Source organism: Phragmites australis, chromosome 21, assembly GCF_958298935.1.
Source record: "Phragmites australis chromosome 21, lpPhrAust1.1, whole genome shotgun sequence".
NCBI classification, from domain to species: Eukaryota; Viridiplantae; Streptophyta; class Magnoliopsida; order Poales; family Poaceae; genus Phragmites; species Phragmites australis.
The window spans coordinates 7754014-7824224 of NC_084941.1; the positions used below are offsets into that span (position 1 = coordinate 7754014).

The 70211-nt window shown below is 42.1% G+C and overlaps 6 protein-coding genes, 1 long non-coding RNA gene, 1 other non-coding gene and 2 pseudogenes across 11 annotated transcripts; 5 read left to right on the forward strand and 5 right to left on the reverse strand.

Annotated features, from left to right (window-relative positions):
* Window positions 1-2756: 2756 nt before the first annotated feature.
* On the reverse strand, window positions 2757-3983 carry LOC133903126 (cold-responsive protein kinase 1-like; annotated as a pseudogene).
* A 55-nt stretch (window positions 3984-4038) lies between these two features.
* Window positions 4039-9025, forward strand: LOC133903474 (bifunctional riboflavin kinase/FMN phosphatase-like). Of its 3 annotated transcripts, none has more exons than XM_062344868.1 (11): window positions 4039-4235; window positions 5186-5317; window positions 5427-5613; window positions 5821-5951; window positions 6052-6121; window positions 6223-6288; window positions 7021-7175; window positions 7265-7360; window positions 8194-8345; window positions 8415-8498; window positions 8623-9025. In XM_062344868.1, the coding sequence occupies exons 2-11, from the start codon at window positions 5242-5244 to the stop codon at window positions 8824-8826; spliced, it is 1221 nt and encodes a 406-aa protein (XP_062200852.1). In that variant the 5' UTR covers window positions 4039-4235; window positions 5186-5241; the 3' UTR covers window positions 8827-9025. The 3 variants fall into 3 exon arrangements, with proteins under 3 accessions (XP_062200852.1, XP_062200854.1, XP_062200853.1); XM_062344869.1 differs by having other exon boundaries at window positions 4225-4355; XM_062344870.1 differs by lacking the exon at window positions 6223-6288.
* Window positions 9026-19463: 10438 nt separating this feature from the next.
* TRNAE-CUC (transfer RNA glutamic acid (anticodon CUC)) lies at window positions 19464-19536 on the reverse strand. Its single transcript has one exon. It is a non-coding gene; the product is annotated as a tRNA-Glu (tRNA).
* Window positions 19537-20331: 795 nt separating this feature from the next.
* LOC133903127 (probable GDP-L-fucose synthase 1) lies at window positions 20332-21951 on the reverse strand (annotated as a pseudogene).
* Window positions 21952-24224: 2273 nt separating this feature from the next.
* Window positions 24225-25880, reverse strand: LOC133903554 (uncharacterized). Its single transcript, XR_009907286.1, has 3 exons — window positions 25122-25880; window positions 24723-24784; window positions 24225-24415 (listed from the first exon to the last, which is right to left on the reverse strand). It is a non-coding gene; the product is annotated as an uncharacterized LOC133903554 (long non-coding RNA).
* A 1061-nt stretch (window positions 25881-26941) lies between these two features.
* LOC133903646 (membrane protein PM19L-like) lies at window positions 26942-27988 on the forward strand. 2 transcript variants are annotated; one of them, XM_062345077.1, is made up of 2 exons: window positions 26942-27312; window positions 27410-27988. In XM_062345077.1, the coding sequence occupies exons 1-2, from the start codon at window positions 26997-26999 to the stop codon at window positions 27787-27789; spliced, it is 696 nt and encodes a 231-aa protein (XP_062201061.1). In that variant the 5' UTR covers window positions 26942-26996; the 3' UTR covers window positions 27790-27988. The 2 variants fall into 2 exon arrangements, with proteins under 2 accessions (XP_062201061.1, XP_062201063.1); XM_062345079.1 differs by having other exon boundaries at window positions 27060-27323.
* A 9702-nt stretch (window positions 27989-37690) lies between these two features.
* On the forward strand, window positions 37691-41219 carry LOC133903542 (uncharacterized). The gene is made up of 8 exons (XM_062344957.1): window positions 37691-38299; window positions 38819-39031; window positions 39109-39309; window positions 39498-39605; window positions 39693-39830; window positions 40103-40354; window positions 40439-40759; window positions 40903-41219. The coding sequence occupies exons 1-8, from the start codon at window positions 37817-37819 to the stop codon at window positions 41068-41070; spliced, it is 1884 nt and encodes a 627-aa protein (XP_062200941.1). The 5' UTR covers window positions 37691-37816; the 3' UTR covers window positions 41071-41219.
* Window positions 41220-46095: 4876 nt separating this feature from the next.
* On the forward strand, window positions 46096-49240 carry LOC133902945 (hypersensitive-induced response protein 1-like). The gene is made up of 5 exons (XM_062344273.1): window positions 46096-46192; window positions 47242-47459; window positions 47655-47775; window positions 48090-48278; window positions 48571-49240. Exons 2-5 carry the CDS (start codon window positions 47250-47252, stop codon window positions 48933-48935), a joined length of 885 nt encoding a protein of 294 aa, XP_062200257.1. The 5' UTR covers window positions 46096-46192; window positions 47242-47249; the 3' UTR covers window positions 48936-49240.
* Window positions 48544-50757, reverse strand: LOC133902946 (uncharacterized). The gene is made up of 2 exons (XM_062344274.1): window positions 50287-50757; window positions 48544-48867 (listed from the first exon to the last, which is right to left on the reverse strand). Exon 1 carries the CDS (start codon window positions 50698-50700, stop codon window positions 50305-50307), a length of 396 nt encoding a protein of 131 aa, XP_062200258.1. The 5' UTR covers window positions 50701-50757; the 3' UTR covers window positions 48544-48867; window positions 50287-50304.
* A 4495-nt stretch (window positions 50758-55252) lies between these two features.
* LOC133903964 (2-oxoadipate dioxygenase/decarboxylase, chloroplastic/amyloplastic-like) lies at window positions 55253-59288 on the forward strand. Its single transcript, XM_062345462.1, has 7 exons — window positions 55253-55544; window positions 56329-56478; window positions 56604-56816; window positions 57413-57534; window positions 57751-57914; window positions 58489-58643; window positions 59059-59288. Exons 1-7 carry the CDS (start codon window positions 55359-55361, stop codon window positions 59155-59157), a joined length of 1089 nt encoding a protein of 362 aa, XP_062201446.1. The 5' UTR covers window positions 55253-55358; the 3' UTR covers window positions 59158-59288.
* The last annotated feature ends 10923 nt before the right edge of the window (window positions 59289-70211 follow it).

Consider the following 70211-nt stretch of genomic DNA (forward strand, 5'->3'; position numbering starts at 1 on the left):
AATATGCAGCACTTCTGGTACAGCATGTGTGCACCAAACAATAAACTGAAAAAGTCCTGGTACGCTTCATGTACGCTTAGCAATGAAGCCAAAACCAATCTCCTGGTACAACTTCTGGTGTGCGAGAAGCAAAGAACCAATTGGAAGCAGAGAATCTCTTTTCTTTATTCTCCTTGGGACTTGATTCGTATTTTTGCTTTGATCTGATCTGAGATGCGGGCGCTTGGATGGGTGCTAAAGCGTGCAGCGACGGCGGGTCCCTGCAAGAGCGCGATGAATCGGGCGGGTGAAGAACGACAGATGAAATCGACGATTCGATCCTGACGATGACGAATCCCGCGGCGGTGCAAAGAAACCAATCTGATTTTTTTTTTCTCGTAATCTCGTGTAGATCCAATCCAGCTCTGTTATCATTTGTTAGGAATAAAATATGATAGGATCGAACACGAGACACGATTTTTACATGAAAAATTTTTGCGAAAAAAATCACGAGCGCCAATCAACGATCTTCACTATATCAGGGATATGTACAATACAGAAAATTACAATGAGCCTCTCGACTCTCCTTACAGCTTACAAGATTTATTTATAAGGATAGATACATACAACTCGAGTCTAATATGGACTGTTATGAAACATAGACCGAAGACATCCCTTGTATTGCCCAACAAAAATTCGAATCACAATTCAACAATTTATGTGACCAAAAGTGCATGTTTTCGGCACCTTTTATGCAGTGTATGTTCCAGCAGCGTACAGGCGACCAAAAATGCAAGATTCAGCATCAGAAATGAGTCAAAAAATGCAGGATTCAGCAAGATATATGTGGTGTATGTTGCATACGATGAGCAAAGGATGCAAAATATTACATCTCCGGATACATAAGTTTAGGAAGTAAAGTTGCATTAGTCGCTTGACAACCTGAAATCTCCGGATACATAAGTTTAGGAAGTAAAGTTGCATTAGTCGCTTGACAACCTGAAATCTCCGAATACATAAGTTTAGGAAGTAAAGTTGCATAGTTGCTTGACAACCTGACAAATGCAGATACAAGTTTTGCGCTCACAAAACATCATTCAAGCCACAGTGACTACATTCAGATAACACCATTCAAGAAGTTGTATGCTAAAGCTAAACCGTAGACTTATTTCAGGAAACAAGGACAGATTAATCTATCAATTCCAGGCTGCTTTGCCAAGCATGAAATGAACATTTAGTCAAAAACAAAAAACAAAAACAGAAATGTAAACCGAACACATAGATCTCAGGCCACCATCCCTAAGAATTCAACAAGAATGGAAACAACTAATGGATCATGACGTCTCACTCTTTTCTTTCTTAATTGCTGAACTGGAGACAACACTTTTTAAATTGACCATGATCGATAACTCTTTTCTTGCTTAAACTGCCTAATTGAAAACAAAGAAGCACTTAAAGCATGAGGTCGGTCATAAGCCACCAGCAGAAGGTTCATCATGTTAATGAATGGATCCCGGGCCTTTGGAAAGAATCTCCTTCAACGGGCCTGTAGAAATCATCAATGCTAGCAACTTTGATGACATGCTTCACACAAAAAGAAGTGACTTCTTTCAAAAAAGTTTCCCATCCATCATCTACATTGCAAAAATACACACATCAATTAGATAATCAGACATTCACCAATTTAGCAGATATCAATGGAAATTGGGGATTAGATAATGAGGATCAAATCATCTCACCTCTGGCCTAATCGGTTGCTTGCCTGCTACGTGCTGCATGTTGTTACTGTAAGCCCTAGCAGTGCGGCTCGCCCACAGCCCGCATTGCCCCACCTGGTCTTGTCATCGGTGTCGCATGTCCCTACGACCCCGCCTGGTCCTGCCGCATGCAAGGCTCTATGCACCGCGATGTAGCCACTCACCGACCGCCTCTAAACCCTAGTTGTTGTGTTGGTTGTCCTCTAAGCTATGGAGGTGGTCCAAGTGGAGCATTGGACTGGAGGAGACGAGCAATGGAGGCAGGAGGTCTGGATGAGATTAGACCGATGCGGTCACGAAGGTGAGTTCAGCCTCATGGACTGTGGGCTGGATGAGATTGGGCTGCTAAGGTAGGCTCAAGACTTAATCTGCCACATCTAAGTTTATACACATGTATATATCTTACATACACTTTATTTTCTTGAAAATGGGTATTCAACTAAATACCTATGAATTATAGTAAGTCCACCGCTGCGTTGTTCTCATGGCTCTGGTGATCAGCCCGCACACGATATGAAAAGATACAATTGATAAACTTATGATCATACCATAGCTCAAGATAAACCTACGAGTCATGATACTTCAAACATTCATATGACTGGGTTCATTTGGGACGTGTGATTTAGATTGGAAAAAAAAAAGATCAACAAGTTCCTAGTTGTATATAGCCAACTTATAGAATTAACATTCTCTGGTAAGACTCTAAAGTATATGTTGATGGAGATGAAATACTGATGATTTTTCTATAAATAAAAGATCAAATGTGAGCCTACATAGGCAAACTTAGGCCAAATATATAGAAAGATGAGATCCATTCTCATATGTATTGTTTGTAGAGAAATTTTACGGTGCTTGGAAGTCATGATAGTCGTCTATTTAGACAAATTGAAGGGCTAAGAATGTGGAGGTACCTATTGAAAAGTACTTTAAGTTGTGGGCCGGTACCAAAAAGCGTAGGTTAGATACCAAGTTGAAGAATAAGTCACATGGTAGATTAGTAATTTTGTTACCAAGATCTAATTAGACATAGGGATAGTTTAGTAATAGCACATCTATGGGTATCCACCTATTTCGGTTTTTGTCCGTGTTGTTTCTCATGTCGTACGGCCTGTCGACCATGGGCGACGGCGTGTTGAGCCAGTACGACGCCGACCTCACCTCCGCTGCCGTGTCCGACATCACGTTCTTGTCCTTGAGGCTCTTCCTGTCCAGGAACACCAGCTTCATCGGCACCAGGATGGACTGATCGCTTTTCATTGTCAGCGTCAGCACCAACTCTGACATCGTCGGACGTAGGTTCGGGTCGGCTGCACGCACAACAGCATGATCTGGCACACCTGTTGGACCTCCTTCTCATCGAAGTTGTCAGCCTGCACCGCCGGATCGACAAGCTCGAGGATCTTGGAATGCTTGTAGAGCCTCCATGCCTGAAAAGTTCAGAGGGAAGAAGGATTCATCAGGCCAAAAATTCACATCGGTCTTGTAGCTTAGAATTGGATTCAGAATATGATGTACATGTTCAGGAAGGTACTGCATTTCATTTGGGAGAGAGACATCTGTGTTCTTTCTGCTGCTGATGATCTCGAGCACGAGCACGCCGAAGCTATACCTATCGGCTTTCACCCTGAGCTCCCCTCTGATGGCGTACTCAGGTGTAGTGTATCCCCTGAAATGAATCAAAATTTGTTTTGCTGCATTGCCATGTACAGTTGTGAAATGTAAACGTGAAATAAGTTGTGGTGACTTACAGTGTGCCAGCAAACGCAGTACTGAGGTATGTCTGGTCCTCGGGGAAGAATCTGGCCAGGCCAAAGTCACTGATCTTGGGCTGGAACTTGTCGTCCAGGAGGATGTTGCTGGCCTTGATGTCGCGATGAACGATCCTCAGGTTCGACTCCTCGTGGAGGTACTGCTGACCTCGCGCAATACCGATAATAACCTGGTGCCTGATTTTCCAGTTTAGAAATGGTGAGCCATCACCTCCTGCAGAGTTTCACAGGCAAAGCAATCACACGAAACAAGCTATTGTTCAATGGGAGGGGAGACTGAAATATGTTTCGTTCGGTGCTAACAGGAGAAGACATGTGAGATGAATTAACCAGAGAACCAATTACTAAACTACCTCTATTTATGATAAATCACATTCCTAAACTGCCCTATAATCGAGAGGAGAGATACCACATGTTTCCCTCAAACAGAAGAGAAGATACCACAGGTTTCGCTCAAACACCGTAACATCTCTTCCATCTGCGAGTTCAATCTAATCTTAAATGAGTTTCTGTCGAGCCCGAGCTCGAGCTCGAGCTCGATTCCTTTGACAGCCCTACTACCCTCTCCGAAATTCGTGTTGCCACGCGGTATGATCTAGATCAGGGATTGGGGCCCTCTCGTTATCCCCCACTCGCCCACTCTAGGAGGAGGCCCAGCAGCACCCAACTCCCGAACCAGCAGGCAAGAAACCGCCACCGGGCAGAATCGGAGCCAGCGACTGCTACTCAGGTCAGCCTCCGCGCCCCCTTGCGGTGGCTTCGCTCTGTCCTGTCCTGTCCTGTACTCTCCTCAGTGCGCTCGGGGTCGGGGACATCGCTGCAGGGCAAGCAACCATTCGTGCGAATTGAGGTTCCTGGATGCGATTGAGTCTCTCTAGGAACGAAGAATTGCCAATTCAGTTTCCTGTATTTATTTGATTCGTTGCAATTGCGGCTAGTTGGGGGGGGGGGGGGGGGTAGAGCAACGTACTGTCAGCTAGGATACTGGATTGAGTCTTCGGAAGGCTAATCACCTGGAGGACATGGGCTGATCTGATTACACGAGCTAGCTCTCCAGAGTGGCGCTTGGATTGTGATGCTAAACATTAGAGCATTTTTTTTCATTCTGAACCGAGTTACTAGCTATTGAACACCCGTTTAGAGCCCTTTAACTCTAAAAAAATAGAGGAACGTGGATGAACGCAATTTTTGTGCCTGTGGAATTATGTATGCAAGAAGAGAGAAATGATTGTGGCGAACTTCACTCTTTGGCGGTAGCTGCTCGGTGGGACGCCTGGAGCTGGGGTTGAATTGGAGGCCCCAGACAGCCGAACAGGCACATATTTGGGCCCCTGCTACCATGTTTCCTTTTCTTGTTCTGATGGTTGCTAGAATATCTACCCAAACTGTTCTCTCCCAAATTGAGCTTTCTTGCGGCATCCTGTGCTGCCGGTTCCTGTCTTGAGCTCACCTTGGTCACACAGAGTGAACTGTTGTCACACCACCGGGTGTGCGATGCCATTAGTTATTATGCCGGATAGGTATTGACATGAACTATGTGACCGGGTGAAAAGCTTCCTTACTGAACACTGAAGTGACGATGTCTGCGTAATTACCTGCAAATTATGCCTACCATTTTCAAACACTTTTTCTGTTTAAACTTTAAAGTGGCATTACTACATATGTTTGGTTATTTGTCAGGTTGTGCCTCCCAAGTAACTTGTCCCTTGCTGCATTTTAACTCTTTTGCGCTTGGAATGGCAGCGCCCAATCCCATTACTCGGCTCATTTCCCATGTCATTCTTGATTTGGATGGTACCCTCTTAAACACAGGTGACTGAAAACTTGGACTACATAAGTTTAGAAATTTTGGGGTTTATAGAGTGTGCTAAGTTCACTTTCCTGAATCAACTTTGCTTCTCTTGGTTTTACTATTTGGCAGATTCCATTGTAAGTCGGGTGGTGAAACCATTTCTTGTCAAAAATGGGAAAACATGGGATAGCAAGAAAGCACACAAGCTAGTTGGAAAGACACCTTATGAAGCTGCAGCGGTTGTTTTAGAGGACTACGGACTCCCTTACTCTACAGAAGAGATCGTCTCAATGATTACTCCAATGTTCAGTGAACAGTAAAGCCATTGGAACTTCTTTATGCTTGTATAATTTCATTTTGCAAAGTTGTACCGGCGTGCTATTTTACGGGGAATTGGGATGTTTTTGACTTTATGGATGCATTTGCTTAATAAGATACATTGACTTTATGTTATATTGCCAGCTCTCACCATGCATTTTTTGAGTTACTGAATATCCATGACAGACTACATTTCATATTGCAGGTGGTGCAACATAAAACCCCTTCCAGGAGCTAATCGTCTGATAAAACATTTAAGGAGTAATGGGGTGCCAACTGCTTTGGCTTCAAACTCACCAAGATCTAACATTGAAGCCAAAATTTCCTGCCATGAAGGTATCTCTTTATCCTACTTCTGGAAAAATCTGAATATGCATGTTCGTTCTGTTTATGTGTCGGAGTTATTTATTAGTTAATTTATTCTTATGATCTATAGGATGGAAAGAGTCTTTCTCTGCAATTGTTGGTAGCGATGAAGTAGAGAAGGGGAAGCCACCCTCAGATACGTAAGACACCGTACTACATGATGTCGTCATTAATGATACCCTAGATTTGTTGAATTTATCTCATTTTCTTCTGATCTGCTGGTGTGATGATGATATTCAAGATTTTTGGAAGCTGCTAAAAGAATGAATACATGTCCTTCAAATTGCCTAGTAATTGAGGATTCCTTGTAAGTTATGCATTCGATAACTTTATGCTATATATGGTATGCTCTTGTTAGTATGGCTTGGCTATCTATTTACTATACCATCATCTACACAACAGATCTATTTCCAGTAGAACAACACACACATTTTGATGGAACAGAATTTCATGTTTTGAAAGCTAGCTGTTCGAAATGAAAACATAGTTCCAATCACACATCTCACAGGTTATCATATTTACTCCTATAAAAAAAACTGAGTTAGTGCTGGTGGTACAGTCTCCTCACCCCTCCCTCTTTACAGAAAAATTATGTGCCCCTCCTCCTCCCACCTCCTAAAAAACAGGAAGGCTGGCAAAAACTGCATTGTGGATGCGCCTGTAGAAACCTATGAGATTTCAACTAGTAACAAATGTGTTCCTTGCTTTATTATATGAATCAAAAAATATTATTTGTTTTACAAATATGCTCCATATCCGACAGATAACTTTAGATATGAATTTTCTTCCACATCATAAACAGGGTACAGTGGTACAATCCTGTAGTATACGCAGTCATGCATAACACCTAGAATTTGTAGTGAAGTAGATGTTTCTTTTTTGTTCCATATACTTGTATAGTTATTCTGGGCTGACATCACATATACCATCTGTATTTTTCTGATCACTGTTCAGTTTACTGTTCAAAGAATTTTTGATGTAGCATGCAGTACTTTAGGGAAGACATTACCTTGAACATTGTAAATAATGGTTGTGCTAGGCCAGGTGTTACAGCTGGAAAAGCTGCAGGAATGCATGCCATAGCTGTACCTTCAGTACCCAAAAAGACTGCTGAGTTCAGTTCTGCTGATGAGGTGATCAATTCCCTTCTTGACGTAAGGCCCGAAAAATGGGGTTTGCCACCATTTAATGATTGTATGTTCAAACTCTCGAGATTGCCTGTCTTTTGTTCATTCAGAACATTATGGAATTTCAGATTATCTGTTGATAACTTTTCTGCTCAGGGATTGAGGGTACCTTACCGATAGAACCATGGTTTGTCGGTGGTCCTGTGGTCAAAGGATTTGGCCGTGGTTCTAAAGTACTAGGAATACCAACAGGTATGGTGGATGTGAAACATACAAGTAGAGATAAATTTTACCAGACCTGTTTAAAACCTCCTAAACGTAGACAACAATTAAGTAACTTCACATGGCTATCACTTATATGAATAATTCTTTTCGCGATGCTATCTTATTCATTTTGTTCACTGAATGAGCCATTCCAGATGGTTTCCTAACTAGATCTACATTTTAGATATCAGTTCAGCATTTTGCCTCACTAGGAAATTTGCTACACAACAAGACAACTGTAGGATTCTTGCTGGTACCGTAGGATACATCAACGGTTTCATGCTGGTTTGCAAGCGCCGATCTGAAATGGACATTATTTTGTCATGCCTCTTGATTATATTAAAACCTATCCCTATATGTTATATATTCATGTATCCACCTAGTTAGTAATCAAGCTTTACAAAGATGACCAGTGTTGTATTGTTCAAAGTGACTCCAGAAATACTGACAAATTCATTGCACCTTGGCTAGAATCTGTACTCCTATTTTCAGTTCTATTAAGATTTGCACTGCTCTTTCATCCTTTTTTTCCTTCTTATGATTCAGTCGGCCCATGATCATATTCACTAAAGAGGATTTATATTTATAGCTCTCATGTACTAGGTTGGGCAATGCACCATCATTTTATTTTCTATTTAGTTTGCTTTCGATTTTTTACTTAGATAATTTTACTCATATATGTTTGCCGGTTTGATATTTCTGTCTGGTTCATCTTGCTGAGTATACTATTATTCTATACCAGGTCATTTTTGTTTCTTTGATACTACTACACTATTTTTTTTTTCATCTGGAGCACTGATGGATTTGTGTTTGCACTGTAGCCAACTTACCTGCAGAAAACTTTTCCGGCATAGTGTCAGAGCATACATCAGGGGTGTACTTTGGCTGGGCTGGACTTTCAACACGAGGTATATATAAGATGGTTATGAGCATTGGCTGGAACCCATATTTCGACAACACTGAGAAGACAGTAGTGAGTGTTCTTTACACGGTCATGTCCATGTTCAGTTCTATTACTTTGTTCTAAAAGCTATGATGGCAGGAACCGTGGTTGCTTCATGATTTTGGTGAGGACTTCTATGGAGAGGAGCTGCGCCTTGTCATTGTTGGCTACATAAGACCAGAGGTAATTGAGGGACAAACAACATTTTTCTTTATGGGAATACGGACAAACAATATTTATACCAGCAAAAACTGTCATTATTTGGAGTGCATGTTCCTGACTCATGACATCACTTTGAAAACCTTAGGCCAGCTTTCCTTCACTTGAGAGCCTGATAGAGAGGATTCACGAGGATGGGAGAATAGCAGAGAAGGCCCTAGACTTACCAATGTATGCCAAATACAAAGACTCACCATATTTGGGAAACCCCTTGCAGCAGGGAAAGTCTGCTGATGGGAGCCAGGCTGAGCTAATTCCAAGTGAGAAGCTCCTGTGGGAGGGTTCTAAATAAGTTGTGACATATTGTTCTGTTTGTGATAGAGAGAGGTACATTGTTGTTGATGCAGAAACGATTGGATTCTTCTTGAACTTATACTCAATTCTTTCCATTTTTTTGGAAGCAGGGGTAGTTGCACTACATGGCTGCTCCTCAAAGAGGGGTGTTGATGTCCTTCAAGAGAAAAAGAAAAAGGAGGGGTGTTTGTTGGTTACTGAGAAGTGAGAACTGATTAAAAATGCCCTTAATTACTGAATTGCAATATTCTACTGTGAGAAGACACATCACTTAATTGTTTTATATGATGATAAATGTGAAAGAAGTAGGTCGCACACAAGTCTCGTTCATTTGTCATTTTGGTTTCACACGCAAAACAATGAACTTAACACTTTACTTTCTGATGTATTTCCCGTATTGTTGCATGTCTATATTCCTCTAAAAAAACATTTTGCGTTACCAGGAAGCATTCGGTAAGGGCATTTGGTGCAAAGTGTTACCTCGAGAACTAATTAAAAATGATGCATTTAGTTACATACCTATATCAACCTCCATGAACAAAGATCTATTTGATATCTGTTTTAGGCTCCCTATGGAATGGAGGATTCACAATGGATTTTTGGAGGACTTAGATTCCTAAGGATCGTTTCCTATAGACCCCTTTGTTCACATGAAAGGAAAGGAAAAATTCCATAGGATTGTATTCCTATAGCTTAATTTCACAGGAAAGTAAGCAAGAGGACAGACCTTTGGAAAGTTTCCTGGCGCCAAATAAATCGCTCTCGCATCGCATTTAGGAAAGAATTGGCACCTCATTCTAACAAAGAGCATTGAGGCCTTCGCCAGAATAGGAACGAGAGCAGTGAGGGCCTCCCTTCTCCGACCACAGGTGGCTTCCCTCCCCATCGCCGGCCACACGAGGCCTTCCCCGGCAACTACACACGCGACCTCTATGACTTGCAGGCTTCATCTATTTTGCTTTTGTTTGAGAAGATTTGCCTTCGGTTGGTATTTTGCTTTCCGCCCTGAGAATCGATAACTTCTTTTGCTTTCATTTGGGAAGATCTGCCTTCTATTGGAAGATCTAACTTCCCCTTATATCCCCACTTTTTGCTCTGATTTGGGAATATCTTCCTTCTATTGGGCACATACATCCTCGCAACATGGCGTCCCCAGCAGATCCAAACACCACCACCAGATGCTACCTGCTTGTGCCTGCCCAGCTAGCTAGCAACGAAGACAATCACACACGCATGACTGATCATGGTTGGCCGCACCTGAGCCTGCATCTTGCATGCAACATGATCCACCAGGCTACCGTCCATGGTGCTGATCAAGTTACAGCCTCCTTTTGCCTTAGTGCATTCATTTTTTGTTTCTTCAATCCAAAGTGTTTCCTTTAGCCTGTTTGGTTTCCTATTCTGATGCCGCCCCAAAAGATTGAAGCCATTCAGTTACATATACAATCATGCAGTCAAAAAATCATGTTGAACTGCAGGGTAGGCGAGAGAAGATACTGCTCATGTCTTCATGTTTTTCTTTTTCTCTTGATTCCATCTGTTGCAATTTTTTTTTTTGTTCTACTTTGTTGTGGCTTTATTGGCCCCTTCGGTATAAAATCGATCTCTATCTCGAAGGAGAAGAGAGATGCAACGAGCAATGATTCAGGCAGCCCCTTTGTCCAATCTCAATGACAATGGAGGTGTTGCTCGGAGAACAAATATTTTGCTCTTCAGATAGGCTGAGTAGGGAGTTTGCCTTCAACATAACTAGCACATGTGGTTGTGGATGTGGGGGGAGCTTGCCTTTTTTATTGAAAGCTTTCTTTTGTTAATTTCAACTGTTGGGAATGCATTTGCGTAAGATGGTGTTGGAGGGAGCAGTGGCTATAGAATGAATTTATCAGTTTTTCACACTAGATTTCTACTGATAGTTAGATATACTCAGTTCCTCCCTGATGCATATTGATGCAGATTGTATGGTTTTTCTAAGGGAAGTTATATTGCACATAGGTTCTGCTCAGATGAATGTCACTGATCAACGCAGTTTGTCCAATCGACAGGGTTATCACTCTCAATCACAAGGGCTTGTCGATGTTGATGATGAGCATGGGACTACAGAGCCTAGTCAACAAATGGGTAATGCTTCTACTTTCAGTTACACCCATACATTATATCAAAAAATATAGTTGCATATTCAGCGAAACTGAAACTATAAAATATTTATTAAATGCAGCAAATTTAAGGATCACAAAGAGAGCTAGATGGAGTCATCAGATGAAGCTGTTCCTTATTGAGCTTCTAAAAGATCATGATGTGCCGGGTTTCATACACATAATGCTTAGAGTAAGGAGACATAGAATATTGTTTGTCGGCTGAATACAAAGTTTGGTAAATCATTTTCTCTTAATCAAGTCAAATAGAAGGAACAAGATTTGAAGAAAGATTATCGCAGTGATGGCTGGAAGTGGTTTTGGATGGGATCTAATATGGTTGTTTTGAAGCTTCAAGGTGTTTGTCGTACCCAATTGTGTGTCCCTTTGCTAGGATAAGAGTCAACTTGAGGATAATAATGTAAGAAATATGGCTAAATGATCAATTTTGTTTTAACCACTTAATCTAACTAAGTCTTATTTCATATGTGAGCGTTTGTAAAGCTTATTGTCATAAATGTTTGTTTGTCTAGTTTGATATTGAAGTTGGCTAGTTCTTAATGTTTGTATTGCCTCGACGAGTGGATGTTTATGTGGTGATCATCTTTCACATGATTCGGTTATGTAAAATTAAATGCGCTAACTAACTCTTTAGGTTTAGCTTGTCAAGCTTTATATTCTTGTGTCCCTGTCTCTTTTTGATCTTCTGTGCAATTATAAGCTACATTCTCTCTTTTTTGGAGCTTTTTTTTATATTTCTAGTACATGCAAATGCTTTGTGGTATACTTGTAAAAGCTCACTAGGATTGCATATTCATGCATTGCCAAAGGAGGAGAGCATATGCATAAAAAAAAGAATATGCTACAAAGAAGAAATGAAAAATTTTGCAACAAATCTCAAAGAAAAATAAAAATATGCATTCATTAAGGGGGAGTATTTGGTTTTTTTTTTTTTAGTTTTTGAGCGTTTCTTACTCTTGTGAGATTTTGGCTTATCTTTGACTATTTTTGTTGTTTTTTAATCTGTCTTATGCCAAGTGATTAGTGTTTACTCTTTTTCGAGTCTTTGTCACTTAGATATATTTCACTTCTTCTATCATAAATCTTTATTTTTTAAGGGTTGTTAATGCACTCATCAAAGAGGAGTTTGAGAAATCAAGTGGAGAAGTGCCTTAGTTAACATATGATGAGACATTGATAATAGTTGATATGTCTTGAACTTGGTTAGCATGTGTTTGTGGATGCTTGTTCTTGTTCATGTATAACTCGAGTTGACAATGTTTGGAATTGACGAACATTTCTTTGTACGCAGAAAAATTACACACACCTGAAGTTTCGGTGTGAACATCGGATGTTCTGGTGTTCACCGAAAGTTCTGTTGTGGGTAGTGTATACTCGTTGGATTATTTTTTGCAGAGCAATTTTTTGGGTGAAATTGGAGATCAATGCACCGAAAGGTCCAGTGAGTATGGTGACTCACCGGAGGGTAGCACAAGAGTATTTTCAGTGCTGAAGCAGAAATGAAAGCAAACACCAGATGGTCCGATGATGTACTTTGAGAGCGTTGGAGTATTTTCTGCAGAGGAGACTTTTGGCTTCAAGTTTGATTATGTATGCCGGATAGTTCGGTGCTGAGATTGTGAACACTGGAGAATGCTCCGGACCTTTTGTTACAGAGAGATTGCAAAAGGGTGGTTCGGTGGATTGGCATACACCGGATTATCCGATGATGGACATGAGATCACCGGAAGTTTTTATTGGATCTTTTCTTATAGAGAGCAAAAATTTCCTGGAACAGATAGTGTTATACTCACTGGATGGTCTGGTGTTTAGGAGCAGAACACACCAGAAAATTCGGTGTTTCACGTTTTTAGTAGGATGTGCTCTAAGTTGAAGTTTTTGATTTTATGCTAAACTAGAGATCTTTTAGAGTGTGGAGAAATGTATTTGCTTATTTTAAGGTGTGCAGGTGACGGATGTAACTTGCCGATCGATGGCGGGTGATTGGGGCTAAGCGGATGCTTGGTGCCAGAAGATCAAGGAGGGCCGGATAGAGTCAAATGTGATTCTATCTGTACACATGAAGGTCAAGCAAAGTATGAAATGGATGATAAAGACGGCATGTTAACAAAGTCAAGCGAAGGGGATGGCGGTGCAAGTGACATGGCGACCCGAGGGATCGAGAGCGGGAGAGACTTGTCGATGGTCAAGATTGCAAGACGAAGGACACGCGTCATCATCGGAGCGCTTGCTTCAGGTGGAAGCAAATGGTGGCTAGTCACGCTTTGAGAAGCATGCTAGGGTTCCGCGGTTTGGCCTCAAAAACCGTAGTGCACTGGAGGAGTATGTAGCATCATCACAAAGCTTATGTCGAGACGAAGCTAAGTCATAAATGCTACATGATCGTCCTATGAATGGAGAAGAAAATGGACCAAAATGTTCTTAATGGTATGTACAAGTGTACTATAAGAGGGGTATTTTAGGGAAAAACTAAGAAATTTGGTGATCAAGTTTTCTAGGTCTATAAATAGATGGATAGGACTATGGGAGATGATGAACGACATTTGAGCCCCTTGTGCCACCCATATGAGAGCATTGTGTTAGGGTTTTAGAGGAAAGTTTATGTAATAGGTGAAAGTTTTGAGAGAAAAATCTTTATAATCCATCTAAAATAGGGCTGACTCCTTTGAGTAATGAAGTTTATTTTGTTTCATATGTTTGTATTTTCCTCGTTATAGTTCCCTCTCTTAGTTCCCTTGCCTTATGTGCAAGTTTTTTCTTCCATATTGATTTTTGTTTTTCTTTTTAGCTGAAATTTTAACACCTTGAGAGGTTGTACTTCTTGATGCTAAAGGTATAAAATTCACAAATACATGCATATGTGACAGGGTCTTGAATTTCCTTGCTTTTAAACTATCATTTCGGAGATCGTCTTCACCTGGTGTTAATCTCTTGTTCCTTGAGTGATTTTTTTCTCAAGATTTTACCTTTATATGAATGAGTCATAGATTGGTTTGCTATGGAATCTAGTGTTTGATTCTAACCATGAGAACCATTTTTGTTGAATTTTCTAGTTTGGTTTTTGATCTTTCTCCGGAGTTTTTGAAATTTCTGGGTAGGTGTAGTTTTTTCGCTGCGTATTTGTGTTGCGTTCGGTTGTGATTCTCTTGTAGAGGAGCGTTAAGTGTTTGAATAGGAGAAGTCTATCGATTTTGCAAGAAATTTGTTGAGATGTCTATTCACCCCTTCTAGTCATCATTCTTGATCCTACATAGATAATTTCCACTTCATGATTATTACTATTGTGTTTGCTAGGAGCATCAGTATAGACAAATCCATATGAAGAGTGGGGATGCTGAGCAACATGTTCAAATACATCAATATTACCTTCATATAGTAGCTTCTCTTGTTTCTCTCCCCTCATGACCTTGGACACCTCCTTCTCAGCATCCTCAATCATATCACTAATAGTGTTCCCCTCAATTGCCTACTCTAGACTCGTATCCACAGCTACCTTAGCACCCTTGACTAATTCTAATAGAGAGGATTGGATTGAATGTAACTGATCCTGCATGTGAGATAGATGAAGCTCGATGTTTCACACCCTTGACTTCAGATCCAGAACGTCGTCTTGAATGGTCTATGCAAATCCTAGGTTAGAACTGTTCAAACCCACCAAATCTTCATGAGTTGGCGCAGCTGTCGTTGAGGACACCATAGCAATGGCGGTGGACTTCATCGGTGCCGCGGCCGTGTATTCCTCGTCATCCTTCCTCCAAATTAGTGCAAATCGGTTCAGATGTGACTCCTCCCCAATCGGTCCGCACCGAGAGATCTATCGCCACCTGAGGTGGAATTCGGCTCCAAGATTTTATGCAAGGACTAGCTAAGCAACCCTCACATGAATCCACCTCGTCGTCGATGCCACCGATCAAAATCGACTCCAACCATGGGGATTTTACACACAAATGTGTTGCGCAACCTGGTGCTAGATTCAATTCCTTCACTAGAGATCCAAGGAACACAAAGCTCTGATACCAATTATCATAAATCGAAGTGAATGCGGACTAAATCAGGAGAACAACAAGAATTCAGAGGAAACGGATGGTGCAGAGGGAGATATTTCACTGTTCATCCAAAAACTTTAGGTTCTAGTACAAGACAGCCAAAATAGAATGGTCCTTTCTCCCTCAGCTCACCAGAATATATCCATCACTAATTACATCATTGGTTCTAATTAAATAGAAAGTAAATGAGTTGAAAACACAAGTTTTTAACTATTGTTCGTCCACTAAGCATGTGGTGACTGAATTAACGACATGGTTAACAGGTAAACATCGGGAGTTGGTAGCAGCTGTCAATCCTCAAGCGAATCAGTATCTTCATATCCTGGACATCCATCTTCTCTTGGTCATGACACCAGGGTGCCCCCACCGCCCTTGTTGTCTGCGTCCATGTGCAGCTTGAGGCCATCGGATGCAAGATTGGCACTGAGGTTGGGGCCACCAAGGGTGAGCTCGTGCACTTGTGAGAGGAAAAAAGACTAAAGTGTTGTCCTAGCTAATGGCGGATCAGGGACACTAAGTAGGGGCTCTCTCTTTTTCCTGCACTTCTTCTTCTCTTATTCTTTTTTTTCCGTGCACCAAAAATAAGGGGAGATCCGATATATGTCATTATAAATATTTTGGTTTTGAGATATGCTATTATAAATTGCGAATTTGGAAACATGACATTGCAAAGTTCACATTCTTAGATATATGCCATTATGAACAATTTGGGACCAAATTGCCATCGGCTCCTTCCTCCTCCCTTCCCTCACTATCTTTCCTCCGTCGGCTAGCCTCTCTCTCCCGTGAATGCTTGATCCAGACTGTCGAGCTCCTCTAGGCCACTGCCAAGCTATTCTAGCACCGGATACAGGCCACCACCATCGCTGTCATTGAGCTCCACCAAGCATCATTGAGCTCCTTCAACATCGGATCTAGACGCCACCAAGCTCTACCACCACCAGATCCAAGCCACCAAGCTCCTCCAGGCTGTCGCTGTTGAGCTCCACCAGGTGCCACCGAGCTCTTCCAATGTCGGATCTAGATGTTACCGAGCTCTTCCAGCATCGGATATAGGCCTGATCCACGCCGCCATTGAGCAGGTTCTTCTCTCACTTCGGCGAAGCTTCGCCACGGCCAACTCCGATGACTTCTTTACGACCAACATCGATGGTGCCACAACTTGTTCTATGTCATTTTTGTTTTGTTGTTCACTTGTTATTGTTCAGTAATCAGCACTTCAATTCAGAGGCTGTAAGGTTCTTCAATTCAGGATTATATATATATATATATATATATATATATATATATATATATATATATATATATATATATATATATATATATATATATATATATATTGCGGCATTTTTGTTTTGTTGGTCTTGTTCAATACTTCAATTCTTGACTTCTTGTGATCTTGTTCTAACAAAATAAATATGTCCATTTCTCCTGCAGCTAGAGTAAATCAACATGAATAAAAGGACATTGCTCACGTATTTTTCAAATAGTAGCAATACTAGTAGCACTCAAAACACTGGTGAGAGCGCAAATAAACCAAAGAAGGCTAGGGTGGAATTTAGATTCTCGGATATCATCAGGGATTTCGGGGATCGCAAACTAATTGATCAATATCCATTTGAAATTAGAGATCAAGTAAAGCTGACATATGTTTTGCAAGGTCCAACTCAACCAAGGGGCCAAACATTTTCTCGTAAATGGCAACAGGGTGACTGGAGATCCTTCCAACATGATTGGTTTGAGAAATATGATTGATTGGAGTATATTGTTTTGAAGGATGCGTCATTTTTCTTTTATTGTTATGTTTTCTTTGAGCCGGGAACGCCTAAAAATTTTGGAAGTGATGTCGTTGTAAAGACTCACTATGAGAATTGGAAGAAAGGTTTGGAAAAATTTGGGAAACATGCTGCTTCACATGCTCACAATATTGCAAGGATGAAGTGTGATGACTTTATGAATCAAAATGCAAGTATCTCTAAAAAACTTGCTAATTACAGTAAGGAAGAGCAAATTCTATACAAGATTCGCTTGATTGTTTTTTTAGATGTTGCAAGATTTCTTATTGAGCAAGGTGATCCCTTCCATGGGCATGATGAGTCATCTACTTCTCTAAACAAGGGCAAATTTAGAGAGATGGTTGATTGGTATAAAGAAAGAAAAATAAGGTGAAGAATGCATATGAGAAAGGTTCTACATGATATCAAATGATATCTCATACTATTCAGAAAGATCTTACAAAAACTTGTGCAGAAGAAGTCATGAAAGTGATTATGGATGAGATTGGAGATAGAAACTTCTTGGTGTTTTTGATAAGTCTCGAGATGTTTCAATAAAAGAGCAAATGGTTGTGATTTTGAGGTTAGTAGTCGGTATATTGTAATTTGTATTGTGCTTCTATAATTTAAGATCTTGTGTAGTATTAACTTAGATTTAATTGTGGTATACAGGTTCATCAATTATCAAGAAAAGGTTATGGAGTGGTTTCTTGGAATTTAACATGTCACAAAGTGTACAGCTATTGCATTGGAAGAAGCTTTGGTCGGTATGTTTTCTAGTCATAAGTTAAACATCTCTAGGCTTCGTGGGCGGGGTTATGATGGAGCATCAAATATGATACGTTAATGTAATGGTGTGCAGAAACTGTTTCAGAATGAAAATCCTTATTCTTTCTATGTGTATTGTTTTGCCCATCAATTACAGTTAGTGTTGCTACTTCTAGTCCAACAATTACAGACTTCTTTAACTATTGTTCCTTTAATAGTAAACACTGAGTGCATCATGTATGAGAAATGATATGTTGCTTGCAAAGCATCAAGATGCCATGTTAGAAAATATTGAGAAACATGAGATAAGCATTGGAAGAGGATTGAACTAGAAAAGTAGCCTAACTAGGCCAATAGATATTAGATAGGGCTCACATCTTAAAACATTGCTTCGTATATATCAAATGTGGGAGGAAATCATTGAGGTGCTTGAGATTGTATGTACATATTCTGTTGAATCAACATGTATTGATGGGGCATTTGGTTTGATTGGTAAAACGGAAACATTTGATTTTATATGCATCATGCATTTGATGATAGACTTGTTGAGCATTACAAGTGATTTATTACATGCTTTGCAAAGGAAGGATCAATATATTGTTGAGGCAATGAGTTTGATCATAGATGTCAAATATTGTCTTCATGATATGAGGGACAATGGATGTGATTCATTATTCAGGAGAGTAAAGTCCATTTGTGATGCAAATGAGATTAAAGTACCAAAAATGAACAAGAAAGTACAAGCTAGAGGGGTGTCTTCACGTCGAAAGCAAAAGGTAACAAATATGCATTTCTACAATGTTGAGATTTATATCGCTGCCATCGATGACAATATGTTAGAAATGAATCATTGGTTCAATGAAGTCAATTCAGAGTTATTCGTATGTATGACTTCTCTATATCCAAGGTACTCATTCTCTAATTTTTATATGGATAAGCTTGTGAGACTCGCTAAGATCTATGTTGAAGATTTCACAATAGTTGATTGTTTACTGATAAGATAATAACTTCAAAACTTCATTCTGAACATTAGGAAAAGTGAAGAATTTCGTGGATGCTATAATCTTGGAAAGGTTGCTGAAAAGATGGTTGAGACCGGAAAGAATAGTATTTTTCCACTAATTTATCGTCTTATTGAGCTAACTTGATCATTCGTGTGGCAACAACATCAATTGAGAGGATCTTTTCAACAATGCCAATTATCAAGAAAGATTTGCGCAACAAAATAGGTGATGAATGACTCAATGACTTGATAATATGCTACATTGAGAAGGAAATATTTAGAAGCATTAGTAATGACAAAATCATAAAACGGTTTGAAGACATGAAAAACTGTCAAATGTCAGTGCCTCCAACTAAATTTGGGGTGGGGGGGGAGGGGCCCCCAAATTTTGTGATGGCTTCGCCACCGAATGGGGCACTCCTCGGCGTGGCCGTTGTCGGCGTCCTTAGCCGCATCGAAGCATGGTGCGAGATAGCCGTTGCGGATGAAGCAGCGCAGACAAGCGGCATCGACATTAGGAAGCTCCCTGAGGAGGCACCGCTGCCACGTGAGCCGCTCCTCCACCGCCGCCCCCCGACTCAGCGGCACGCTCGACGTGACATTGCTCGTTCCTACACTTGCAGAGGAAGCCGTGGCAGGAGCTGAGGTTTATAGCCTTGCAGCAGCCGCAGTTCTGCATCCACGCAGGTGTGGAAGGGGATCGGATCAAGAGCTGTGGCCTGTGGGTGGCCGTGCCTTTTGAGCTGAGGAGCGAAAGAAGAAATGGAGGGAAGGAAGGCATCGTTTTCTTCTTTTCAAATGGGCTGGACGGTTGCGATGCACCCGCTTTCAGTGTAAGTAGGCATGTGGAGAAAAGCAGCACTAGAAAATGAAAGGAGAAGCAAAAAAAATTCCGTTGCCGGGACTCGAACCCGGGTCTCTCGGGTGAGAGCCGAGTATCCTAACCAACTAGACTACAACGGAAGTTGTTCCATCTGAAAAATTAGTACGATAAGATGAATTCGTATTGAGCTGTTGCGCCGCTGCACGCGTAGCATGCAAAGTAGTAGAAATGGAAACAAAATCGCAATCCATGGCTGGAGCTCGGCACCCTTCAAGCTTAGTTTCTTAGTTTCTGGTGCAGTCACGAGAGACGACCTGCCAGACATGATGGAAGTGATTCCTGATGCAAAGATAACAACAGCCTTCGCTTCCTCAACATTACATCTCCAGTTTGCATCAGTGTTCCAGTAGTATCTTTCCCAAGTCAACATACAATAGATTGTTCTTCAAACACTGTGGGTTACCACACAGAAATACGAGCCTCGACCAGCTAGAACAAACTGCCTCTCATCGTTTTACTGAATAATTATACACCCTATGCTACAACCTACAGACGACATGGGGCTATTTTGCCTTTCACCATCAATTTGAAATCCGAGTCATAACGCATATCAATATCTCAATCAAAAGAACATTTTAAGCTGAAGGTTTCTATAATACATTGTGCATATCATGCATCCAGTTTGCTCAAGTTTATGCCAGTCTTGCTGTTTGCTTAACTTAAGCCAAATAATAATCTCAGAAACAGTCAAACTGTTTCCTACCATGAGCATACCGCAGGCTTAAAACTAGTGAGCAAATGAAAGAGATTCCAGTTCAGATGATATGTTGTGCTTTCCTTGACCATACAAAAGGTCCACCGCTGTCATTTTTTCAGTAAATACTAGTTGAGGTCAGTTAATTTTCAATATGATGAACATATAGGAAGGGAATAGGCTTCTATATGATATCACATTACCAAGTGCACTGACCACTCAAAGCTTCAACAAAAAAAAATTGTTTCTTTGAACTTTTCTAGTTACTCCAACCGAAGGTTAACATTTCACCATTTTCAGTAGCGGAGGTTACTTCCGAATTGATATAGATAGACACAAAAATAGTGCTAATAGAATGTCTACCCACACATGAGCAAAACTCCATTTCTAAGCAAACTACGCTTGAATGACATACTGAACTTAATCTTTGTATCGCATGGCCTTGAAAGAACTAAGCTGACTCTTGGCACAGGTCATGTTCCAATTCATGGCATTAAATTCAGTTATAGGCCATATCTTCTTTGATCAAAATTTTCAGTAGACTAAATGACACGCCACATTAAAATTATTCTGAATTCATCCTGATATTTCACAAATCAAACAGAACTGACTCAATCAGCTAGCAGTTGTTTCTAGGCCAATCAACAACCATCAGTTCAGCGTGCTAAACTTTTTCTAATCAACAAAAAATTGTTCAAGATCAATTATGCTTCTTGCAGGATACTATTTTGACCCACAGATTATTCAGCCGACACATTACAAACACTTCTATGTGGCCGAGCATATAACTGATGATTGCGTGCTATGGTAACCAAGAACAATAGAAACACTACGAATCATGATACCAACTTGTGGAAGTAGCAGCGGAGAACAAATGAACAATACACCACCATCGGCGCTGCACTACTACTTGTCAGATACAACATTCTCGACATACCATTTGTAGGTTTCGACGAGGCCCTCCTTGAGGGTGATCTTGGGCTTCCACCCCATCCCCTGTATCTTGGTGCTATCCATGAGCTTCCTCGGCGTGCCGTCCGGATTGGTGGAGTCCCACACGAGTTTACCCTGGAACTCCACCACCTCCACGAGCTCCTTGATGGTCACCTCGCTCCCACTCCCCACATTGACATGCTCCATTTCCAAGTACTGATCCATCAAGAAGATGACTGCATCGGCGAGGTCATCCACGTGCAGGAAGAACTCGCGCAGCGGCGAGCCGGATCCCAGACGACGACCTCAAGGGCGTTGCACGCCTTGGCCTCATGGAACCGACGGATGAGGGCGGGCAGGACGTGCGAGTTCTCCGGGTGGAAGTTATCGTGCGGGCCGTACAGGTTGGTGGGCATGGCGGAGACGGCGCCAAGGATGCGGTAGGCCTGACACATCTTGATGCCGACGATCTTGGAGACGGCGTACCGGTACCACTCGTTGGTGGGCTCGAGCCGGCCGGAGTGGAGGGCGGACTCCGTGATGGGCTGCGGCACGAACTTGGGGTAGATGCGGGAGGAGCCGAGGAAGAGGAGCTTACGGAGTGCCCATACGAGCTAGGTAGAACTAGCCTGGCAACGCAAGCTGGAGGAAAGATCCAAACACACCATAACTAGCCCTTGAGGGCTTGCTCAGCCTGCTTGATCTGAGGGTCAACGAGGTCATGCGATGAGTGGGCTCATGCGTGGAGGCGAGCCATGGCAGCTGGCGCCTTGACGGCGGTGGAGCCGGAGATTATCCAGGAGGAGCGGTAGAAGCTTGATCTTCCTTCAAGCTGCGTGTAGGTAGGGATCAGTATCTCTGTTAGCATTATTACTATTAATTTTCTTTTTGAAAATAAATTTCCTAGGCCATAACCAATGTCAGCTCCTAATTGTAAGGCCAGCGAGCTCTTTTTCTCTCAATTTAATCATCTATACTCCTATAAAATAGACGAGTTATAATAGATTCGAACCATAGTACATCTTACACAATCAAATAGTTCACAATCAAAGTTGGTCCACCATTTCATCCTTTATCAATTATTTGAAAACTTCCAATCAATTTAGAAACCTATAATTAATAGGTGTTATCAGTATTAAAAAATATTAATACACTATTATTTCTTTCTATCTATTAAGGTACATCCTCATTTTTTTTGTTTTTCAATTTTTTCAGTGAATTTTTTTGGCCCGTGTTACAATATTATTGATTTTATGTGTGTGGAACATGTGCATGCTAGTGTGCTGCAAACTACCGAGTTTGCACCCTGGGAGATGCTAAACATCGTAAGACAAAAGTAATTTGTTTTGCATCTTACATTAGTCCGCGATGTATTGCTGTCCTGCAACGGGAGTTCTCGGTGTTGCAGTGTTGCTTGTTAAGCAAAAGGCTAGATATTGATCGAGTACAACCTTGCTGTCAGTTGGCTGGCTATATTATCTTGCTGAGCAGGAACTTTAAGTTAAGGTTGCTTTCGAGAGATCCCAAAGGCAGCATGTCTAAGTTTATCGGTTCAACATCGCAATTGAGCTATACATTTCTGCAAGATATTTAACAACTCCTTGCCCACCTATTTTTCCCATGGTTTTATGTTTCTCATTTTCTGTCCTTCATATTTGTTTCTTTTGTGCTATTGAATTCCGCATGGACCATTTGATGAAGTTTCAAGCATTATGCCCACCTTTAGAATTAAAACATCATCGCTCCCTGCTTCTTCGTCCAGGTTGAGTCTCCCTCCCTGTTTTTTATCTAATCCTCTTAGGTCATGCTTGATATTAAAACATCAAGTTTTGTTGTCAATTTTGGCATTATGCTACATGGTGGAACAGCTGCAATTTTTAGGTTAGCAAATCCATCCCTTTAATCTTGTTATTACTTCTTACTGTCATCTAGATATGTATCACAGTTTTCTTTAATTTTTTTATGACTCCTGATGTGAAACTTGAGATCCACTATGGAGGAACTGAGCTTGCTAGGTATATTGTGCTTCTTCAAAGGTTGCTTCCCTTTACCATAGTTCCATCCTTTTTGGCTATAGATCCGTGAATGAATGTTCTTCTTTACTGTTATATACTCAGTGTTATTACCACTACTGCTGCTGCCATTTGTTTGTACACTTACATAGTTTTATGGAAGTTCTTGCCTTTTTTACTTTAGTGAAAAAGAAATTATGATCACTGATTCTTTTTATTACTGGTAGGATCTATAAGATAGTAGGTGACATACATATCTATGGTACTGTTTTGTTTGGATATCCTTCCATTTACATGATCCTACCCATTTTCAGTTCTGTTATGTTTCATTTCATGGCGTTGTTACATTCTTTTAGTACTTATGCCTAGGGATAACTTATCCCTGTGGATTTTTCAATTGAATTAATACAATTTTTTGTCTTATCCGTACCAGAGCGCTTTGTATTGGGAAAACTATTTAATTATTTTCTCTTTGTCTCGTAAGAGGTGATTATAATTATGACATTAATTTGATGTTGAACAGCTGAAAGAAAGGGTGGCCTGCGTTACCATCAGTGGTAGATATATTGACCCAAGGTGTTCATGGCCTTCCTACGAGGCAAGCTGGAGATCGATCATCAGGAAGACGGTGTTCAGGTGCTATATGTTGAGAGCAATTACTTAGGTCAGGTACCAAGCTTCACGACTAATTGCGTCCTTGTCTTCCAACTGTGCCGCTGTGGGCTGTTTCAGTGTGCAAAATAGTTGAATACATGGTCTAATTTTGGGTTATGGTTTTGTAATACGTCCATCGTGTGTGAATTAGTTTTGTTTAGAAAATATTGCGGTAAATGCCACTCTATCAGCCTGGTTGGATTCAGTTATCATCAGCATTTGGTTTCCATTTAACAGCTTATTTTTTGAGACGCCAGTTAACAAAATTTGGAGCCACTTTTTGGCATTCAATCACAGAATGGAAGCTAAATAAATGAAACTCTGAGTTTGCTTGTAGCAAAATAAATGAATGGACGCACTGTAACACCCTACTTTACAACCAAACCTATTTATATATAAAAAAGGAAATTTTGGCAGTATTTCCTCTATAGAGAGGTATAACTGACCAAAAGAAATATCACAGGCAGGCAGAAACAGATATAACCAGCATATATATAGAGTCCGCCATGACGCTACCAGCGTCGAACCACAACATAAACAAAAACAAACGACGGACCATCAGACACACCACTTGTATACACCGGTTGAGCTATCGACATCGTGATAAGTTAGTGTGTGCAGCTACCGAGATCCATCCCCAAAATGTACGTCAACATCTAAACATACCTGTAAAGAAAACACGGGTGAGATTCGAAAATCTCAGCAAGTGAAAGGTACTTTAACAAAAAGCTATTTAGCCACAGTTGAATATGCTAACAATTCTAAATAGAAACTAGTAATGAAACAGACCGCCAACACCAGGAGAAACAGTTATGACTAAGCAAATCCAACGATAACATTAAACATTTTAACATTCGGTTGGTATAAGCCTTCAGAGCCGCATATATATCTATATACATGCTAATTAAAGGAAATAAGATTTGATATGAATAATTCATTGAATTTCACAAGAAGATATAACCATGCACAATACATTCACTTGCCTTTACCGACGATGAAGAAAATTCGATCAAGAACGTCCGGAAATAGTACCACCTGTACAGGTATGCTATTAGCACTAAAACACATTTAAAACACATAAAATATGAAGCGTCAACTCTACGCTTGAAAACGTCGCGTCTTCGCCTATATTCCGGACAACTGAATAGAGAACTGTATCACAAGAAATGATACTCTATTTCCAATTCAGAGTCGAACCAAAATCTCACTAATTAGACTTCGCTCTGATGATCGAAATAAATACTTCGACTCGGATATCGTATCTTCGAATCAATAATGATTATCGAAACGAAACAGACTATTGATCACATGAAATAATACGACAGGAATTGATTGATTTGATTTAATTCAACCGCAAACGTCCAGAAATTACCGAGAAATCGCCTTCGAAAGATTGACGACGATCCGACGAAATTCCGAAATTTCCAACTTTCCCTTTTTTTCTTTTCTCTTTTTTTTTCTTCCCTTTTTTTTCTTCTTCTTTTTCTTTTCTTTTCTTTCTTCCTTTCTCTTTCCTGGCTTCTTCCTGCGCTGGCTGCTTGCTTCTTCGATCGGTCAGCTGGCTGCTTCGGCCGGCTGGCTTGTGGCTGCTGCTGCTCCTTCACACAGCGATTAGCACAGAGGCACGGCAGCACGCAGCACCGGCGGCAGCAGCAGCTCAGCGCAGAGGCGGCAGGACGCACAGCCTGGCGCGACGGCGTAGAGCCGGCCCAGCGCGACGACGGCGCACAGCAGGTGGTGGGGCGCGGCGCAGCGGCGCGGCGAGGTGCGCGGCACGCCGGAGGACGGGTTCGACCGGCGGACGGCGCGGGCAGCAGCGCACGACGCACGGCGGCGCACGCGAGCGATGGCAGGAGCAGCGGCAACAGACATGCTCAGCAACGAGAAGAGAGAGAGAGCAAACGCGAACGAGAGCGAAGTGTCTGGATGGATCGGTCTTTAGTACTTATCCTCTTTTTTTTCATTTTATTTTTTTTTAAAACAACGAACGGTCTAAATTTATTGGGCTTGCTACGGATCACAAAGTGCCCGGAATGGACGTATGAATAGCAAAATGGGTTCGTCTCGACGAGATGAACGCAACCACGGTCTCCGATCGTCGATACGAGCCACGGATCAAAAAGTCAAAATTTGGTCAACTCTCTCTTTTTTTTTCCAAACAATTCAGTATTACACGCACTGACCCTTTAAGTATATTTCATCATTATTTATGATAAACATATATGTTTGATTGTCATGAAAACCACACTTATGGCCCACGTGGTATCCAAATTGTGACCAGGGATTGAAGGGGAGCCAAACCACGAGCCAGTTGTCCCCCATGGAATGGGCCGGGATCCAAGCGAGGTTTGGATCATCCAAAGAAGTCCTCAGAGATACTCCCTTCGATTGTAAATATAGGTCGTTTTAGACTTGTACACAAGGATTAAGAAAATAGATCAAATAACATTGTTGCCCTTTATTTATTCTGCATTAGAAAAGATAACTCATTCATTTGTGAGAGTGGTAGCATTTATTAAACAAGAACAAGATAAGAACAAAAGAGAAAAACATGCATAGAATTTCGAGAATAAATTATATTTAAAGAATAGTTGATGATGCTAAAACAACCTATATTTACATCCAGAAAGAGTAAAAGACAAAAATTCCTCCCGTGCCCCCAGCTTCTAGTAAAGAGGCAAGGCTCAGGTGCTTCTGCTTCCTTCGTTCCTACACGAAATTGGATGGAGCAGAGTCTTGGCTTCTCAAAAGCTTCCATGAAGAAAACCTGAGGGAACACAAGAAGACAGCAGCCCTGCTCGTCAGCTCGGAACAAACCAAGAAGGCTCCACGCCTCCATCCGTGTGACCATCGCCTTTTGTAGTTGGCAAAGACACACGGCATGATGACGACGAACTCCTTGGGTGAACGAATGAACGATGACCGCGATCGGACAACGGACACCTATGCTGTTGTTATCCCAAAGCAACGCCTTTCTGCTACCAGATCACCCACCGGCCACCGCTAGCTACGGATGCATGCCCCGCACACAGCGACCAGCTGGCCAGCTCCCCCTCGCGCGTGACAAGCCGGCGGCGGCTTCCCCCCTGTCCGCCATGGGAAACGCACGGACGGCTGATCGGTCAGGGAGGCCGGCACGGCAGCTCCGCGGCACACGCGCGTGCATGTGCCAGCCGTAACGCAGGCGCTGCACGCACACGAAACCTTGCCGTGCGGGCTGGCTGCGCGCGCGCGCGCGGCAGCATGCATGTCGCGGCCGCCTTTAAGTACTGGAGCTAGCTCGCCTGCTGGACTCAGACGAACACACCAGCAGAAGAGGAGAGATCTGATATCTGGGGCTGTTGATAGAGACGACCCAGAGATCATCTCCTCGTTTCAGGTTTTGCGCTCTATACTTGTAGGTTGTAACAGGGCCAGGTCGAGAAAGCTGAGAGGCAAATGGCGTTGGAGGCGTTGGGGAGGAAGAACTTGGCAGGCCCGCTGCTACTGCTCAACCTCGTCCTCTACATCTTCATGCTGGGGTTCGCCAGCTGGGCACTGGACAGCTTCATCGACGGCCACCAGTACTACCTTGGTCCGGGAATTGAAATGTTACTTGTGAAGTCTGCAAAATTCATATGAGATTCTTGCTGAACGTAGACTTGGTGCATGTGTATGCAGGGCTGCGCGGCAACGACGCGACGCTCCACTTCGTCCAGTTCGCCGTGCTGGCGGCCGTCGTCGGCGTGGCGGCGAAGCTCGCGACGGCGTACCACGCGCGCGCGTGGCGGCCCCAGGGCCTCGCGGCCGCGGCGTCGCTGGGCACCGTTGCGTGGGCCGCCACCGCTCTGGCTTTCGGCCTCGCGTGCAAGGAGATGCGCGTGGTCGGCGGCGGGGAGCGCGGGTGGCGGCTGCGCGCGCTGGAGGGGCTCACGGCGACGTTGGCCTTCACGCAGCTGCTGTACGTGCTGCTGCTGCACGCGGCCGTGGCCGGCGACCGCTGCGGCCTCGGGTGTCCCGCTGACGACGACCAGCCCAGGGGACCCTGCAGCCTCATGTGATCGATCGACCATCCGGCCTACTAGCTATGCATCCTTCTGTGTTCGTCTGTTGTGATTTTCGTCTTGTGCCAAGTGGAAATTAAGCTTTAAGCTAGCTTCCATTTGAATTATACTGTCATGCGTTCGTGTGCCCCTGTATTTGCGCGTGTGAAATGTATTGTGCTGTGTAGTTTTCTGCCATGTCCCCGTGCATTGTGTAGCGTTGTACCTATGTGAATAATATGGGGTTATAATTTGGCCATATTTTTTTCCCCGAAAAGACGCCGATTTTATTAGAGAATGAGTAAAGTTTAGGAAAGAGAAAAAAACAAAGACTCTAAGAACGAAACACGATGCAGAGGAAGGTACAAAGATAGCCCCTTACAATGATGGTCCCGCTCAGCAGCTAAACACCAACCCCCTCACCACTCATAGAAACAAACCAGGCAAAAAAAACCAACCCAACACCATACTACGGAACAACCGTAAGAACTGCTTGATCTTCTTCAACCATCTGCGTGGAAACGCCTACACCGCTTGATCACAACAAAACCAAGGACGCAGAGTCATGAAAAACCAAGCAAGCTCTCATAACCTGCATCAACATAAGCAGTACCTGCAACTTTTCACAGTGCTGTCTTGTGGCATCGTTGCGTGTGAATTGCAAACACACCATGATAGGAAGCACAGCTACCGGACTGGAGCAAGGGACGACAAAAATAGTGTCTAGCTTCTCACACAGGACCCTGGCTAGTTTGCGTGCCGAGCCAAGCCAGACAGAAGGTATCCAGTTGTTCCTTGGTCCGCTCCGCCACTTGAACCACGGTACTCTCAATGCTTCGGAAAATTCTGCAGTTCCTATCCTTCCAAATGTTCCGCTAAAAAGCAATCACCAAACCATCGAATGGTCTCTGGAATTCTTTGTTGATCCGCAGTCCACCAACCCATCATGGTGAGGTAGGATGATATTTGTAGAAGTGTGGGCAGATGCAACCAAGACGACAAAAGATATCAAACTTGCCGAGTAAAGACACAGTCTTTGCATAAGTGTATGGGAGTTTCCTCTTCTTGATCATAGAGGCGACAAGTCTGTTGTCGAAGCCATCCCCTTTTAGCAAGATTGTCCGTGATCATAATCTTATTTTACAGAAGCACCCATGATTTTTTATTTTTTATTTTGCATTGGCTCAATCCTTGCCCTCCAGACCAGTTTCATCTTGTATTTCTTGATTTGTCCAACAAATTGTATCTTGTAAGCACTTTTTGCAGTGTAAGTGCCACTGTTTGTCCACCGCCAGGTTATGGAGTCTGTCATGTTCGGTTGAAGCTGATGATCCCTTAGCAAGCTCCAAAGGTGGGAGATTTGGAGAAGCTCTTTCTCCCATGCAATTTGGTCGATGTATCGAAGCCATCGGTGCTCCAGGAGCCCTTGCTTCACCGTGAAATTTTTCCTTGAAGACATAGAGAAAATGAGAGGCGCTATGTTCTTGGGTGACTGCCCATCAAGCCAACTCGAGTGCCAAAAGGACATTTTCTCACTGTTGTTGATCGTCACAATTGTCCAGGCATTGAAAAGGGCAATATCCGTTTGATCACAAGGTACTGAAAAACCATTCCAAGGTATATCCTCCTTCCATTGATACCACAACCATCAAAGCCTCAGGGCTCTAGCAAGTAGCAAAGCACCAAAGATCCAGGATACCGATGCCGCCCAAATCTTTAGGTTTTGTCACTGTTGGCCAATTGACGAGACAATGACCTCCCGAAACCTTATCGGGGTCCTCCCCTCTCCAGAGGAAGCACTTCCTAAACCCGTCAATCTTTTTAAGAAGCCACTTTTGCAGAGGTAGGATGGTTAAGAGGTAAGTTGGTTAAGAGAAAAGCACCGATTTGATGAGAGTTTCCCTCCCAGCGAGCGAGAAAAATTTTCCTTGCCAACCTGGGAGCCTATCTCCAATTTTGTCTATGAGCGGTTGGACATCCACTCTCCTTACCCGCCTGGCGTGAAGGGGGAAACCTAAATATTTTCAAGGAAATGAGCCCACCTTGCCAGGGAAACCATCAAAGATCTGGCCCAAAGGGATATCATCGCAGCGGATCGAAAAGATTTTGGTCTTGGTAAGGTTGATCACTAGCCCTAAGTAGTCTCCAAAAGCCTTTAGAAGAGCCTGCAGAGTGAGGAGTTCTTCTCTGTCTGGATTGGCGAAAATCGCCGCATCATCCGCATAAAGGGAGCATCTTAATTTTGTAGCGCTAGGAAGAATGGGGCTGAGGATGCCCTACTACTCGGCCAAGGAAAACATCCTCTACAGCGGGTTGATTGCAAGAATGAAAAGCATCAGCGATAGCGGATCCCCTTGGCGCAGCCCTTTAGCATGTTTAAAAGTTGGGATTGGCATACCGTTTAGAAGGACCTACGAGGATGAGGATGCAAGGAGGGTCAAAATCCAGTCTCTCTATGTTTGGCCGAAACCCAAATTTTTCATTACCTCAAGGAGGTATGGCCAGCTCACCGAGTCGAAAGCTTTGGAGATGTCTAGCTTAATGAAGAGTGCAGGTCGCTTGCTCTTATGTAGGCTCCAGACAACATTTTGGACGTAGAGGAAGTTATCATGGATGCTTCATTTCTTAATGAAGGCACTCTGTCCTTTTTGGATGAGTTCATCCAAGAAAGGAGCAAGTCTGTTGGCCAGCAATTTTGTGAAGATTTTGGATAGGCTGGAGATCAGACTAATTGGCCTGTAGTCTGATATGGATTGTGCATCTAACTTTTTTGGGAGAAGGATGATGTTAGCCTTGTTTATGAGATGTAGATTATCTGAACGCATGGTTGAAAAGCCATTGATAGCATCAATGAGATCCTCCTTTATCATTTGCCAGCAATGTTTGAAGAAAAGCCCGATATACCCATCTGGGTCAAGCGCCTTCTCTGGGTGCAAAGCTTTAACCATATTCCAAATCTCTTCCTCATCAAAAGGGTTTTCTAGGCTAGAGAGATCCATCGACTCATATCCCAGGGCTTGCCGGTTGAGACGTAGGCGCCGAGGGATTGGAGTGCCGAGTTCCTGCACAAAGTGAGAATGAACCTCCTGCTCCTTCTCCTGGTGGGTTGTGGCAAAACTGGACCGGATTTGGAGGCAATGGATGAAATTTTTCCTTCATTTTCCATTGGCCTTGATGTGGAAGAAATTTGCATTTGCGTCAGATTTTCTTACCCAAGTGATCCTTGAGTGCTGGCGCACCCTGGCTTTCTCAAGTGTAGCAAGGATGGGCAGCTTGCTATTCAGGTACCTACGCAGGTCGATCTCATCACTGGAGAGTGATCTCAGCTCCTAGGTGACCTCTAGCTTAAGGATCACCTCTCTAGCAATCGCAATGCGAAGCTTAAGGTCGCCGATATAGCTCTCTTCCAAATTTTGATGGCCTTTGTGCTTCTATTCAGCTTGACGTGAAACCGTAACACGACGTCGGATACATACACAGGTTGAGCCCAAGCTTTCTAGATAGTCTCAAGAAAACCTGGGACAGTCGGCCAGGAGGACTTGAAGCGGAAGGACGTCGGGGGTGTACCAACTCCTCCTCGGTTAGAAAGAGAGGAGCATGGTCCAAGTCACTTGAAGAGAGCACTTGCAAATGGACGGCAAGGAAGAGCAGGTCCCAGCTAGTGGAGCTTAGTAATCTATCAATCTGAGTCATGGTCGGTTGATCTTGCTCGTTACTCCATGTGAAACGATGTCCATTGAGCTCTATATCCTTTAGTTGTAGGTTGTCAATCATGGTCCTGAAATGCTGCATGAGGCGTAAATTCAGTCTTTGGTTGTTCTTGTCCGCTGCTGAGCAGATGATATTGAAATCCCCTGCAATTAACCATTCCTCGCGAACGAGAGGCCTCATCTCACACAGTTCCTGTAGGAAGTCAATTTTTTCAGCTTTTGATTGGGGCCCATAAACCGACGTTAGCATCCAAGAGATGTTGTCAGCTAACATAGTCAAGGTGATTGAGATGGAATGTGTTGTAGGATGCCGATAGGTGAAAGAGATTCCTATTAGCGGCAACTAGAATACCTTTGCTAGACTCAGTTGCCGGAACCTGGGCAAAGTTTTCAACGAAATCCCCCACCTAGCGTTTCTATGATCAGGCTATCTGTCCAAGCTTGGATTTTCGTTTCTTGAAAGCACACCACTGTTGCTGCGCACGAAAAGGCTAAGTTACGCACACTGGCACGTTTGGCCATAGCGTTGAGACCACAGACATTCCAACATAAGACTTTGCAATTACGTTGTGACATGCTGAAAGCATTGCACCACTAATGTTAAACAGACAACATCATAGAGCTGGAACAGGTCTGAGGAGCCCCAGACACCTGGGAGGTCTGGCGGTGAGAGGGGGAAGCAGTGAAAAGCACTGCACTACCCTTCACTAGGCAAAAGCAGCAGCCTAACCATGAGAACTTGAGAACAACAGACATATGATGACATAGTGAGGTGCACTGGGAGGCTCTAATACAAGCAGTAAGATCACAACCGAGACAAAGGTGGAGCATACGGCTCGAGCTGGGGGATAAAGTGAACTTGACGGGGACAGGATGTGGATGGCCGTCGCTTCATGGCGCCCGATGGTGATGGTAGGAGTATTGGATGACGACACATCACACTAAACTGCCCGCCCTCCCGGCCGGCACAACGGGCGTGATCTTGGCGCCTCCTTTCTTCTTCGACTGTTATTTTCCTTTCTCTACGAGGGCTTTGATGACCTCGCAGGCCTCCTTGGTGAGGGGTTGCTCAAACATCTGCATATAAGACATCAGAGGGTCAGCCTCAGAGTACTGAGTAGGAAGCAAAGCCCCAAGGCGTCGTGCAATGGCCTCCTGAGCCACCTACAAACGGTTCATACCTGAAGTGGCCTTGGCGGCCAGCCTGCTACTACGCCTAAAGGATTCTGGGGTGCACAGCTCAGGTTGACTAGCCGGGGAAGGGCAGAGGGCCAGGGCAAAATTGATAAGGGATGGCTGCAAAAGTGATGTAATAGAAACAATAAACTCAGATGCGGTAGCGATCCCAGTTGGTACCTCATGCAGCAAGTTTGGAATGGCCTCACAGGTCTGCAGTGCCTCATTATCAACTACCAAGGCCACAGTGCTTGCTGTAGGGGTTGAGGAGAGTGGCGGTGAAGCCTGCGATGGGGTGCGCAGAGCTAGATCTGCAGTCGCTGCATCTTGGTCGGTGGGGTCGCAGCGCATCCCACCAAATTTTGCTATGTCTACATAGGTGGCCTCATGGGACAGGGAGTGTGGTGGGGAAGCCAGCACGGGTCTGCGCAGGGGCGACTGGTGCCTGGAAAGATCTACAAAAGAGGAGATGGAGGCCAATTCATCAAACATTGGGTCCTGCCTAGGGAGCTCAGGTCTACAGACCGTGCTGGGGAAGACGTCAAGCAGCGGTCCATCACCTTCTGACGGCAGAGGAAACTTTGAGGCGCGGCATGTGGTGCAGATTGTGGCAATCGGAGTTACAAAAGAAACCCTCTTACGCCATTTCTTCTTCTGGACACCAGCTTGTTGATGGCGGACCAGGCTTCTTGGTGGTGAAGCTGAAGGCGGCACTGTCCTAGCGGTGTCGTCCCCGTGGTGTGAGTAATGGCCACGCCGGTCACTACCCTGAATAGCGCTCCCCTCATCGTGGCACGGACATGAGAGGCGCGACCAGAGGGAGAGACTGCGGTGACGGTGATGGCTGCATCGGTGGTGTCCATCTCTTGTGTCTCCATCCTGGTCCTGATGACCACCACCATCCTGGTGGTAGTGGCGTTGAGGGAGATGGGTTGGCAGCACTCCCCCATCCGGAACCCCGTATTGCCAATCCAGGATGCGTTCCCATCGTCGATTGCTATGGCTAGGGTCCGACGGGGTGTCAATGAGGAAGGCCAGGTCTTGGATGACCTCTAGATGGATGAATAGCCTGTACGTCTAACCTCGCTTGATCGGAAGGCCTGTCATGATGGATCTGGACATGCGGAAGAGGAATGGAAATAGGCGGCAACTCGCGGCCAGCTTCGGATATGGTCATCCAAACAACCTTTGGGATGAAGTTAGGGTTGGAGCACCAAGCCAACAGGTCATAGGTCCGAGTGCGCTCTCTTCTCCTCGATTGCTCCTCGACGTAGTGAATGGAGCACCTTCTTTCAATGACCAACGCCGCCACCTCCTCAAAGCATGCATGAGCCGGAAGACCTTCAATCCGCAAACAGACATGAAAGTCCCAATCGATGGACTCGTCATATCTTCTCTCACTCCACGTCACAAAGCAGAACTCACAACCACATTAAGGAAGCCGGTGAGCATTGATCACTGCATCCCTGGTGTGCCTGCTATCAAAAATTATTAGGAAGTCCTCCAAATGATGTTTCACTACCTGCACTTATGAACAGCAATACGGAACTCCACGGCCAGGGCATAGGACAAAACGATCGGGTCTGTCTCCGGCCGGCTCCCTGCCAGCTAGCAGATCGCTGCCCTGTCCAAGAGCATCTCATGCCGGCGCGTGATATTGCCTGTTGTTGCAACCGCGGCGACCTCCTCTAGTAGCCTGCCTGCCGGATCTCTAGGGAAACTTGCCATAGCGGTGAAGGAGTTGGGAGGCAGGGGTTGATAGCCAACATGCTAGGAGAGGCTTCCGGAGAGGTGAAAGGAGGAGGTGGAGGGTATTGGCTCTGAGCAGAGGGCTGGTACTGCGACTTGGAGAGTTTACGCCTGCACTGACTAGAACGGTGACCAGACTTATCGCAAAGCCAACACCTTGTTGGATCTCGATAAGAAGCTACTCTGTGATCAGAAGCGAGGCAGTTGAAACACCTCCCTTGCATCCTTCTTAAATTGCTGGCCGATTTCGTGCGGTCCCTTGGCAACACAGTGAGATTACGGGGAGGGGAGAGCTTTGAATGCACTCTCACCTTCCACCACCAGTACCTTGGCTTTACTGTGTTCCAAACATCCAGAGCAAGGGCACTCTCTCGAGCCCAACGCTCTACCCCGATGGCGGAAACAACGCTCGGATGATGGAGGATGATCCTACTGTCACCAGACGTGGAGTTATTGCACTGTTGCTTGCTGTGGTGCAGATAAGGAGTTGTGTGACCGTCTTCAAAGGGCATTGCACGGGATGTCTTTCCACACTGGGTCGCATCTTCATGGAGACTGCAGTTGTGTTTAGAAGAACACTAAGGCTCGAGGTGGAGGCTCTGAAGATCTGTACACTGGATCGTAACATTATTGCACTGTTGCTTGTGCTGACCTTGCAGGTGAGACAAAATATCCCCTTTAGAGCAACAAAGGTGGAGAGAAAGCTGATCTGCTGAAGGAGCAGTCTCAAGCGATGAAACGGGAGCATCTGCCTGGGAGAACGCTGTTGAGGAGCTCGAGGACGGAGCATTGACTCCACTATGGTTGGAAATCCTCTCAAAATCGAACTGTCTCGCATCCACTGCTCTGTAGGAGTAACCACTCCCAGAGAAAGCGGGACACGGCAAAGCTACCTTACAATTATCTCCAATGCTGATGCTCATCGGGGTGGATCCATCACATCTTGAGAACGGGTGTGCAAAAGGAGCAGGGGGCGCTTGAATGTCATGGTCAGAGACATTGGTGGAGGGGATACAGCTTAAGACCACCTCAGCGTAACTGCGCCGGCAAGGAACAACAGTAATGTGTTCCTTCCAACCCCGGAACTGCAGATTGCAGGCGGTAGATCTGCCTTCAAGAGAAGCTGCAGTTTGGTTCTGAACGTAGCTTGACTGACTTTTGATGGACTTGACGGTGTATTCCGCGGAGGCTGCTTGGGATACATCAGCAAGCAAAGGACGAACGGAAGACTGCGAAAATAGGGGTCTATCTGCTGGAGAAGAGTGGATCTGGGCGATGGAAGGGGAGGGCAGGGGAGATCTTGGAGGGATTTGTGGGATTTTTAGGGATTTTGTAGGATGCAGGGTGGGCGGGGGACTATCGCCAGAGCGCCGCTTGGGGGAGGGGGGGCTCCAACGGTTCCATTCACTATCTCACTTTGGCCATATTTTCTCTCATTCAAGCCAAGAGTTTGTTGCAAATGGTACCGACATTGAATGAACTCCACCCTTAGTATCACTTTGGCGTGTTTAGTGTTATGAAACCGTATCCTGAAGGATATTTGTGGGCATCCTACCAAAACACATACTCTTAGTAGAACTTTTACCCCATAGGTCCATATATATGAGAGGAGAGGAGAGAGGGATTGTACTAATCATTATGCTGAAATAATAAGAAAGAGAACATCTTTCTATATTTATTTAATCCTCAGAGATGAAGAAAATAAGATCCTAGCTGCTGGCAACTTGATTTTACAACATTTAGAATGCAAGAATTCACTATCACTTTGTTTCGTTGGCGTCACGAGGCGGTCCAGAATCCGATAAAAACCTAACCTAACGGAGGCATTTTGTTTGCATCGCAGGACCGATTGGTTTGTCACTGAGGCGTGGAACATGCAAGTAAAAGAATTTCATGACACACTCGTTCCACCGAAATCATCATGCCGTCCTCGTCCATGTTTCTCCTCAACTCGGAGAGAGCTATGATGGTGGCTGACCTCGACAAGCTGCGGCTGTGCTCTCACTGCCTTAGCCCTTTCTGTGCTGCCCCCTGATCCCCTTCTTCCTCCCCTAGTTCCTTCCACACCCATCAACTTGTAAGCTATGGCTTCTCCTTGCAAAAAGCTATGACTGCCCCCTGATCCCCTTCTTCCTCCCCTAGCTCCTTCCACCCTTTCAAACATTGAATTGTAGTTGTTATGATAGGATGAACAGCTAAAAAGATTATGCGCACATCTTTTCTGTGGTATTTTGGTATAAATTGAGTTACATGGCTATTGCATTTGCTGTTTTGATGAGATGGTTGAAACTTGTTGCAGCTTTGATGATTTCAGAGTACTCTTGTTAGAATTTAGGGCTATGTGTGAGAAATCTCAGTTTACGGAGCCTGTGTGCAAAAATCATAAAAGACTACTCCATTGCCGGTTCCTCAAACCAAACAATGTGCAAGACCATCGCTCAAACCAAATAAGGTCAAAGAATCATCCAGTCCAAAAAAAGATCGTCTTATGAAGGACTAGCTAATCCTGGATGGGACCACTCCTCAAACCAAACAATATATAAGTTATCCCACGTTTTATCAAATTTCTAAGCCTCATATATATAAGGCTAGCTTTAGATTCATCAACTCCAAAGTTCGTTTTTGCATAACATATCTTCACTAATCGACTTGATCTTCAACTTAAACAACCTTTGTAGGATTTTTTTTCCAAAAGAAAGTCAGGACGAATACTGCAAAACTACATAAATCTAATACATATTACAAATATAATAAAATACATATTGTTAATTGGTTTAAGTAGTCATACATGTTCATGAACACGAGCCATATCTAAATTTGACCCAAAATCATCTTTCAAATGTGGAGTAAATCCATACAGTAACAGTAACTGATAATCCTATCATTTGCCACCACTATGGATGTGTTTGGTGCGCAATAGTTTTGCCGAATTTTTACAAAGAGCAATTTGTTCCTGTGAAACGCAAAACATGTCTCCTTGTTTCAAACAGAACTGTTACAAGGATGTTTGTATTTCAAAAATAAAAAGAGGTTACATTAAAAAAAAAGAAACAAAAAGAGACCTCCTTGCCTTTCTTATAACTTCAAACCGTTGTTACAGACACGAAAATTCTATTAGTATTTGCGGATGCACATCTTATTAAAATTATTTATTTATATTAAATTTGTACTGAAAAGATAAATAAAATAAAATTATAAGATAAATAAGAGAATAGATAGATAGATAGGTGAGAGATAAACGCATGGTACGAAATTACATTTCCCCGTTGCTACGACACCGACTCGACCGGTTTGGGAAGGACGCGGACCAGCATCTCCTGAGCGGCTGAGCGGGCAGACGCACCGAACCCGCACGGAAACCTCGCGCAGCTAGCACCCCCAACCAGACCTCGCCGGCGGCGAGCGTGGCCATGGCGGATGGCGGCGACATGGGCGAGGAGGCGATGCGGGCCTTCTTCCCGCTCTCATTCGGCAAGGCTCCCGCCCGCCCCAGCGCCGCCTCCTCCTCCGCCCACTCCTCCACCCTCCGCATGCCCCAAAACCCTAACAACCCCAAGCCCTCCACCTCCACCGCCCCAGGCGACAACGACGGCGGCGGCGGCGCCGCTATGATTGGTCCCCCTCGTCCGCCGCCGGCGCCCGCTGGAGAGGACGAGGAGGACGGCGGCATGATCGGGCCGCCTCGGCCCCCGCCGCCCTCCGCTCGCGGCGAGGGGGAAGACAGCGAGGGCGGCGGCATGGTTGGGCCGCCTCGGCCTTCGCCGGCGGAGGAGGCGGATGATGAGGATGATGATAACGAGGACGAGGAGGAGGAGGAGATGGAGGATGATGGCGAGGGTAGTTTCAATCGGATCCCTCTCAGCAACGAAATTGTTCTGCGGGGGCACACCAAGGTAACTACGAGCGACATGCTTCTCTTTTCCCTTTCATTTTTTTTTGTTTAACTGTTATATTATGTGACCGAAATTGCACGATCGCGGCATGATTATCTTGACCGTGGCGGCACCATTTGGGCCTATTATTTTGTTTTTGAACAATGCAGCTGAATTAAGTTGGTTTCAAGAGAAAAACTGCGAGTGTCCATGCTGTTAGTTGTTTACGATTTTATTCCACAATACAGCCCAAAGGAGGCAGATAGATTACTGCTGGTGATGTAGTTGGTGTAAATCATGCTAGCTATTGCGAAGGTCTAATGAAATTTGTAAATTTGGGTGTGAACTTTGGATGCTTAAAATTTCGGTAAAATTTTGGAGAACTTTGCAGTGCTCCAATGCATGTGATGGTCTGATGGTTAGGTTAGTTCCAGAAACAGATTTGTGCCTCTTAAAAATTGCTAGAAATCCAGATCATATTGTTATAGTTTCCAGTACATGCATTTTTACTGGTTAATAATCATGCTATTTTCTTTGCAGGTTATCTCAGCCCTTGCTGTTGACCATACAGGATCCAGAGTGCTCTCTGGTAGCTATGACTATACAGTGCGTATGTATGACTTTCAAGGTATGAATTCAAAGCTGCAATCATTCAGGCAATTAGAACCCTTTGAGGGCCATCAAGTTCGTAGCCTAAGTTGGAGTCCAACGTCGGATCGATTCTTATGTGTTACGGGTTCAGCTCAGGCCAAGGTATTCTACTTTTGTAATCTTACAGAATTTCCCAATAAGCTTCAAAAATTGTTATTGACAGTTAAGTTTCAAATCAGATCTATGACCGGGATGGGCTTACGCTAGGCGAGTTTGTTAAGGGTGATATGTATATTCGTGATCTGAAGAATACAAAGGGTCACATTTCTGGGCTTACAGGTGGTGAATGGAATCCAAAGTCAAAAGAGACTATTTTGACCTCATCGGAAGATGGATCCATACGTCTCTGGGATGTGTCGGACTTTAAAAGTCAAAAGCAGGTATTTTGATCTATTATGTCTATTTGTCAGACATTAATGCGTTGTTTCTATGAAGTTCACGATAATATCAGGCACTGTAATTGCTTTCTTTTAGTTTGCGATTGCTCAGAGTTCATCATTTAGCTATTGGAATAACCAAAGCTTCTATTTTCTGGATAGCTGAAGCTTGGTGTTTACTTTATGAATAGGTCATCAAACCTAAGCTAGCAAGACCAATGCGAATTCCGGTTACATCATGTTCATGGGACCATGAAGGCAAACGAATTGTGGGTGGTATAGGAGATGGTTCAATACAGGTATATCCCTTTGTTGCATTGCCACTTTGAATTCAGTCAAAGTGGTTCTTGATATGATCTCTTACCTGTATACTGTATGCTCCATAGCTCTGGACCGTAAAAACTGGATGGGGTAGCAGACCAGATATCTATGTTGAAAAAACACACACAGAGGATATTACTGGAGTTAAGTTTTCTACAGACGGACAGATTCTTCTGTCAAGAAGTATGGATAGTACTCTGAAGGTAATTTTCCTGACCTTTTTGGATTGAAAATTTCAAGCTTTTTCACATTAACTTTTTTGACATGATTATGTCCTTATGGATGTAAGGAGAGCTTTACCATTCATGATTATTATTGAACTTGCAGCTTGGGTGGATTGTCTGGTTGGTTATATATTTTTTGTGCTTTTTGGTTACCATGTGAATATGTAATTTTAGTAATGTAGCATTGCTGTGTTGTTCCTTCTTTTATTATTGTATAATTTCTAATTGGGATATTACATTGGCAAATGCAGATATGGGATTTAAGAAAAATGAAAACTCCTTTGAAAGTGTTTGAAGATTTGCCAAATCACTATGCTGAGACAAATGCAGCATTTAGCCCAGACGAGCAACTTATATTTACAGGAACCTCTATTGAAAAAGATGGCAACAATGGAGGACTACTCTGTTTCTTTGATAGAAGGAAACTTGAGCTTGTATCAAGGGCGGGGATTTCACCACAGTACAGTGTGATAAGGTGCCTCTGGCATCCGCGGATCAACCAGGTTTTTTTTCCTTAGTACTTGATGAATTTCATTGGTAAAAACTATTTTAAAGAATATTACTAAATTTCTTTGTTTTTCCTTTAGGTATTTGCGACAGTTGGGGACAAGAAAGAAGGCGGAACTCATATCTTGTATGATCCATCTATTAGTCAGAGGGGAGCTCTTGTATGTGTTGGACGAGCACCAAGGAAAAAGTCTGTCGATGATTTTGAGGTGCAACCTGTCATACACAATCCACATGCACTGCCACTTTTCAGAGATCAACCAAGTCGGAAACGTGAAAGAGAGAAAATACTGAAAGACCCGCTTAAATCACACAAACCAGAAGCTCCTGTTAATGGTCCAGGGTATGGAGGAAGGGTTGGTACTACAAAAGGCAGCTTGCTGACACAGTACCTCATGAAGGTAGTATACATATTAACTTCTCATTGTGTTTTGTATGTATGGACTTAAGGTTGTTTCGAGTGTTCTATGTGTTTTCTGCGTGTCCTATCACTACCATTGGGGTTCAATTGACGCCACATTTTTGCCTTTGTTATTTGTTACAGGAAGGTGGTTTAATTAAGGAGACGTGGATGGACGAAGATCCAAGAGAAGCAATTTTGAAGTATGCTGATGCTGCAGAAAAAGATCCAAAGTTTATTGCGCCAGCTTATTCTGAAACCCAGCCGAAACCTGTCTTTGCAGAGTCTGATTCAGACAAGGAAGAGAAATAATCATGTGTCTGGTTACCTAAGCTAGCATACACCTGTATTTTATTTTCTGACAGTTGTGACTGTTAAGAGCTATTTGCACAAGTCATGTAACTTTTTTTTACAGTGTAGAAACCAAAGAGCATCTATAAGGGTCTTGAAGACAAACCGTATCACAAGTCTTTTCAGCGATACGTTTAATTTTTGGAACAGATGATAGGAGCGCGGCCAATTCATTGAAGAGAGGGATATAGTTTCGAAATTGTTACGAATTTGGATATGAGAGACACAAGATTTAACGTGAAAAACCTTCTAATGTTAAGGTAAAAAACCATATAAGATAAATTTATATTATGATGATTTAAGGTACAGGAGTTGGTTTATATTTATAGACTATATTTGGAGCTTATCTGATTAGAAATCTATCTCTAATTTTAGGTATAATATCTAATAAAACCACATATAAGTATGTTATTGAAGAAATTATTTTTTAGGCTAAATAATGACTATGATCATTTGAGTTTTCAAATACTTCATATGAAGCTAAATTGAGTAAATAAAGTCCTAACACACAACTATTAACAAAGTAGACGAATAATCTAGGTCTTCACTAATTTTTAGGTCCATAAAAAATCTGAGTTTGTGCAACTAATCTTGTTATGTAAACTGGAACAACACTCAATCGTTAAAAACCATAAGCCAAAATATCACAAGTGGTGTTGAATAAATTCTTTAGTTAAAAGTTCATCTCATAAAATCATATATGCTTCATCTAGAACACAAAACTCAGCATAAAAAATACTCTTATAAGAGCAAATTACATGTGTGATCATTACAGACACCAAACCAATAACCATAAAAGAATATGAATCCTATGACATAATTATTAATTGCTTCTTTAAAATAATAGTTCTGATGAAAATATAATGGGCAATCAGCGGAGTATAAAACATCTGCAGTCATGAGCCGATGTATTCATCTCTAAAACAATAGGAACGTATTTAATGTAGTCAACGGAGTATAAAACCGCTATTATGTTTCCATGTATTTTTGGCCTGAAAGCCCTTGTACTTGGCGTCATGCCTCTCTGATGTAATAATTTAATTATTGTACATTTAATCATTCGTGTATGGAAATGATATTATCTTGTAACAATGTCGTGTGCAATATTAGTTTTGACTAATATGGAGGTAAAGACTTAGATTTTGGTAAGGAAATTCGGCTCGTTACAGGTTGGCTTAGATTTCAGAGAAGCAGTACGAAATATGATATAATTGTGGATACGTCCAGACTTTTGCATCGCCAGCTATCTTATCCCCATTGACGTCAACCATGGGGGAACTCCCGTGCCTCGCGATAAATTAACAAGCAGATGCGAATCAGCGGTTCCGCGAAGTTCCTGAGCAGTTTTGCCTGTCTCGTTCTCATCCCCTTCTACAGAGTGCACACACATCCGAGACTGACTTTCTAATTGTCAAAGAGTAATTCCGAGGAAAAGCAGGAAGCTTTACCAATCAATACAAACAGGAAAAATAAATTATGTAGCGATGTTGTAAACGCCTCTTTTGGCAGGACCACTGAATGGCCATCACCGGTTCTTAATATGGATTCGAGATCCACTTAACGCTAATAATTTATATTATATATATATATATATCAAAGTAATAAATATAGAGAATAATTTCCTATTTAGATGTTTTGAGATCTAGAAAAAAAACAAGTTACGATCATCTAGACGGTAATGCAGGAGTAGACGTATGTAGCCCACGCATCATACAATTTCTTTTCCAAACTAAAAACATGGGTACAATTGACACTAGAAAATGGAGTTGCAAATAAACAACACCGTAGACGGCCCATCAAGGTCATGCTTCACATAAACAACACCATCAGCTGTCTCCAATATTACACGTACAGGTATCGGAGTCCGACTTAGGTGTAGATATTCGATTCAACAAATTCTAAAAATATAACTCGAGAATTCATCATATATATATATATATATATTCAAATTAGAGAAAATATGTTGTGTAACTAATTTTGTATTGCAACTACTATTTTTCACATTCATAACTGATCTACGTAAATCTACAAATAAATACATCACATGTTTAATAAGAAAAAATAAAAAAAAGATTAGACCTATTAAGGCTGATATTTTACAACTCATGTGAGTATTGCGCTACCTACCTGACACCACCCCTACAAGTCCTAATTAGGTCACAGCTACTCCCACCTCCTCCCACTCGTCTTGCCACGGCTGCCTCCTCCTCACCCCTTTGCCGCCATCATCTCCTCCTCTTTCGACATGGCCACGCCGCATCAAATACATATCGCACCGTGTCAGGTGCATATCGACATGGCAAAAAAAAAAATCTAGGTTCGCAAGTCCCGATAACACTGGTTGTATCCTGTTGGAATGTAGCCCATATAAAGCCCATTCATGAAAATGCAAAGTAAGAAGATTTAGTCCCATATTGTCAAGGCAAGGGGATATAGACCAACTTAAATAATAGAGTTATCTCCCCTCTTTGAAATAGAGAAAATGAGAAAGAGAGAGTATACTTTGCTATATTGTGTATTCGTGTATTTTTCGCGTGAATATCAACGTGACTTGTGACTTGCGATCATGACGTGGCAGCACAAAATAGCAAGTCTTTTTTGCTGCCCTCCCTTTTAATTGTGATCAATATTATAATCAGTCCTTTTAATCGCGATCAATGCCTTAATCCTGAGAGTAATTGGTCAGTTATGGAGGCAGCCAATTAGTGAGCAATTTATGAGAGGAAACGGCTCCAAGAGGGCAGCCAATTCCATATAAATCCTGGAGACGACCAGGCTTTCAAGAACACAACTCTCTGCTCCAAATTTTCTTCTCCATCCATCCAGATCACTGTTTGTGTGCTGTGCTACCGGATCTCGCCGGCCCTTCTCCTTGGCGTGCACAAGGGTGGAGGGTGAGCGGTATCTCCGAGCCTCTGCCGTCGTGAAGCCTGTACGAGAAACGACAATAAGGTTTCTGGGCAGCGCACCTGTGTGACCGCTCCACACTGCTTCATCTACGATCTGTACGATAGCGAATCAACACATCGTCAATTTCATCCCTTCATCAACCCGACTGTGAGTTTTTGATGAACCTAATGGATTTTTGGTACTGTTACTTGCTGCTAGGGTTAGAAGTTTGTTCATCTGTTATAGTTTGTGAAATATGCCATTGTATAGAATCTGGAATTAGAATTTTACGCATATTACCAACATATCCTACCATGTTGAGCAAACTTGAGTGCTACAGCATTTTGTTATCACCTTTCATTGAACACCTCACCTCTTGCGCGCGATCTATTGGAGGATCACAGGCTCCTTGATCCATCAAACCGCCAGCCACGACCGCTTATGTCGGGTCTGCCTCAGGGTTAAGGTTACCGACCGGAGCTCGGGGGTTAAGGTTACCGACCGGAGCTCGGTTACCGAGCTTCGGCGGTAACCGAAAATTCGCGATAACTGCGGTTACCGGTCAAAAATTCAAAAAATTCAGAGAAAATTTATTTGGCAAACTTTGAAATTTGGAAAAAAAAAATCACGATTTTAGCCGTTCGGTAACCGGTCGGTTTGGACCGGTTACCGAGCGGTTTTCTCAAATTTTCCGCATTTTCGGTAACCGCTCAGTTTTCTCGGTAACTGCTCAATTTTCTCGATTTATTGAGCGGTTTTCTCGATTTTCAGTGAAGTTCGACAAAAAACCCAAAAATTATCTCAATCTTGTAAAATCAATAACTAATTCATCAGAGCTTCAAATCAAGTGAAACAAATTTTGTTGGTTTTCTTGTGACATGATCTACATGATAAAAGTATTTATACTCATAAAAAAGTTCAAAATTTTCTGTGAGAAATTGTATTTTTTAAACCAAGTTAAATGCATAGTTTACTCTTTGCTAATCTAAAAATCATGAAACTAATTTTGTTAGTCTTCTTACATGATCCTATGTCTTTTAAAAATACATGAACTCATGAATTAGTTATTGTAACATGCATGATTGTGTAAATGTATTGCGACTAGATTAATTCATAACTGACCCATCACACCTCAAAAATTAGTGAAACCACTTTCATTAGCTTATTTATACTATGATTTATGTAGAAAAAATAATAGTAGACATAAAAAAGTTAATTAAAATGCTGTTTCTTAACATATTCACTTTATGCTTGTGAACTTTGTAAAAATTATAGAGAAATTAATAAAACTCTAAATAAAGTGAAATCAATTTTAAAGAATCTCTTAAAATACATTTTACACAAAAAAAATATGTGTTTGCATTTTACACTTTTCCTTAACATGAGTTAATAACTGAGCCGCACGCTTCAATTTTTTTCATTTTTTAAAAACTTCCTACCTATAGAATATGATGCAAACGACATTATTTTTGAAAAATTCTTTCATAGAAGGTCTTAGAATTGTGTATAGTTTTTTTTTAAGATTTTGTTTAATTTTTTTTTCGAATTTTTTGAATTCAAATTCGGTTACCGTTCGGTTTCTGAAACCGGACCGGACCGAGAAGGTCGGTAACCGCGATTTTTGGACAGTTACCATCGCATTTGTGAACCGTGGTCTGCCTCTGCCCACTGATGAACTGAATAAGACGTGCCACGACAACAACAAGGTCTCATTGCCATCACATCACGCACAAGAGTTGTTTACCACTAATGAAGGTTACAAACAATTAACATTTTACTATAAACTCAACTTTCCATTGTAAATTGACAGAGAAGGAATGCTAATACAATGTATTGAAGAGAACTGCATTCTTTAATGAAAAAGAATGTATATTGATCAGGAAGCTGACCGTACCAGCCGTTGTATTGAATGATGGTTTCTTTAAGACCCACCGAAACCTCCTTTAAGAAGTTTCTCCTTGCGCTGCGGACAAAGCGATCAGACCAGGGAATGACTGAGAAATGCAGACGTTGACCCGAATACAAAACTTCTTGCTTTGCAGTGCAGAGAACTCAAGTATAAAAGCGCCATCATCCTAGACAACTCAAAGACAGAATTCAATTCCTCCATATATTTCTCAACCATCCGAAACATCTTTGTAAATTAACTCAAATCTTCAGCAGCGATTGTTGCTCCTGTGCTCAAACATTGAGGGTAAGTCAAGTATTCTCATTCCCCTCAACTATGTCTGGTGTTTTGATGAAGCAAAACCCTGTCCTAGGGAATATTTTCTCTCCCATTTCGTGCAAAGTATTTTCTGAGAACTGAGATAAATTCTTTTCTTTTTTCCTTTTTTTTCTTCAAGCGTACATAGCCAGATGGTCCAACTAGTAAAAAGGCAAAAGTATACTGTAATAAGTTAAGTTGAGAAGAGAAACAATAATTGGAGCATCTTTTAGGTCAATCACGCGCAACAGGGAAAAATTGCTACATCAGCAATAACTAGAGAGGGCTTGCTCTTTGGTGAACAAAGTGCAGCCACCTTTCATTATATTGGCAAATAAACCTTAGGCTTCTGCAGATCAAACAAGTGCAGAGGATCAATTCAGGCATAACTTTACAGATTTCAACATTCAGAAAATTCGTATTTCATAGAAGTTGTGTTGCTAAAATGCCTCATCCTGATGGGATAAGTCCTTGTGCAGCACATGGTCTTTGTGGGGCTGCTGCATGGTCTTTGTGGGGCTGCCACATGGTGGTCTTGCTGTCCATATGCTTTAGGACAGCATCTAGGACACTAGGACAGCATCTAGGACAGCATCTTAGACTAGAGGACAGCATCTAGGACAGCATCTTAGACTAGCATCTTAGACTAGCATCTTAGACTAGAGGACAGCATCTAGGACAGCATCTTAGACTAGCATCTTAGACTAGCATCTTAGCATATGCTTGGCTGGCCATGGGCCTATAAATATGTATTCCCAACCCCTCAGGTTGGCATGACATTTGTGTGAGAAATAAAGGAAAAATTGCCCCAACTCCTAGTGTCATCCTCTCTCGATGAGAGTAAGAATTCAGCTACTACCAAGAGTAAGAATTCAGCGACTAACACATCCTCGGGTTACCTATGAACTCAGTTTTCTTGAACACTGCAAAAGTTGCACAAGTAATTTAGCTTGAAAAAAATAGCGACTGGCAATACTAAGTCCTATAATAAAGTTGTTGATAAGATTGATTCATATCCTCACTGTTTCGAGTGACAGAGAATAGAATGGGGAAACTAGTGGCGGCAATCGGCAGGTTACTCTGCTTTGCACAGGTGAACCAGTCAACAGTAGGCATCAAGGAAAGATTTGGGAAGTTTGAGGAAGTGCTCGATCCTGGATGCCATTTCGTGCCATGGATTATTGGAAACCGCGTTGCGGGTCAGCTCACACTAAGGCTTAGGCAGCTAGATGTCCGTTGTGAGACAAAGACAAAGGTACTATGATATCTCACTTCTGATTTCTCACAAGTCAGATTAAGCTTCCGTGTTCATCATAAAGATTTGTCGAGATACCTATTAATTTCCACCATCTATTTTCAGGCAGGATCCGTTTGATCTTTTTCTCCCCTTATTTACTACTGCTTCTGAAGATAATTTACCAACTTTTTTTATTTATGTATCCTCTCATAGGATAATGTTTTTGTTACTGTTGTTGCATCCATTCAATACCGAGCAATGGAAGACAAAGCAAGTGATGCATACTACAAGCTGAGCAACACAAGAGCTCAAATTCAATCATATGTCTTTGATGGTAAGGTTAACTTCCTAAACTATACTCTCCTTATTTCAAAATAGTTTTCCATATTGCCCTATGCATACATACCAGGGAGGTACAAAATCATAGTAGTAGTCAATAGAATTGGACTATTGGACCATTTTTACCCCTATGAAAAGTAGTAATCATCTCTGGAGGTTCTCAAGGATCCAGACTTGGATTTGTAAATGCTAAAGATGAGGTTTTCAATAAGGACATACGCAAAACATTTACTTAAATTTCGACAGATGTTTTATAATATAATGACAAGCCATATCCTATTGATTCTTACATGTTCTCTTTCTTCACAGTTATAAGGGCAAGTGTTCCCAAACTAGAACTGGATGATACTTTTGAGCAAAAGAATGAAATAGCAAAAGCTGTGGAGGAGGAGCTTGAAAAGGCAATGTTTGCTTATGGTTATGAGATTGTGCAAACACTCATTGTTGATATAGAACCAGATGAAAAAGTTAAAAGGGCTATGAATGAAATAAATGCTGGTAAGTGGCAAGTGTCCGTCTACATTGGTAAAACTTGCATGTGGGATGTGATATATGAACTAATACAACTTGCAATGAACTAAAGAAAAGTTCCATTCATATATAGCACGATTTATTCTGAAGAGCTACTAGAGCTTATGGTAACTACATCATAGCAATTGGTCATCCATCTAAAATACTAAGGTTGGGTTTGTGGGGAGTAATAAATCAATCACTCACCACACTGATATCACAATAAAATACTGCAGTTTAAGGTTTAGTGCTAACCATTTCTTTTTATCATTTTTCTCAGCTGCAAGAATGCGTGTCGCAGCAAATGAGAAGGCAGAGGCAGAGAAGATCATTCAGATCAAGAGGGCTGAGGGTGAAGCTGAAGCCAAATATCTCTCTGGCATTGGCATTGCAAAGCAGCGACAAGCCATAGTTGATGGGCTGAGAGACAGTGTGCTCGGCTTCTCTGGCAATGTGCCTGGGACTTCAGCTAAGGATGTCATGGATTTAGTTCTGGTCACTCAATACTTCGACACCATGAAAGACATCGGTGCAGCATCCAAATCTTCAGCAGTTTTCCTCCCACATGGTCCTGGTGCTGTTGCAGATATCACCAGTCAGATTCGTGATGGGTTTCTTCAGGTATCTACTCAGCAGAAAAAGTGATGGGGGTTGCATTGAATTCTCAAATCCATGTAACAAGAATCTGGATTGGTGAGGCCATTCCTACTGGTTTGTCATAAGTCAGTGGTCCTTTGCATGCTTGAGAATATTGTGTGATCTTGTTAAATAGTACCAAGCTTGTACATAGTTTGTGTTTAATACCACCTTCATCTCAAAATAGATGACGTTTTAGTCTCTTCTACAATGCTCAAAATACATGACGTTCTACGATTTCGAGGTAACTTTAGCCCAAATTTTCCAATCTTACCCCCTCCATTAAGTTACTTTTCTTCCCAATGCAAGTCTCATTTCCGATGCAATAAATGGTATTAAAAGAGGGTAAGATGGTCATTTTATCGTTCATCTTAATATTTGTGCACAACTCTAAAACATCATCTATTTTGAGACGGAGGGAGTATAGATTAGGTAGCCTGTATATAGGTGCTCCAGACACAAAATGGAGACCAGGCACCTTACACAAATCTAATTTATGATTATGGTGTGACTATACTTGGCTTATGAGAGCTCTCAAAAATAGTGTTCTCACATCTTTTGTAATTTCGATAGTACAAATTTGATTTCACAGACTTCAGCTTTCCATTGTCGGGTAAGTAGGCAGTCCATCCTAGTCTCATTTTATTTTGTCAGATAGCTGTACCCACAAGCAATACTTGCAGTGTTAAGCAAAGCAGAAAACCAAAATCAAGTTAAAAATTTAAGAACTGTAACTAGAAGATTAAGCTACACAACTTAAATAGACATTCAAACTATTAACCCACTAAGCTAAGAAGATTGCTGAGCCAGACAGCCACATCAATCAAACAGAACTATCATGTACATGATCACAGTTCGATTTAGCCAATTTGGTATTCCAGTCACGTACATCTGGAGACTAATATAAGCGCAATAGGTTGGATTTGCTAATGGGTGTAACAGGAGTGGGATCTCCAGAACAAAAACACATGGACTATATGTTGTCTGGAAAAATGGATCAGTTATGAGCACAAACACAATTTGATTTGACCAATTTTCTATGGGCCAGTAGAATATAAAAAAGTCTAAAAAGCAAAGATGCACCTCCAGCTCTTCCCATGTCATCACAACGTTCTATACACCCAGGATCGCATTGCAAGCAACAAGTCAAATTCTCTGCGCTGTGCTTGCAGTTGGAAACGTTTTCTTCCAATTACATAGATGCAAACAATATTAGTTAGTACGATAATTTTGTGACAGTATACCACATCCATGGACTGAACCAATTAGGGACTAAAAGTAACTCAACTAACAGCGTCGACTAAAATCTACTGCATTCGCACTTGCACACGAGCCCACAACGAATCCGTCAGATGCATACCTAAGGCGACGCATCGTGTCAGTAGGGTTGGTCTTCCTTGGGGTACCCATTCTCCGGCCAGTAGCTCAGCCACGCGAACATGGGCCCCTTCGCCATGGCCAGCTCCAGGATGTCGGCACCCGCTACCCCCGCGTCCACGTTCCTCCCGACCACCCTCACCGCCTCCACGAGCCGGTCTGTCCTGCTCCCTCCTGCACCGTCTGGAGCCGGAGCCAGAGCCGGCGCAACCGCCTTCCTCCTCCCGCCTCGCCCGCCGCCGCCCACCGCCGCCGCCGCAGCCGCCCTGCGCGAGGCCCGGCTCCCGCTGGTCGGAGGCGGGGGGATCAGCAGCGTGGAGGGGAGCTCGCGAGGGACGGCCGAGTGGGAGGGATCCTCGTCGCCGGTGGTGAGGGCGGCGCCGGCGCTGTCCGCCATGGCTTCTCGGGGAAGACGGCCGCGGCTCGCATTTGCGCGGGTTTTGTTAGCACGGGTGGATCCGTGGATTAATTCATTAACTAGCTAAGTATATGTGTATGGTAATGAAATTACAAATATTACATATAATAACATGAAGTATAAATATAAAGTACAAAAATATGATATTTCATAAGAGTGTTGCCTATCAAATACATTAGAAGTGCATAGTTTAATTTGAGAAAAGATTAAAAAAAAGGAAAAGGAGATTATCCGTTAATTTCTCTCCTAATTTTTTATTTATTTTCATTTGTAAAATAGGTGTAATATCCATAGCTGGTAGACGAGGAGGCTGGAGGATGATAGTGAATTATAAAAATGGATAAATTATTTAAATTTTAAAGATTTTTTATTAAATATGAGGAGAGTACAGCAAGAGATGACGCGGGAACCTTTTAGAGAGTATATATTTTTATGAGTAAATTTTGTAAAACTATAGATATTTTAATAAATTATTATAAATATATAAATTTAAGTAATAATTTCATAAAACTACATATGTAGTATCAATTTTATCGTAAAACTACCGATACTTTGATAAAATAATCATAAAACTATAGATTTAAATAACAATTTTATAAAATTAAAGATTTAGCGTCGATATTATCGTAAAACTACATATTCTAGGGGAGCTATTCTTAGCTCCGTTACTATGACGACCGGGTTCCGTTTGCAGTCTTATAGCAGCTGTCAGCTCATAAAACGAATCGTTCGGGAGTTTATGTGATTGCAAGCTGGGCCTATTTATCAGGTTAACAGGTCTGCGATAGAATCTATAGTTTTACGATAAAATCGGTGCTAAATTTATAGTTTTATGAAATTATTACTTAGATATGTAATTTTGCGATTTACTGTAATTTTGCCAAAATATCTGTAGTTTATGAACTCTTGAACAATTCATTTCATGGGCTGGTAGCTGCAGTGAGACTGTAAGCAGGGTTCGATCATCATGGTAATGTAACTGTGAACAACTCCTCTATAATATATAGTTTTGCGATAAAATCCACGTTAAATCTATAGTTTTGTGAAACTATTACTTAAATCTGTATTTTTATAATTTTGTCAAAGATATATAGTTTTACGATAAAATTAGCATTAAATTTATAGTTTTATAAAATTATGACTTAAATCTATATTTTATTAAAATATCTATAGTTTTACAAAAATTAATGTACTTTTATAAGTACATAGACTAACCAACTAATCATGATCTCCTTTTTGGGCCTTCTAGGGCCAATGGGCTTCTTTTTTAAGCCCTTATAGGCCCAACTGTAGCGTAAATCTTGTGGGCCCAATCTCTCTAAACATGGGCCTAAAAACAACCTCAAATGAGTTGAGAGGGCCCACATCTACTGGTGGCATACATTCGAGTAGAATAAACTGAAAGTGCATCTAGACTCCTTATGTGAGTTTTGATGATTGATGATAAACGATTGAGGGGCTAATATGTTCAATGAGTATGTGAATAGGTAAAAGCCCTGATGATGAAATCTAAATGACGTTGGCGATCCCTAAAATGAAGAAAGAAGACGGTACATGGTTATTCCTATAGTTATAGTATTTTACTTTAATTTAAGTATATGAATATCATACTATCAAGAGAGATACAACGTTGAAAGTTTTGTCATGATCTTAGTGCTCAAAGTCAATCCTTAGAATGAGAGACAAAATCCACGGACACTTATTTTTAAAACGTTCTGTTGATATCGGAAGTTCTGATAGGTCATATCGGAAGTTTCGATATATGTCAGAGTGTTCGACATGTTAAAATTTTAAGTGCTCAGAAAGTTCTCTGTTGAATCGAATGTTTTGATGTATTTAGGCGAAAGTTCCGATGTGTGTATATTTCCAATTTTGGTTTGGGTAGAGTAAGATGTAGTTGTTACTTTGAATAGATTGGAAGTTCCGATCTTGAAGTTGGAAGTTCTGATGTGGGCTGGAAAAGTATATAGCGGCTAGTTTTTGGAGGATACCCTATAAATACCTCTTTGCCTTACCCTCTTCGAGCTGCTACTGCCTTGATAAGAAAACACATCTATAGAGCCCAAAAGTTCACCTCTCATCTCCCTTGCTTTATGCTACATCTTGAGAAAGGGATTTGAGTGAGAGATCTAGTAAAAATGATTTCAAATTTATCTTTGAGCACTAGATTTCATCTCTAAGCTTTGCTTCGTGTGCATTTATTACTCTTATAAATTGAGATCTCTTAGACAGCTAGGAGTCACTCACGAGCAACCGATGCACTTGTGGTGCGCTGTGAGGAGTTTGTGAAGGCTGAATTCTGCCTTTGAAAGGAAGGAATACCAAGTGGAGTCGAGGAGTGCTTTATACAATCTCGCGAAGAAAATAGTTGAAAGAGATTCGGCTCAAGTGCGACCGAGCCCCTTAATGGAGACATAGGATCCCCTCAAGGATCCAAACTTCGGGAACAAATTCGTTACGTCTCCCTCTTTGGTTATTTCTGATCTCTTATGCAATTTCGAGCAATCCATTTACTATCTTGAGTAAAATTTTGTGCTTGCTAGTTTTACTTTAAATTGAATAGCATCATATCATGTTGCATTAAGCATTTCATAGTTTAACTTATTGTTGCTTGTAGATCTAGCTAACTTCATTTTTCAGGCATATTAAAAGTTCCGATCGTATACATCGGAACTTCCAGTTTAAGTTGGAACATCCGATATTTACATCAGAATATCTGACATCTGTTTCTACTGTGCTGTTCTATTATAATATTTGAAAACACGCCTATTCACCCCTTCTAAGTCGTATCTCAATCCTTCACAAACCCACTCACAACTCCAACCCTGTGTCCATGTCAGGCCTGGTTTGGGACTTGTGGAAGCAAACCACCTGATAAACAACCCATGTGGAGATTGGGTGGATCCCCTCTTACCACCCGATCCCCTCTCACTAATCCCTCCATTAGAGCTTAATCTCGTGCATTAAGTATTTTGTTTGGCTAGATGAATCGGTAGTGATAAAATTATCACCTTGTATGTTGAGAAACGAGTCAAAGTATTTTATAACTCATCTCTAAAATTCAAAGAATATCAGAAAATCATCAGCAATCCAAAAAAATTGTCTTTCGTGATTATTTTTGTGAAGTAAGAAAAGGATAGAGAAACTAAGAAATTCTGGAGGGACGAAAAAAATGACGCATTGTACTAAAAGGTTCGATGCAATCACAAAGTACTACATACTGAAGTACTACATACTGGTACATTCTTCACCAAATTTAGAAACAGCTCATGACTAAGCGTTCACAGTTGTCTCACAAACAAATCAGCACATGTGTCTACCATCATATTGAGCTAGGTAGCTTTCAGACATACATACAAATTTAGGAAAATAAGACATTGTATTCTCAAGTTTCTTATAGCGATGATATAGTGATCTGAACTAAAAAATTCCCAGATAACTGAATAGGGTATCATTCTAGCAGAGTGTTGATCGAAGAACTGACGAATGTGAAAGAACTTGAACCGAAGGACGTAGCCGATGCATGCACTTGCAGTCAGACGACTGTCAAAGAACTTGAACCTGTCATCCGCTGCAATCACAAAAACAAAATTATGCAGCTAAATAGCGTGCCACAAGCATTGCTACTCTTGCAAGCAAGGACTTACAAGAAGTAATCTAGGGTTCGCTAACATGTCAAACAAGTAGCATGCTTATTAACGTAGACAATGCACATACAATAGTTCTGCAAGTGTAACTATGCAGATGCTCACACTTGAAAGATAAAGTAAATTATTCTCAGATCTCACATGTACATATAATGAAATATGTTAAGTCAAAGAAAATGAATTGAAGTATACTATACCGAATCAAATCTCAAAACTCAAACTCAAAGAAAATTAATCAAATCTTTTTTTTCCATGTGAATATGATACTCATATGAACAACTGTTTAAGCTCTCTGTAACTATATAGTGGACACTAAATTTCAATCTAAATATGAGAATAGGAATAAGACCTGACACCAACCATCAAGAATCTATTAATCGATTAATTGCTGCTACTGGAAGTTTATTTTGTATTGTTTCTGGTACTATTTGGTACTTTACGTTCATGAGGGTGTTATAGGGATATATTATGTCATCGTGGACTGAAGTGAAATCTTAAAGTGAAATCTTTAGGCTGAAATATTCGGGTGTAGTTCACTATTGTAAATTCACTACTGTCTGAACCTAAGATCTTTAGGTTTAGACAATGACAGAAAAAAGTTGATGTTGCTATCCGTAAATCAAAACACTGCTTACTCTTATTAATTGTAGATATACACAATAATCCATCCATATACGCGATGGGTGGCGAGTAAAGATTTTTCTTTTTCCCTTGATGCACGTGGATTAGACGTGAATTGTCCCGATCCACGGCCCACTCAAATGCAATTTTGGCCTACCTGAGTTTGGGCCACACGTGTGCCGATCGGGATCGGGCATCGATCCACGGGCTGCCAAACGAGGCCTCAGTGTGCCGCCGGCATCTTCGACTCGCTTTTCCTTCCCGGGCACGACTCGCTCCCCTTCACTCGCCGCTTGCTTGTCGTGCTGAGCCGCTCCACTCCGGCCCGCCGCTCGCGACTCGATTCCGACCTCCTCCACCCCCGCCTCCATGCCCGCCGCGGCTGCGACCCTCGCTGCCGCGCGTTTCCCGGCGACCGAGGCGGCGCCCGGTCTCCGCCGTCGCTACCCCGCTGCGGCGCCCGGTCTCCGCGCCGCCCCTCTCCTCCGCCCCGGCTGCCGCGGCGTTGCGATGGCGGCCGCCGCCGCGCCATCCCACGCCGATCCTCTTCCCAAGGTACGCGCGCGCCCCCCCGGGTATCGCTTTCTCTGATTAGTGATTGGTGAGGTTCGTCACGGGCGTTCGGGAATGACGTTTGGCGGCGGCTCCGCGCGCTCTCGGTGGAGGAGCGTGTGGTGTTCCCTGTGTGTGCGGGCGGGTGTCTCGGCCGTCCGTCTCATGGTTGCAGAGTTGAGGCAGTCAATTTTCTGTTTGGAGCAAACGAATACAACCAGCAGAAGATGTAAATATAGAGTATAAACCTGCTGGAACCCACAGCATTTCATAATTGTTCTGCAAACAAAAGCATATGAAGTAGAACCGAGGTTTTTGTAACTACCAGGGTTCCTTGATCCGCCACTGAACCAAACAGTTCTTCAGTTATGTAATTGGAGACCAAAATAAGTTTACAAGTGTTGAAGTGCTGAAGTAGCGAGAACTAGTGCCATATTGCAGAGACCCTCCATAAACCTTGTTGAACAGAACATGCTTGTTGTGTTATAGTTATTATGAAACGATAATATTTGCAGATCCTCCATATCTACTTTGCTATGGTCGGCTACAACACCAATGTGATAAATGGCATGGTTTGTTTGTTACAATGTGTAGATTCTTTTCAAAATGATACTAGACATGGCTTGTAAAATTTATATGTCAATAATGTAAGATCCTGAATGCTAAAATACTTTCAGTCACTACTTTCTTTTAATTGGTGTACGCCTGTTGTTTTGTCCTATGTGAATCATGGAATTGTCTGATTTCGGAGAAATGAAGTGATGTTCTTATTTTTCTCCTATTTCAGGGTGCTGATTCATTTTTTCGGACAGTTATCTCAAACATGGAAAAAGTTTACGTAAGTAGGAATCCAACAGCCAAAACCATTCTGGAGCTTGTTCGTTCTTATGATGGGGACCATATTTGCTATGATCATTTTGCTTTCCGGACATTTGGGGTCAGTGCTAGCAATTCAGTTATATATTCTTCCTGTATACTGCAATGCTCTGTGGTATATAGTGCACGCCTATGCGATGTTGCTTGATGTAAAGACAAGTAACAGTTAAATTTTAATAACTGCAGATTGATGGCTATGGCATAAATTCGCTTGCTGATTTTTTCACTGATTTTGGTTATGTACCTCGTGAAGAACTAAGGTTTCCAGCAAAAAAACTAAGAGCAATATGGTTTTCCTCTCCCACTAATGCTTGCTACACTGGAACTGGTATATATGGGCCCTTGCCAAGGATATTCATTTCAGAACTTCTTGTGGATGAGTTGACTGCACAAAGCCAGGTAATCCCTGACTTTTTTACTTCACTTAGCTTGCCCATTTATTTTGTAAGAGGTAAACAACTGTGCATTTCATTGATCACTTATGTTGAAGGAAGTAATTTGAAAGGTATTCACAAAGATAGATTGCTTTCCAGGTGTCCAATGGCCATAGCCTTTCATGTTGTTTCTGTGTTTTTGGTAGCTTCAATGCAAGGCATTACATAATTTAGGCCCTGTTTGGCAGAGAGCTCTAGCTTCCTGCTCCATGTCAGATCTGAAGTTTGTATGCTAAAATAAAGTGGTTTAAGCCTCTATTTATAGTTTAAAATGGAAACCAGATGGCTCACACAAGCATCCCCGATGTACCCTAGCTCCAGCTCCACAAATTTTTGGAGCTAGAGATACCGAGCCCCAATCTTGGAGCTAGAGCTCTGTCAAATAGACCCTTAGTTTGAAAATAAGAACCTAATTCAGATAACATAAGCTGTCAGGCAGGGAATAGGGATGATGGTATTTGGCAACAACTGCAGCTAGTGTCGCTTTTATTTCCGCCACCTTTTCTCTTGCGTATATATGTTGTTTACCAAACACATTTATCAGGTGTGTTTTCTGTGCAGGAAATTATACATAAGTACATTAAAACTTCTGGTGAAGGAAATAAACATGCTGCTCTTGCAAGTACATGTGGGGAGTTGACGTGGGAGAAGCCCATTTATACTGACTTCCATGTTCTGTCTAGGTACTCGTTTTAATGACTTCTTGAAGAGCTAAAGTATATGCTGTTCAACACATAATTGTTTGCACATATCTTTGTGTTTGAATGCAGACTCAGGAAGACTCGAAGTTTCCCTTTTGTTCATTTCCTTACCAGTGTTTCTGATTCCACCTTTTGCAGTTCTGTTTCTTTATTCTATTGATCTCTGATTCTTCTTCATTCTTGTTGTTTGTTTACCAGGGAAAGTGAATATGCTGCATGGACTCTTGTTAACGGCTATGCACTAAATCATGCCACAATTGCCACTCATCGCTTAGAGTCAGATATCAGAAGTATTAATGAGTTCAACAAATTTGTGGAGGACAATGGATTCAAGTTAAATTCAGAGGGAGGGATTTTGAAAGGTCTGTTGCTGATATCTGTTCCCCCAAGATTATATTAAGTTGTTAGTGGCTCCTTGATTTGTGGCATGTACTTGATGAATTACTACCATTTTTTACACACCAGCTAATTACAGTCAAAATTTGGAGTACATTTAGCTTGTGAAGTTGTGACCATTACAGATAACTGTTGTTTCTGGTAATATGAAGTTTTAGAAAAGAGTGTAGCTGGACCATGTCAAAGTACACACCTCTTTAGAATAGACTTTTAGCTTTTGTGTTGTGGTCACCAACAAAGTCCTATTTGAAACTTCATGTATACAAAAACACTTCTAATTGCATCTAATTTGTACTCCAAGCTTCGATTCTGTGAAAGAAACAATGTAAATCAGGCTGTCTTTTGTTGAAAACCAAGCGGTTTTTTGACAAGAAACTGGAACCAGCTCCCCTCTGGTTTTGGCCTCGGTTCCGGTTACTTCAACCCTAGTGGGTAGCATATCATGAAAAATTGTTGCATGAAGTACTCGTGTTCTCTTGCTATTACAGCACATGTCAAAATGAATATAATCTGTGCTTTCTTTTGTCTACACTTTAATAGTGAGTCCTGATGGTCTGCTTCAGCAAAGCTCAACAGTAGCTGATTCGGCATTATTTACTTTTGCTGATGGAATCACTGAATCTATTCCCCGATCATATATTGAATTTGCTGAACGCCTGCTGCTTCCACAGTTCAAAGATTTGCAAGATGAAGAGGTTAGCATGATTTTTTCTTGCTTAATCCTTTTTCCCTATTCGACATGTCCCAAACATTGAAGAGCATGGCTGGGATTTTTTGCATTTGAAATATTGCCGTTCCCCCCTGATCTAATACATTTGGCATTTTTCACTTCAACCTTACAGGGTTTACTGTACAAATGTTTTTCTTTTGTAAATATTATATCATGAACATGACTATCATGGAAGTATTTTGTTCTGGCACTTTGATAAACTCTCCTGAACATTACCATAATCACTTCCATCCATTGCTTTTGCTTTTGCGTAGAACTTTCGTGGTGTCCTGGAGAATTATTAAAATTGTAGTTTTGTGAAATTTGCTCTTATGCTTTACTTGTGGCCTGTGTTAGTGTCCTGTTCTGCTAACTAGAATATGCCTTTTTAACTTCTGAAGGTGAAGGAACACCACAGGCGTGATGGTTTTGAGGTAGGCAATGCAGATAAGATATTCGAGAGCACGTCAAAGGATCAACTGACACGGAGATCTGTGTAAACAGTGAACTCTCGATGAACCATCCTTGAAGCGACCCAATGTGCCTCTTGGAAGTGTGTTGGAAGCACGCGTTATCTAATAATTGTATATACCTGTGTAAAATTGAAAAATAAACTATTTTCTAATCTACATTGCGGCCTTGAACCGGGAAACCAGCTATCGCTATCGTTTTCGTTGGCCTTCTTTTGGATCTTCAATTCTAAACCCGTTTCTTGGGCTACATGTGGAGCTTCACTCTCCGGCGTTTCTCGCTGCAGCAGTGGTGATAACCATGGTTTGTGCTCACTGTTGCCGATCCGGCAACATAGAACAGGGTTCCTGCAGGGCGTCGGCTATGAGGAAACGTCGGCTGACCTTGGCGCCGGACATCCAAAGGTGTTTAAGGCCGACAGTGTTGCCGACGTTTGACGGCGAGGCAGGGGAGGAGATTGAGGAGAGGAAGAGGGGCAGGATTGAGCTGTAGGAAATGGTGGAGAAGGTGGTCTCGGTAAGTAGGAAAATGGCGTGCTCTTCTGCAGAGGATGACGGGATGTTTGAATTAGAAAGAGGAGTGGGCACCGGTGGTTTCGAATCGAGCCTGCCGAAGTAATCCCGATCCACTTCATGACTTCAGGGTCAGATTGAGATCTTTAGTTTTGGGCTCTTGCCACAGCGGGCGACGACTCAGAGGAAGAGGAGCAACCGGTTGAGGCAGAATCAATCTCGCACACAGCAGTGGATGATGGTTACACTGTGGAGGAGGTGTTCCAGACGGAAACATCTTTGGAGCAACCATCTACAATGAAGGTGAGTTCGGGTGGGTCTTCCGCAGGTGCAGACCAACATGTTTCGCTTGCATGCAATATAGTTTCTGCGGTGGCGTAGCGCAGACGGGGAGGCGGCAAGCCGTGGAGCGGACCTCTTCCACCGCCATGGATTTCGCCACCCAGAACCCTGGGAGATGCGATTGTCAAGGATTGTCGCTCTGTTCAGGGGGTCGTCGGCGCTCGTCTCAAACATTGTTCAGGTTGGCGGAGAGCTATGAGGGTGAGGTCGTTAGGGTCGGCCGGTAGTTTGAACAACGAACTGCTAATCAAAGATTGTCGTCGGTGATCACTAAGCTTCCTGCCGGTGGCCAGAGGTCCAAGGAGGAAGAAAGAGTTCGAAATTCAAATCCTGAAGCCGGTTCTGATCCTAAATCTTCGGTCATTGATTACATTATTGGAAAAATCATTTATACGAACGGTTCGGAAATTCTACGCGAGATAATTTTTTTAACTATCTGTAAAAAAAAATCTGTACAAATCTAATTTGTACAGATAGATTTTAAACCATCTATATAAAACTTTTGTATAGATGCTTCAATCATTAGCCATATGTATTATGGAATATCACAGCTGACTCGGAGTCACGAGCCGTCTACGATACAGTAATAGTATAGACAGCTCCAAATAAGAGCCGTCTGTACTATATAATATCACAAACGGCTCGAAGCTTCGAGCCGTCTGTGATATAGTAATAATATAGATGGCTCGTTATTGGAACCGTCTGTACTATGAGACAGTACAGACGATTCTAATTTTGAACTGTCTGTACTATATAACAAAGGTTGTTATAAAAAATATTTGTATAGACAATTGTATTCCTAAAACCGTCTATATTATCATATATACAATACAAATTTAATATATTACTGAATGTAACAGACATATCAACAACAAAATACACACAACAGTATGTCATACATAGAGCTGATCATTTGCATTCAAACTCCATACACTTTGTAGATTAAACATCTTCATTTAATATCACAAAGTCAATATTACAAAGCCTCGCAACATTACAAAGTCACAAAATCACACATAAACAAAAGTAAAATGTCAACATTACAAAGCCTCGTAACATTATAAAGTCACAAAGTCACACATAAACAAAAGTAAAATATCGATATTACAAAGGCTCACAACATATGCAAAGCATTCTTCATTCTTCATTCTTGAGTCAACCCCGTGCCTGACAATATATAAACTAACAAATTAGCTTTAGTATACTGGATTAAAAGGAAGTAATGAGTTCATTTGCTTCATTTTCTATATCATTAGCTATAAAGATATAATACATCAATAGACTGCAAGATGTAAGCATTTTCAATATATTGAAATGACTAACTTCCGTTGAGATTACAAACCTAGCTCTAAAGTTTTCGGGATCATAAAATTCCTCCTTTATGATCTCTGAAAGTATGAAATGGATGAGCCTCTTTGGAATATACATTAGACTGTCCTTCACGAGATTACATGTAGAAAAATTATACGTCAGTAGAAAAAAAATTAAGTAGTTAGGCACAACGATGAAAAATACATTTTAATATACTATAATTACACTAACCGACGTATATACTGGTGGACTAGAGCCAACAATTTGCAGTATATACTGGGCAACATAGAACCCACAGAGTTTGGTGCCCTACAGCTGCTTGTGACACTGCAGAAATTTGTGCACGGCACATTTAGTTCTATGGAATGCATATTATAATGGTAAATTGATGTGCGATGGAGGAATTATTACCGGGAACTTATGTTGGTGGGTCGCCGAGGGTTTATCTCTCCGTACAATCCCGCCCATCGAAACATACTTCGCGAACACCCTTGTCAATAAATCTGTCAGATCTAAATACCTCTCTGGGTCGTAGTATATCGAGTCGAAGTATATATAGTGTTGATTGTGTGTATAGATACAAACTAGCATCTATTGGTCTCGATAGTTGTACGGTAGAAGAATAAGGTCCTTCGATCCACAGAGAGTGACGCACAGATAGCAAGCGGCCCCAGTCGGAAGTTGTTCTTCATTAAGGGCGATACCATCTCCAAGAGGGTACTCATCAGATTGATTGTACTCTTCTTCATCCACAACATTCTCAACTTCGACAATACTTCTTTTTCCTTGAAGGATTACATGAAGCTTTGGATTTACCGGGTCTTGCACATAAAAGACCTGGACAACTTGCTTGGCGAGTACAAATGATTCGTCTTTGTATGCGTTACATTCAAGATTGACAGTAGTTATTTCGTATTTGTCTACCTTAACACTTGAGAGTGCGACCCAACAGCACCAAAAGAGGGGGATCTTGAAACGTACATAGTCGAGTTCTCAAATCTCCTCTATGTACCCATAGTACGCATAGACCCCACATTTGTCCTAGAAAGCATCTATGCGCACACCGCTGTTCTGTACCGTGCTCTTACTATCCCGTGCTCTGGTATAAAAGGTGTACCCATTTATGTCGTATGCTTCAAATGTCATGACTGTGTGACTTGGCTATCTTGCCAACCGGCCAATATTGTCCTCTGTTGAACTATTATTACTGACTTAAGCTACCAACCATTTGTTGAAGCTGCGGTTGTGTTGTTTTGTGATCTAAGCCTCCGTACGTTCTGGATTCTCTCTGTGTAGCACGTCCTTATGCATGTCGATATACGGGGATACTTCAGTCATATGTTGTAAGATCATGAAATGAGCTTTAGATAATGTGGCAAAGTCAGCAATGATTGATTTTCTACCTATGATCCCCTTCCTATCCAACCTCCCCTCATAGTGAGACATGGGCACACCTATTGGTTTGAGATGCTCCATGTAATCGATGCAGAACTCGATTAACTCTTCAGTTGTGTAACCTTAGACGATGCTGCCCTCCAGACGAGATCGATTCCGAACATACTTCTTGAGAATTCCCATGTACCTCTCAAACGGGTACATCAGACGTAGGAATACTGGGCTGTATATCTTTATCTCTCTCACGAGGTGAACGATAACATGTACCATGATATCGAAAAACAATGTAGGAAAGTACATCTCAAGATAACATAGTGTCTTCACCACATCGGCCTATAAAACATCAAGTACTTTGGGATCAATGACCTTATGAGAAATTGTATTAAAGAAGTAACACAGCTTGGTGATTGTATCTTAGAGATAGGTTGGCTGGATATTCGGATTGCAACAGGAAGCATTTGTGTCATCAACACATGGTAATAATGGGACTTCATGCCAACTAATTTCAAATCTTGCATCGAAACAAGTTTCGAGATGTTGACGGAGTAACCGGATGGAACTTTCACACCATGCAAGCACCAGCACAGTTCGGTTCTCTCCACCTTTTTCAGATTATAGCAGGCAGGAGGAAGCCTCGTTCTACCTTTTTTGGAGGGCTCAGGTGCCAACTCGGGCCTGATCTTCAAATCAACTCAGTCAAGCCTTGCGTAGAGGCCGTCCTTCGTCTTCCCTAAAATATTAAGTAAAAGACCAACCAAGCTTTCACATACGTTCTTCTCTACATGCATGCATCGATGCAGTGGTGAACTTCAAGGTGCTTCCAATACGGTAGCTCCCACAATATCGATCTCTTCTTCCGCATGCAATCGGTATCCTTAGATTTTTTTACTCCCCCTTCCAAACACAACATCGAGATCTTTAACCATATTGTTCACCTCTTGACCACTGTAGTGCCTTGAACATAAATCTCTCTCCCTCGTTCTGTTGAATTGTTCGTTCATGTTGCGGTATGGGTGATACCTGTTAAGGAACCTATGATGGCGCATGAACACCGTTTTGTGTGAGCGGGACAACCACATACTCATGGTACCATCTAAGCAATGAGGTCACACCATGTTTACTTGTTTACTCTAGCCCAAAAGGTTATGTAGTGCAGGCAAATCATTGATCCTGCAGAACAGCAGAGCGCATAGCGTGAAATTCTCCCTTTTTGTATGCATCCCATACTTACGCCCCTTCGTTCCACAATGTTTTTAGATCTTCCACCAATGGTCTTAGGTATACATCAATATCATTTCTAGGTTGTTTTAGGCCTTGGATAAGCAGCAACATCATCAAGTACTTCCGCTTCATACACAGCCAAGGAGGTAGGTTGTAAATACTGAGAACAATTGGCCAAGTGTTGTGCCTGCTGCTCATGTTCCTAAAAGGATTCATCCTGTCCGTGCTCAAAGCAAACCTTATATTCCTCGGTTTTGCACCAAAGTCATTGAAGATCGTATCGATGTTTCTCCACTGGGGAGAATCAACAGGGTGTCTTAGCTTTCTATCTTGCTCGCGGCCCTCCGAGGGCTAGCACAACAATTTGGTCTCTTTTCGATTCGCAAACAAATGCTTAAGACGCGGAATTATAGGCAGATATCACACCACCTTAGCAGGAATTCCTTTCTTCACCTCGCCATCATCTGATTGACTCTTATGCTTGTATCAGGATGCTTTTCACACTGGACATGAATGCAAGTGTGATAGATCTTTACGGTAGAGCATACAGTCGTTCAGACATGCATGTATCCTTTCTACATCCACCCTCAATGGACAAAGAACCTGCTTTGCTTTGTATGTGCTTTTGGGTAGCTCGTTTCCATTTGGAAGCATGTCTGATAAGAGTTCTAATAGCGCCGTGAAACTCTTGTCCGACCAACCATCGCTTGCTTTCAATTTAAGCAATTCAAACACGAGTGACAACTTTGTGTATTCCGGTTTGCATCCAAGGAAAATAGCTTCTCTGAGTCCTCGATCAAGTATATGAATTTCTTAAAGTCTCTCTGAGTACTCAAGTTCACGTCTGCATCACACAACATCTGATCCAACCTATCATCGTCGCCTAGAGCACCACAGTCATCATCATCTGCACCAAATTCCTCGTCATCTTCTCTTCTTACTTTGATTTCGGGTTCTTCGACGATACCAACATCTTCATGTAACACATTCTGCTCTTCACCATGTTTGGTCCAACACGTGTAGCCCGGTTTGAAGCCCCTGATAATCAAGTGCGCTTGGATTTGTAGGGCTACGTTCTGCCTGAGAAATGATCTTTCATTTCTACAATCGCAACAAAGACAATATATAAATTCAACATCCTTCTCTAACCGATCCTCCTCGACAGCTGCTAGAAAAACCGTCACACCATCAAGATACCCTTGGTTCATATGAGAACCGTACATCCAGCCACGATCCATCTACAATATACGAAGTAAATTAATGTCAAATCAATCTAATAAAAGAGAGCAACCAAGCTTTTCGATGAAAAAATGGAGCTACCATGCATGCACACAGGAATGAACCATACAAATGACAATTAATTCAAAAATAATTAATAATTACTGTTATATTATATACATGAATACCTAAAAATAAGGGCAAACATTAATTCAAAACTTATCGTTAAATACTGTAGTTATTGATAATTTTACGTTTATATACCAAAAATCCAAAATTTATCTACAACACTAGATTAAAGCTAGTCATTTATAGTATCACATAATTAAACCTTCATCTATACTTTGAGCTTCATATATACCTTGAACAACTAATATATTCTAGATCATTATGAAAAAAAATCTAAGTCTAGATGTAGATATAGTTGATCTCTCAAGACTAAATTAGAACACAAATTTACATCATCTAATGAATAGAACAAAACTACATCATTATGGAAAAAATCTAGATCTAGATCTAGCTAGCTCTCCAAATCAAAATCTAGACCATCTAAACCAAAATAGAACATAATGCTTATCTTGCAGAAACAAATGTTAATGAATCTTCAAGCTTTCACCGAAATCTAACAATTTTTTGGGTCAAAATTGCCCTCTCCCTCAAAAAGCTATGCACTGTTGTTTACTGCTCTGGCGCCACTGCTCTGCTTCGATCTGGAGGTAGGGGATGATGTACTGTTCTAATAGTATAGATGGCTTCATGTTTGGAGCTGTCTGTAATAAAGTGTCCTACCTCCCCCGGCCATTTTCTTAGATGGCTCGTATTTAGAGCCTTCTGTATTAATTATATGGATGGTTCCTGTTTGGAGCCATATGTTGATATTCTTTTTATTACATAGGACTCCAAATACATGCTGTCTGTATTAATATTACAGACGGCTCCAATTTAGAGCCGTCTGTGATACTAATTTTATTACAGATGACTTATAATTAGAGTCATCTATAATATTAATATAGACGGTTCCCAACAGGAACTATCTGTACTAAAAACGTCCCATCACTTCTGAAGGAGTCTTGTCATTATCATAGATGGTTCTTATTTAGAGCCATATGTAATAATCTTTGCACATATGGCTCCACAGAACCATCTGTACAGAGACGTCCCACTAAATCATTTATGTAATAGTGTTAGATGGGGCCAACACCATATGTTTTGATTTCTGGTGGGTTCGGCTTCAGCAGATTTCACCTATCAACTGCTCTGGGCCGTCTCTTCTCACGAGTTGGATGACACCCTATGTTTCTTCGTTAAATGGTGGTTGTGATCTCGACAAAAGGTGAACATGTGCTTCAATCTCTGGTGTTGAGATACCCCATGTTTGCTATGGTCATCCGAATTGGCATGGACAATGCTGGTAACCAAGGAGGTGGTGGTGGCAGGGGCTTTGGTGGCGGACATCATGGCATTGATCATGGAGGTGCAAGACATGGAGGTTTTGGTGGCGGTGGCTATGGGTACAACAATGGAGTTTCCAATGGATATGACTATGGGGGAGGAGATGGATATGGTGGAGGAAACGACTATGGTTACAGGGGAGGAGATGGATACAATGGCAGTTGAGGGTTTCATCCCGGCTATGGTGCCTCCGGAGGTGGTCGCCTGGGCCTGCAACGAGGTCTGGGACATCGTGGTTTCGCACCACGCAAGGGCTCTGGTGGCCACCAGTATAGATGCGGGTGCCATAAGGCTTGCCTCTGCCGATTGCTACTCCACCGGGCACCACTCGTCCAGTAAACTTTGCTACGATTGTGATGTCTACAACCCCAATTGTGCCGAGTGTTGCTCATGTGGTGACCAATGTGCTGCCTAATCAGGCTCATATAGCAAATTTTGGTGCTACCGCTGCTGGCATGAAGACGACCACTGCGACAGCGGTTCCATGGTAACTGTGGAGACAATGGCCATCCCGGACGGTGCTGCAGTGCAGATGGCGGTTGTGGCCGGGTTGACACCTGCTTGTGGATGGAACTCGACCAATGTACAGATTGCTACTCAATTGCCAAAATTGTTTGGGAAGCTGTTGTGTTAGGGATGGACACGCAAGTTCCAGATGGAAGCACAGATACACGACCTTTAAAGTCAGGCAAAAGTACGGGTTTACGAAGATGTAATGTCTAATGTGTTTTTACTTGGGGATCAAATTAATAAGTGGAAAGACCAAACAAAAATATTGTTTCAGATGTTCTACTAGGGGGCATGCCACTTCAGAGTGCACTGTAATTTTATGTTGTGACATATGTGATAGTGACGAGCATGTTGCCTACCGGTGTCCGATTCTCAAGGAGCCTAGGCTGGTTGCACAGTGATATATACAGCGGAAGGATTAAGTTAAGGATGCTAAAAATGATCACAAGACCGCTTTGGTTAAGTTTGTGGGAAAAGATCACAAAATATCAACTCATAGTTCACCTTCAGCGTTTAGTGCCATGTAAATGGGCCTGGGAGTCTAAAGAACATGGTGAAAATTCTTTTGTGGTACCTTTTCCATCAAAAGCGGAGCTTGAACGTACTATGGTTATGGAGGTGTAGAGATTAAAAAAGTGGGGGTACATCTCAAGTTTGAGGAATATGATGTGGTGCAAGAAGGTTTTTCTTGCCAACGGTTTGGATGCACATTTTCGGGGTTGTTGAAGGCACTATGTAAGTATCAAATTCTTTGGGCTATCGAGACTATGTTTGGTGCTACTCAAAAAGTGGATACGGTGACTACTAAACACAATACTTTCAGACTGGTATTATGTAGCTGTTCTATATCTGGCTTTAATTTACTCTCAAATGTATGTGGTTATTGTGACCGCTATTTTGCGCTCAGATTTGAAGTTGAACATGAAAGCATTGGTGGTGCCATGGATCAAATGGACATCGACCATGAAGGAAAGGAGGATGACAGGAGGGAAGAAAATAGTGATGCAACTAATGACAGAGGAATTGACAAGGCAAAAAAAAAAGTGCTTTGGACAAGGCTTCTGACATTGCACCCATGGATGAGGTTGCTGGTGGCAAAGCGAAATTACAAAGAAAATCCCTATCATGACAACAACTTTTGAAGCGTTGATAGAGAGTGAAGCAAATAAAATTTTGGACTTCTCTGTTGGAATTGTGCTAAATGAATGTGCTAAAAAGGTTACGTATGAGAAAGGGGAGGAGGCGGAGTGGACTATATATAATAACTTTGTTTTGCAAGAAGATTTTGGTTTAGTCGAGCAGGTGGTCAATATGGCAGAAGACTCGAGTGCAACAACAGAGGCTGCTCGCATGGAGCCGCCAGAACCTGTGGCGTTGATGGTCGTCGTGACTGCCTTAGGTGTCTCAAAGAAGGACATAGCTAATCCATTCTCGCATGCGTGCATGACCACGTAGGCGCTATGCATGGACATCGAGGGGGACCTACAAGGCTTGGCTGAACATGAAGCGACAACAGCAAGCTTCACCATCAAGGCTTGTATGTGAGATGGCTTGGGTGCATTGGTTGTTGGTGTAGCAGCTGCAACTTCAGCCGATGCCCCACCTTTGAGCAGTATATCTTTAGCTCTACTAAGCTCGGATGCGCGGGCAAAGACTAGGGTTATGGGCTCTGCTATAATCATAACCCCTGTCAGGAGCAGCAAGTAGAGGGCGCAGTCGTCTGATGAGAACTTGATGGAACGTGCTGCCTGTTTGGTGGCCAAGCGAAATTTGGAGTTTTCGGATGGTATTAACACAAACTCCATCATATCTTTTTTCTAATAAGTGCATAACAGATAACATAAATAATATTGGGATTTGAATGGGGAAAAATGTTAAAGAATCAGTTGCACTTATTAAGAAGGTAGAGAAGGATATATTTGTCGAAACCTTGGAAATAAAGGAAAAGCCCAAATTGGAGATAAGGAATATGATAGTGACGAGGACGATAATGAGCTTGATAACCTAACTCTTGGTCATCTTTGTGGTGGCTTAATGGAGGAGGTTACGGATGACATGGTAGTCAGCTTTATAATGAACCTCAAGCTACTCCTAAAAGAAGAAATATAAAAATGTAGGCCAAAAAACAAATCCATTTCTAAATGGAAGGTTTTTTTTTGAATTGCAGAGGTCTTCAAGACTTGGCTATATAGAGCTTCCTTTCTGATACTTCTAGGGAAGAAAAGTTAGATTTCATTGCTATCCTAGATATGGGTAGGAAGCATTTTTGGATACTTGTCTTGATACATTTTGCAGTGGGAGAGATTTTTTTTTTTGTATTGGTCATCTCCTCATGGTAGATCAGGGGGTATCCTTTTAGGAATTAATTTAGAAACTTTTTACACTGGTGGTCTATCAGAAGGAGAATTTTATATTAAGTTTACTCTCAGAAATAAGGATGACAGCTTTCGATGGGTTATGGTGCAACTCAACCAGAATACAAATATCACTTTTTTGTCATAGCTAGTACACTCTCACATCATTGAGAACTTACCTATTTGGGTTACTTGTGTTCATACCCCTGATTTGAAGTGCAATTGTGATTTTGCCATTCTCTTTTTTTGACTTTGTGATTTTACCCTCGTTTTTTCAAACTGAAACTTGCACTTGTCCCTATTCCGTTAAGGGCACTTAACGGTGTGAATTTAGTTGTAAAAAGACATGTATGTCCTTGCACACCCTCGCGTTGAGCTCGCCTGCCTGCACGCCCTCACGCCACTTGCCCGCGTGCCGAGCTCGCCAGCCTGAGCGCCGCCCGCTCGTGTGCCTTTGCATCTCTTGCCCACGTGCCGAGCTCACCCGCCCTCACGCCGCTAGCCCGCGCACCGCGCCGCCCACCCACAACATGGATGGATCACGAGACATAGAAGGGAGTGGGAGGGCAATATAGTCATTTGGATATTTTCCAACCATTATCTTCTTTATTTTAATTCCTTTAATTGGGTTACCCCTAATGAGAGTTGAAACCAGGGGAAAACGGCTCATTAGTTCTGAATAAGGAGGGGGAAAAAATCACAAAGTCAAAAAATAGGGGTAAAATCACAATTGCACTTCAAAACAGGGGTACAAACATAATTGCCCCT

Excerpts from the sequence above, each read along its gene's own strand:
- LOC133903646 (XM_062345077.1), top strand. The coding sequence starts at position 26,997 with ATGTCGCGGCCGCCTTTAAGTACTGGAGCTAGCTCGCCTGCTGGACTC. Across the intron at positions 27,313-27,409 it reads AGCTTCATCGACGGCCACCA|GGCTGCGCGGCAACGACGCG; the intron begins GTACTACCTTGG and ends ATGTGTATGCAG.
- LOC133903542 (XM_062344957.1), top strand. The coding sequence starts at position 37,817 with ATGGCGGATGGCGGCGACATGGGCGAGGAGGCGATGCGGGCCTTCTTC. Across the intron at positions 39,310-39,497 it reads ACTTTAAAAGTCAAAAGCAG|GTCATCAAACCTAAGCTAGC; the intron begins GTATTTTGATCT and ends CTTTATGAATAG. Across the intron at positions 40,760-40,902 it reads TGACACAGTACCTCATGAAG|GAAGGTGGTTTAATTAAGGA; the intron begins GTAGTATACATA and ends TATTTGTTACAG.
- LOC133903474 (XM_062344868.1), top strand. The coding sequence starts at position 5,242 with ATGGCAGCGCCCAATCCCATTACTCGGCTCATTTCCCATGTCATTCTT. Across the intron at positions 5,952-6,051 it reads CAAAATTTCCTGCCATGAAG|GATGGAAAGAGTCTTTCTCT; the intron begins GTATCTCTTTAT and ends TATGATCTATAG. Across the intron at positions 6,122-6,222 it reads GGGAAGCCACCCTCAGATAC|ATTTTTGGAAGCTGCTAAAA; the intron begins GTAAGACACCGT and ends ATGATATTCAAG.
- LOC133902945 (XM_062344273.1), top strand. The coding sequence starts at position 47,250 with ATGGGGAAACTAGTGGCGGCAATCGGCAGGTTACTCTGCTTTGCACAG. Across the intron at positions 47,460-47,654 it reads GTTGTGAGACAAAGACAAAG|GATAATGTTTTTGTTACTGT; the intron begins GTACTATGATAT and ends ATCCTCTCATAG. Across the intron at positions 47,776-48,089 it reads TCAATCATATGTCTTTGATG|TTATAAGGGCAAGTGTTCCC; the intron begins GTAAGGTTAACT and ends CTTTCTTCACAG.
- LOC133902946 (XM_062344274.1), bottom strand. The coding sequence starts at position 50,700 with ATGGCGGACAGCGCCGGCGCCGCCCTCACCACCGGCGACGAGGATCCC.
- LOC133903964 (XM_062345462.1), top strand. The coding sequence starts at position 55,359 with ATGCCCGCCGCGGCTGCGACCCTCGCTGCCGCGCGTTTCCCGGCGACC. Across the intron at positions 55,545-56,328 it reads ACGCCGATCCTCTTCCCAAG|GGTGCTGATTCATTTTTTCG; the intron begins GTACGCGCGCGC and ends CTCCTATTTCAG. Across the intron at positions 57,535-57,750 it reads GACTTCCATGTTCTGTCTAG|GGAAAGTGAATATGCTGCAT; the intron begins GTACTCGTTTTA and ends TTTGTTTACCAG.